At 28.8% G+C, this 63,552-nt stretch overlaps 5 protein-coding genes across 8 annotated transcripts; 1 reads left to right on the top strand and 4 right to left on the bottom strand.

Moving 5' to 3' along the window:
- Positions 1-10,989: 10,989 nt before the first annotated feature.
- Positions 10,990-16,297, bottom strand: LOC112679570 (DALR anticodon-binding domain-containing protein 3). Its single transcript, XM_025549439.1, has 8 exons — positions 16,021-16,297; positions 15,500-15,755; positions 15,226-15,402; positions 14,947-15,164; positions 14,718-14,887; positions 14,526-14,659; positions 13,283-13,450; positions 10,990-11,289 (listed from the first exon to the last, which is right to left on the bottom strand). Exons 2-8 carry the CDS (start codon positions 15,629-15,631, stop codon positions 11,170-11,172), a joined length of 1,119 nt encoding a protein of 372 aa, XP_025405224.1. The 5' UTR covers positions 15,632-15,755; positions 16,021-16,297; the 3' UTR covers positions 10,990-11,169.
- Positions 16,298-16,647: 350 nt separating this feature from the next.
- On the top strand, positions 16,648-20,713 carry LOC112679569 (vacuole membrane protein 1-like). 3 transcript variants are annotated; one of them, XM_025549436.1, is made up of 9 exons: positions 16,648-16,734; positions 16,995-17,099; positions 18,023-18,177; positions 19,220-19,310; positions 19,374-19,564; positions 19,652-19,883; positions 19,948-20,028; positions 20,093-20,365; positions 20,446-20,713. In XM_025549436.1, exons 2-9 carry the CDS (start codon positions 16,995-16,997, stop codon positions 20,584-20,586), a joined length of 1,269 nt encoding a protein of 422 aa, XP_025405221.1. In that variant the 5' UTR covers positions 16,648-16,734; the 3' UTR covers positions 20,587-20,713. The 3 variants fall into 3 exon arrangements, with proteins under 3 accessions (XP_025405221.1, XP_025405222.1, XP_025405223.1); XM_025549437.1 differs by lacking the exon at positions 16,648-16,734 and adding an exon at positions 16,790-16,892; XM_025549438.1 differs by lacking the exon at positions 16,648-16,734 and adding an exon at positions 16,796-16,916.
- A 4,545-nt stretch (positions 20,714-25,258) lies between these two features.
- On the bottom strand, positions 25,259-26,403 carry LOC112679559. 2 transcript variants are annotated; one of them, XM_025549411.1, is made up of 2 exons: positions 26,193-26,403; positions 25,259-26,129 (listed from the first exon to the last, which is right to left on the bottom strand). In XM_025549411.1, exons 1-2 carry the CDS (start codon positions 26,290-26,292, stop codon positions 25,978-25,980), a joined length of 252 nt encoding a protein of 83 aa, XP_025405196.1. In that variant the 5' UTR covers positions 26,293-26,403; the 3' UTR covers positions 25,259-25,977. The 2 variants fall into 2 exon arrangements, with proteins under 2 accessions (XP_025405196.1, XP_025405197.1); XM_025549412.1 differs by having other exon boundaries at positions 25,262-26,129; positions 26,202-26,402.
- Positions 26,404-38,673: 12,270 nt separating this feature from the next.
- On the bottom strand, positions 38,674-46,549 carry LOC112679587 (CCR4-NOT transcription complex subunit 1-like). The gene is made up of 9 exons (XM_025549458.1): positions 46,456-46,549; positions 46,119-46,269; positions 45,531-45,655; positions 42,040-42,232; positions 41,682-41,906; positions 41,304-41,483; positions 41,021-41,230; positions 40,754-40,888; positions 38,674-38,767 (listed from the first exon to the last, which is right to left on the bottom strand). The coding sequence occupies exons 2-9, from the start codon at positions 46,254-46,256 to the stop codon at positions 38,759-38,761; spliced, it is 1,215 nt and encodes a 404-aa protein (XP_025405243.1). The 5' UTR covers positions 46,257-46,269; positions 46,456-46,549; the 3' UTR covers positions 38,674-38,758.
- Positions 46,550-54,503: 7,954 nt separating this feature from the next.
- On the bottom strand, positions 54,504-56,333 carry LOC112679538 (zinc finger BED domain-containing protein 5-like). Its single transcript, XM_025549384.1, has one exon. It carries the CDS (start codon positions 56,331-56,333, stop codon positions 54,504-54,506), a length of 1,830 nt encoding a protein of 609 aa, XP_025405169.1.
- Positions 56,334-63,552: the final 7,219 nt, after the last annotated feature.

Here is a 63,552-nt window from a genome sequence, read left to right as displayed (position 1 = left end):
ATATATATATATATATATATATATATATATATATATATATATATATAGGTAAGGGACGAGAGTAAACATAGTGTAGGAAATATAGGGATAACTATGTACACACACCTCTGTATTATGATGGAATCGTCAGTGTCTCTCAAACAGTACTCGTTTCATAGATATATAAACGTAGAAGTGTGCTAAGTGCGTTCATTCGAGGCGGATTTACAAAATCACTGCCCCGTACAAGCAAATTTTTCAATATTAACCCTCCTCCACCCCTCACAAGCAGTTTTTTTATGTGACCCCTGCTGACACGTTTCTCCGAACAAATCTATTGTTTTGTAAACGTGTCAAATCATGTATAGAAGTAGTGGAACCAATGCATGACTTTAGCAACTGTATTATACATTTTTTAGGCAGGCCCATCGACTATAACCTCGGTCACTGGTTAGCGCCAAGGTTAAACACTGCCCTAGCTCCCGGACGTATTTTTCGGGTTTTTCGCATTTTCTATACATAGGTACTCGATACACTACACATTCTAATCATCCGACATACGATAAAAAAAAATAACAAGTATTTTCATAAGTATAAAAATCTATAACGCAATTATTGAAAAATTAACAATTCTTAAAATGTATAATTACAATTTAATTAATTTTTGCTTAATAAAATAATTACTACATTTTATTTATTACTAGTAACTATTATTTTTATTACACTAGTAACATTCTTAAAGTCATGATTTGTACATAACTAACGAAGTACTGGTGGTCTGGTCCAATATTTAATTATTATATATTTCAAGAATGATATCCCTCATAATATACTAAATTGAAATGCCATTTGAGAAAAATGAAATCCCTAAAAAAAACCTAGACGATAAAAAAATGTAGTAAGAACAATAGTTGTGCAAGAACAATCTGAATAATATTATTAAGATCTCGGAAAATCTGAATCAAATATATAAAACCATGTTAGTGATTCAACATAGCTCAAGAAATCGCCTTGTATGCATCATACCCCCGCGATACGTAAACGTCTAATGCATGAAACACGAACATAAAACAGATATACAATTCGCGTGCAAGTCATCAAGTTATGACGTGTGGTTTTTAAAAAAAATCAATGGTTTTATTTTTCCTGAAAAGAAATTTCATCCGGTAGGGATATTTTTTAATTTCTCGGCAAGTTTTCTAATAATTGAGGGAAAAAACTGACGAAAAATTACAAAAAAAAATTCGTCGCCCCGGGCCGATTTCCCATCATTACCCCCTGTTAAATTTGCTTCAGGCACACACACACATGTATATATTTTTAACGTATCCCGAGTTCGTGCGAAATTCGATCAAACGGTTGGCGAACAACGCGATCCTTGTACATTAACAATATCGTGCACTTTAATGTATTGTATTCCGGCGACAGGAGTTGCTGACCACCGTTACCGCTGACCGGAAACGAACGGACATCATAAACATTCGAACCCAATCGCATACACACGTGTATAATAACAAATATTATACATCATAACACCGGTGTACACGGTGGATTATTATACATAGCAGTGGGTATTATTATGTTCCATTATAATGGATCCCCGTGCACACGTTATAGGTAGGTACCGCGGCCCACCGATCATTTCCACATATCGTACGGCTTTATTGCTGCACGAGAGCGCAGAGAGATATTTCAACTCGTCCCCGGTCGTATTCGTTACTTTTTATTGTTTTCGAAACGTAATAATATATATTGTAATAACGGTAAACATTATTTGTGTATCGGCCAGAGGTAAACGATCGGATACAACAGTGTTCGTAGTTCGAATCTTACTAAATCTCGATACGTTGGTTCGAACGAAGAGAAGTAACTTCAGTTTTAAAAAATTGTTATTACGTGGGCACGTGTCACATACTCATCTTCCGTTGTCGGTAGTTTTTCGACCTTTCTTTTATTGCATAAGTACAAAATACTTTTATTGACTATATATGTAGTATTATTTATTGTACGTAGCACACTGTAAGTGACCATTATGTAATATTGAAATATAATAAACAGGGTGAGGCACTGAAACGACTGATTTTAAAAATAGATCTTCTCAGTAGTAATTAAGGTGAGAATTCTCAATAAATATTACTAGTTCAAAGAAAACATGCCAGTACGTGAACATGAAACAGCGGAGTGGTGACCAACGTTCTTATGCAATAAAATAGTTTTACAAAAATAATTACTGTTACGTAGCCCCGCACAGCGTACGTTTCGTCTTCATTTCAATCTTAAACATCATCATACGTAACCATCTGCTAAGGTTATTATAATATAGATGACAAACTTTTAAAAAGAAAAAAAAAAAGCTGGTTCTGCATTAAAATAGAAACCAGTACGAGAAAAACCTTTCGTTCACCTGAAAATGTCTCTGTTTTCAGGGTTGCTCTTATAAAAAGTCACAATACGTTTTACACGAAAACATACATTATCGTTAAATTTATCCAGCAGATATCGGGTTTTACATAGCGACTTAAACTTACACTCGTATTAGGTGCAAGAGGTTAAAAATAGAAAGCCTGCAGATCTCTATAGCCGTACAAATGTTTGTCGAGAAATGCAAACCCGGATGAATGAAAACTTTGTATACACCGTGTAATGAAAAATATACGAAGTAGACTAGAAGAGTGTTCGAGAAGAGATGGCCATTATCTTGAGAGCATAAAGTTTAAAAAAATAAGAGGCAAGTTATGTATTTCATTGTAAAAAATAATAATACATTTTTATTCGTTTTTTTATTTCATAATTGAAGGGTCCGATGCAATAACCGGATATCTCCATTTTTTTTTTGAAATTTAGGTTTTAGCATTTTCTGATTAAGAATACTTTTGTGAACATTTAGGTGCAATAACAGGGTATATCGACTCATTAGATAATATATTATACAATCGGAGATGCCGGTAACAATGTTCGGTGCATTAACAAGATATCTCCGGAGATACCCGGTTACTGCACCGAGATAAGTGCAATACTTTTCATATACAGTTTTAAAATTACAGTGTATTGTTTTATTGGTTATTATATTTTCACCAGAGATGGTTATTAAGTCAACGTATGGAAAAAACATTTAATTTCGGTACAATAAACAGGTGTCTCCATGTTTTCTTATTTGTACTTATAAAATAATGTACTTAAATAATCTGGAATGAAAATATATACACATGTATAGTTAGATCTTCATTTGAAGAATTCAAATATGTTTTTACAATATGTATACCTCCATCAGGAATTAAATTATTTGGTTTTTTTTTTTTTATTAAGAACTTCCAGTATAAACTATTATATTCGACAATTAAAATATTGATATATAACGTGATACAATAGTGGAATTGGTAATTAAACATAATGAGCATAATGATTTAATAATAAATATGAATATAATGTCAGATAAGAAGTAAACAGAACAGAATATTAGTGTATTTAATAACAAAGTAATATTAAAAGAAATGTCCTAATTTTTTTTTTTTTTTGCATATGGCGTAGGTTTATTGGTGAAAAGCAAAATTAAATAAACATAAAATAAAACTAAATAAATATTAAATTAGCAAAGTAACGAGGACTAGAGTAGATAGATTTACAATAAGCTAATAAATAAATTTAACAATAACAAAGATAATAATAATAAGAGCTCATAATATATTTAAAGGCGAACATTGGTCTTAGACAGCCAGTCCATTGCTTCCTCATCGCCCTTGTGAAGTCCCTCTATTCCTCCCTTGTATCTAGTTTGAGGACATTCCTCCACAATGTGTTTGATGGATTGTATTTGCCCGCAGTCGCATAAGGAAGAGTTTTTTAACTTCCACTTGTGTAGAAGGTAGTTACAATTACCCTGCTCCGTTCGTATATCCTAATTAATTGATTATTAATATAGCGGAAAGAAAAGAATTTATTATGGATGTTAAATCAGATAGGAATTTTGAAAGAGCCAAATTTAAATTTGAGTTTTACGGATTAATGTTCGGTTTTGCATTAGCATATGACGGGATAGATTGAGAGGGATCAATGGGGAGGAACTCGGAAAATAAATTTTTTGTGTGTGTGATATTTTTTTTGGAGTTGGAAAATTTGATTTTGTGGCGATTTAGAATAGTTTAGTAGAACTGGCACCCCTTGAAGCTGGCCGTATGATTTTCGGAATAGTGGACACATTTACCTGAACTGGAGTGATCCTTGGTGCAGCATCTGACTCATGAGCCTCGCCACATTTGACGCAACGCGATGGATGATGGCAATAGTTTTGCGTGTGACCATAATCTTAACAATTGAAACATTGCGGCGGACCGTATGTCTTTTTGTTCGGTTTTTCAATCACTACTTTCGTGCTTAGTAATAAAGTGATGTTGTAGTTATGTTTATTATTAACATTGGGTACGATGTCGACAAAAAATATTGGGAGAGGACAGTTATTTTTTTTACATTGTGGACATTCCTCACTAGGTGTCCTTCTTCCGATAAAGCGGACGAAATGTCGGCACAGAGAATGGAATGATGGAGTTTTCTGATAACGATCCTGAGTGGACGCTGACACTGAGGACGAAAAGTATGGAAACTGGCGTTAGTTTCCATCAAATAATTTGACAATAAGTTGAAATTAACACGACCGTTGGGACGAACGATAAGGAACGAAGGAGTGGACTTACATGTAAACCCCTTGGGGCCGACGGTCTTAATTAATACATCCTTGAATGCGGAAAAGTTATTGATGTTCCTAGTGTAGATAGGTGGAGCCGCAGGCTCTGCCTGGTCAGAAGGGAGAGATGAAGGTACAGTGACTTCGCAGGAAGGTGGAATCGCATCGAACACAGTGTCATCGTTAGTGTCAATTGAGACGAGAATTTGGAGAAGTACTGGATAATACTCTTTTTGATGACGTAGGCGTACGAGGTGAACTTTTACCGGAACGAATCATAATATGATGTACGTTGAAAACGAAAATGCAATTTACGTAATTAAAATATTGATAACGGAGCGAGCTTAAGAGCGTGTGTTCATGATGAACTTTATCGCCAGTCTCAAAATTATTTGGTTATTTGTTTCTCCAGAACAATTAAAAAAAATGGAGATACTTGGTTCTTGCACCAGACCCTTCAATTTATCTTTGAAAATCGGCCGTTTTATTGCCCCCCCCCCTGTATTTTATAAATGTGTAATCACGAATTTTTCCTACTAGCCATCATCTTTGATGTTTAGTTGGATTTTTTCAAATGAATTTATTTCAATATTTAAACACTCGAGTTTTGTTAAACCCTTAAGTGATCACAACGGTACATAGTTTAAGAAACACTGATCTAATATAACTCTATATCGCCCAGATGTGTAATATGCAGTAAAAGTAATAATGCATGCTTTACTAAACAGTTTTATTATTGTTATTCATTATTCTTGATTTTCGTAATTCTATCAAAAATTATAATAGATAATAACATAAACATAATTTAATGTAATATTTTGTAATTTAATTTTTAATTACGACATTCGACAAAAAGTATACGACCCAAGTCAGAAGGTATAGGGGGATTAAATCGAAATTACCAGATGGTATACGGCGTAGGTATATCCTCCACTGCAGTACTGCATACAACATGTACTGAATATATAATACTTGCATATAAAATTAAGTAGATAGAATAATATTTTCGAAATTATTTTCCTAATGATAAATTTAAAAATAGCAAATCTATATCTCATATATTTATTTAGCGATCAAACAAAAAGTTTGTGTCAACGGCACGTAGTGTTCCCAAACGGTCACCCATCCAAATACTAACCACGCCCGACGTTATTTAACTGGTGTATTCAACGTGGAATGGTTTTTGGCGATATTCCTTGGTTTTGTAATATTACTTTTCAAATGGTCATGCAATTAAAATGTTTTTATAATACATTATTGATATTTATGAACTAAAAATATTTGTTAAAATAAATAGGAAAAAACTATGAAGAAACTCTAAAATGTTTAAACCTATAAATTGCACAAAAATAATAAAAAATTACAAATAAGTTGGAACCATTTTTAGAAAATGATAGATAGATGGATACCTAATAAGAGTATTCGGTTAAACTACGATTGTACCTTTTCAAGTTATAATGGGAAATACATTTTGATTTTACGTTTTTTTTTTTTTTTTAATTTATTATTGAGAAAACTATTGATTAGAATCCCAAAGTTTTACTTCATCTGTATATGTATCCAACTATGGATCCCCCAAATTGAAGGTAGTCCTATTGAAAGTCGTTTAAAGACAGAAAAAAATCATATCAAGGTAAGATCTTTAGATATATGTATTTATCTCTTCCCTTATAAAATCTAACATAATATAACTTAACATAACATAACTTACTAATACATCATTCTTGAAAGTTGAACTGTCTAACGTAAATTGTAATAATCTTCAAATTATTTATTTTAAACGTATAAATATTTTAACAACAATGTTCACTAATGTAAGACCACTATAAACATACGCTTGATTGCATATTACATACGCGTGAAATATGTCTTATCTAATACAAGATTTTCAAATAAAATTTAATTTAAAAATATGAACATGATAAGTGGGATTAGTTGTCTCAATTTTGTCAATAGTCCCTCTTGATTTTAAAAATATGTTACTTAGAATTTATTATAATTGTTAAGGCAGTGTCGATCAACATATTAAACCTGTCCTAACCAGGGCCGTATTTATGCCTAGACCGTGAGGCCCGGGCGACAAATTTTGTAAGAAATAAAAAAAAAACCATATAAATATTTTATGCATTTATGTAACTGAGTAAATTAATATTATAGTATAGATATCGGTGTGTAAAATATACGGGCGCATGACACTGAAAATGTCAATAACACGAAATCAATTTTCTCGTAATGTGAACTATAAAGATAAGATACCTACCTAGGTACATAATGTAAGTTGTTCCTAAAAGTAATTACGATACTAATATAATATATTTAGAAGTTGACTAGAGATATTGTGTATCCACATCGCACACGACGAATTAGAATTAATAATTATTTGTTTCGTTTATAATGACTATTGACCTAATTTCTTTAAAATTAAATAAATTTATTAGAAATACTTACAAGATTTTTTTTTTCTTGGGGTAAGGGCGGCATATTTATAAGGGCCTATGGCGGCACTTGTTCTAATTCCGGCCCTGGTCCTAACTGACCATAATATGTGTGGACTAGTCGACCGACACAATATCGAGCGAGTTTTGTCGAACGGTTTTTTCCCCAAATACCCCTAATACTAATATTATAAAATTTGTATAATAATTGATACATAAACGAGTGATTCAGAAGATATTGCAGTAGGTGCTACTGCGATTATCATAAGAGTTGTTGGAAGCCAACAGATTCGTCGTCGCAGCCCAAGGAGGATTTTGGTATGGCGTAGCCGTGTCCGAGGCAGAAAAAAGTATAGTACCTACGGATAAATTTATGAAATATTTATCGCTTGATGAGGTTGATCAGTTGAACGTGGAATACAGATGTGACTTGGGCTTTCGAAACTTTTTTCAGAATGAATAATTCTGATTTTAAAAATATACGACACAAGTTATTGTGACAACATGAGCTTCACGTACGTCCGCACTACTGTTGTCGATTCTCTTTGATCCGTACCGATTTGATTCGGGTCGCGTTCGATTGGGCCCGACGTGTTTCAATAAAGCCGGGCCACACGTACATTTTTGTTTGACATTGTCAATCGACACCATTCGGCAAAGTGCGGCTCGACAGTCATAGAAAACTACCACGGACAACAGCAGCAGCACGTGTCGACCGTAACTTTTTTCGACCAAAAACTTGGTTTTATACGGGGTTTTATAGTTCTATAACACGGCTCGCTCAGTCGTTTAGAACAAAAACCTATCTGCAACGCGCTTGTGTAATTATGTAGTTGTTAGGACTGGCAACGTTGATACTGGAATTCGGTATTTGTTTAATCTACAGTAATACAATTATTACAGAATACAAAACTTGTGTACGGTGTTTTAGAAAATATATACATAGCCAGGGAACCAAAACTGTTCTAATTTTTTTATAATAGATTTGGTCACGAAATACATTTTGGCCAACATTGACGATTAATAATTTACATGTGGGACTAAATCATTGGCATTGTACATAGTTGTGTACTAATGTTGAATTTATTAAATATTTTCTTTATTTTTAATTAATCCGGTATGTTTAATGTCGTGTTTGGTAATAATTTATTTTATTTTACTCATTGGTTTTACTATGGATTTATGAATGATATGTTTTTTTTATGTCTGTATACATGGATTGCTCGGTTCATCACAATTATAGGTTATAGGAAATTATGTGTGGATGATATTTTAAGGGAGTCATTTTACGGAATTCCCAATGCTTTTCTTAACAATTGCAAAATAATGACAATTATTAAAGAAAAAACAGCAACATTTACGGCAACTCGGTTTGTGATAGGGATGAGTAAAACTCTTTGAACATCGATTTTCGATGTATCGATACATCGACTTTTAAAACATCTATAACCGTAGATTAAATATATCTACATATAAAAACGAATCCCTTTTTCCCTTGGTTAAGCCATTACGCGTGAACGATTGATTTCGCCAATTCTTTTTTTGTTGTGTTTGTTATTGTCAGGTGAAGGTTCTTATGAAAGAAAATTTAAGAATACTTAACCACCATATAAAATTATTTCTAATCTAACCTTAGCGATTTGGACAATATAAACTTTTTTAATGTAACCTTTTGACGTTTGACATAGAATTGACGTTTAACCGCTATCGAGCTGCATTCAATTATAACGGTGAAATCGATCACAGTTCACAGCAAATCGTTGCTAATCGGGGATGTATTGGTACGTATAGGTACGTGGGTATACCTTTAAGCAGGATTTCGATTTTCGGCGTATAGGTACCCAATGAAAAATATTATTTCACGGGGATACGTTTCTAAAATAACTCGAAAACCAACATTTAATAGAAACTAGTTCATCGGAAAAAATTGTTATAAACTATGAAGTTTGAATGAAATATATATCTGTTGAGGATTACAATGTGTGCTGCATTTAATGTATTTTAAGTTCAATTTAGTAAATAACATTTTGAATAATAGATATTATTAAATGTATTATGGGGTATGGAGATTCAGCCCGTGGTTCTTAAATCGGCATTATACAATTTATAACGCGTGGCAAATGTATATCTTGTGGTGTTGTGTAGGGATTAATTTAATTTATTTGAACATAACGAGAAAATTTTTTTAAGGTTAATATCTATATTTTTTAATTCGTATACCCTTAAATATATTTACCAATACACCACTGTTGCTAATGGACCAATGAACATTGAGTACCAATATTGCAACGCATTTATGTTTAAAAATGAAGCTCCTGGATTATGTTGCGCGAGCGGTCAAGTCAAATTGACGCCATTGGTACTGCCACTACATTCATAGGTTTCCGGAAATAGGCCAGATTCTAAAAAAATGTTGACTCATATCCAGCAATACAATAATTGTTTTCAAATGACGTCATTTGGTGCAACAAAATTTATTCAAGAAAATGTTATGCCAACTTTCAAGATTCAGGGTCAAATATATCATCTAACAGTTCCTTATTGCCAACACCGAATAGTGGCTGCAAACTTTTGCAAATTTATTTTACGGGCGATTCAGCAAGACAAATCGATTATGCGAGTCGATAACCTATCTGTTACCCCTTCGGATGGTGAGTATACACCGAGAGTATGGAAAACGTACCTTTTAAATTGAAAATTGGAAATCGATGGTACACAAAAAAAAATTATATTGCTATTTTCCTAGTAGTTTTATTAAAGCAAAAGGAAAAATTAAAATAAAACTTGGAAATATCGTTAAATTTCGTCCCAATATCGATTATTTTTCTTTTGATAAAATTAATAATTAGGTGACGTGTTGTGGTAAGAGGCAAATCGTTAACTCTTCCGTGCTTCAAGATAATTTAAAAAAACGTAATAATCTGGATTCGTGTTAAGATGTACCTACGTTTATGTTACGATATGAAATGATTAAGATTACATAAAGGATGTCGATTTTAGGCAACTGTGCAGTTACACTCAAAGCGCCTTCAACGGGATAATCGCCGATTCGAACCCCAACGTTTTCGTTCCACGGGCGGTAACACCGCCCCGAGAGAACCAATGTTACACGAATTGCACCCAACTGATAGCTACCATACATACAACACAACACGCACGGGTGGTTTAATGGGCCGAGTTGGCGAAGTCCCTTCGAGAAAAAAAAAATAGAAATAGTTACATTTAAAGGAAACTTTTTTAGCTAAACATATTTCCTATCCGTTTTGTTGTATTTTTGCGTTGTTCAGATTATACAAGATCTGTTCAATAGATCATGTAAGCATTTTATGTTGACTTTCAATTGTCTTCAATGTCCACTGATTTATTCTCCTTGGTACGAAATATTCTTCGGATAAACTTTAAACATAGTATTATTTTATCTAACTGACAAGCACGTATCGAAAACAAGTTTATAATGGCAATGGATATAAGGTTGTATAAAACAACTTTTGAAAGTCAAAAGCTTTCGGAGATGTAAAAGACTGTAATAAAAGAGTCCCAAAGAGACATTCCTAGACAATGCTGTTATCTCAACAGCTTGAACATGTGTTTGGTAAACGTCAATGGAGTTCCAAAAGTCCCAGCCAGAATAAAAGTTTGTCAGTTTATTTTGTTCCGATATCTCTTCTACTACTTTTTTATAAATAAAAACTGCATGCGCATGTAGTATATACACAATACACGGCTTGTAGACAAAAATGAGAATGTTCAACGTGTTTTATTTTTGGTTTACTTTTATTTACTTGGTCAGATCGACGCAAGGGTTTCTGACAGTCAGGGATTTATCAAAGGATAGTTAAACTTAAAACGATAAATAATAAAAATAGAACATGTTCTGAAAAAACTTTAATACAGATGAAAAATATTAAAAAATTTGAAGCAGCATAAGGAGATTAATATATTTACAGTAAAAAATATACTAAAATTAAAGTAACGCGATTAAGCCATTATACGACTTATAGAAATCATATTTTTTAATAATCATTACATATCAGATTTTCTGAGTTATCTTCAGTAATATCATTGGCAAAGTATCACTCATATTTCACGAGCAGCTTCAATGCCTAATATATGGAAAGCATTTTCATACACTTGTATTAAAGCTTTGACCAAATATAAACGAGCATACATCAATGGCAAGAAATGTGGAAGTGGATCCTGAGAATTAAAATATTGAACTTATATTATTATTGATAAATATTAAAAAACATAAAATAATAGTTTTAAAGTTTTATGCTGTTAGTTATTAGAACTTAGTATGTACTAATTTATAATATAATTAATTATATTTATTCTAATTTAATAGTAAATATAAATTAGTGAATTTAATTTAGAAAATTAGATAAAATAATTAAAAATGTATTATTATTGTAGAGAAATTAAGTTTAAAAAAATTGTAGTTGAAATAATGTTGTTTAAACTTATTTATATTGATAATAGAATATTCAGATAAAAAAATATAAACACATCGATAAAAACCTTATTATTATTATCTGTCCGCCTTTTTCACAAAAAGGGATCAACATTAGTTAAAGATTTTTTATTCTTAGTTATTCCACACCCAATAAAGAATATAAATCTAATATCTCTGAACTTTTAATACATTAATAAAACTTGAAGAGGTATATTAAAAATAATTAAACACGAAAAATTACTAAAAATAATAAGCCATCTTATAAGCAACAATATTATAAATCACTTAATATTTCAGATAGAAAACATGTACAGACCATATTATTTATAGTAGGTGATGACAATTTATGTCATCAAACTATACGCATTTATATATTTATCTCTACACTTACATTGTACATTTATTAAATAATAATGGAAAATAAAGATAGGACCATTAACTTTCAAGAAATAGATTCCCTTAAGACAAATTTCACATAGTTAATAAGCAACAATTTATTAAAATATTAGATATCAAGCTAAAATTAATTATATGGGCTTTAGTAACAAAGTCTATTAATCATAGAAAAATCATTAGTAAATATCATTGTAAATAATAAACCATTAAGAATACACAATTGAGCAAGTTATTAATATTTATGTAGTCCAAAATGTATTAATAAACATTTTTTTTCTCATACAAATTACTACACAGAATTGTTATCAAGATAAATTTTTTAAATAAAATATTCAATTTTTATGAATACAAAAATGATTTGTGAAATAAGAAATTATATACATTTCCATTCAAATAATATGATACTAAACACCTACATATTAAGAATAAATATTAAACGCTGTATTTATTTTTTAATCAAACTAATAATTTTTTTTATGATACAGATAAAAATACAAATAATAATATTTTAATTAAGAGGAAAGATAAACAGAAGTCAACTATTCATTTTTTTTTTTTTTTTTTTTAATAACAATAACATACCCACTTAATTGTATACATTTAAGTAATTTTATTTTGTCTTTAAAATAACTAGTTCTCAAAATAGTATTCCAAACTTAAAATGTTATTAAAACTTTAATACATTGAATTAAGTTAATTAATGAAAGTGGACAAATTGGACATTTAATAAATTGTTTTAGTTCTTGAAAATATGGATAGAGAAAATACAGTAAATAAATCTACAACTAATAAAATAATAAAAAATAAAAATAAAATTAGTTTAATAACAGTTATTAACTAACCGTTAATACTCTTTAATTAATATATAAATAAATAAATAAATAAATAAATACTTAGACCAGATTATTATTATTTTTGTAACGTGCAGCCAGTTTCAAATTAAAAATTCATCATCAGGTATATAAACAAATAATACACAAAGTCAATAATATCATAACTTGTTGAGTTATTTTTATTAACTTTATATATGCCTGATGATCAACATTTAATCTGAAACAGGTAATACTTTTCTAATATAATACTCTAAGCTAAGCATTTATTTATGTATTTCTATATATAAACTATTTGTTTATTTATTTACATATTAAATCTATGACATTCATGACTATACATTTTTTTTCTTCTATATTTACATGGCAGTTTTTTTTTTTTTTATACAGAGTTTGATTAAGTGATGAGAATGGAATAGTTATATGTATATATTTATAAACCGTGTCATTTAAAATTAAAAATATAAAGTACAAGCATAAACTACTTTCTAGTTAAACAAAATATACTTACCATTAAAATATTATGTTTATGATAAAATGAGCTAACACAAGATGACATTTCCACCAAAAATGAACACAGTTTATAAACACCAATATGGGCTGATGATAAATATTTAGTACATTCTTGAATAATTGATGGAAATACTGATAAATAGTTAAAAATCAAAATCCATTCTTCCTAAAATATACATTCACTGTTATTTATTAATCATATTTTTAACAACTTGTGAAGCAAAAACTGTTTACACTACTAAATATGCTCATATAGATGAAAAATGTTTTAAATTAAAAATATTGTATGGTGATAATACATTTTGAAATACATAATAGGTATATAAATAATATAATACATTTACTATTTGGAAATAAAAATGAGAATTATAAGTTTTAAAATACTTTTAAAAATGAATATTCAAATAAGTTTTAAGTTTAAATAATCACATCATATACATGTATACATACACAATATTTAATGGTTTATTATTTTAATTTTTTTTTAATATTTCTATGAACAAAAATAACCTATTACTAGAATAAGTAAATAGTACTTGTGATTATTTAAAACATTTTAATTTAAAATATTGAATAAATGTTTATAAGAAATTACTAACCAAAAATGTTTCAATACTTGAATTAATTTCTTTTAAAAAAACCTTGATCAAACTTTTTTTAGTGAAGATTTAGTGCTAAACAAAGTTGTTAATAAAAGATTCCATTTACATATGAATGAAAAACATATTCTCTTATTACACTTTTATATATTTACTGCTTAATAGATATGAATTAACTGTCAGTATTTAGAATTTTTAGTGTTATGCACAAAGAGAAAGTTATAGATAAAGACTTAAAAAAACTAAGGATATAAAATTGGGAAGAGTAAGTACAAAATATAGAAGGTGTCAGTGGCACAGCAAAAACTCAAGAAGTTGTGATGCCAGTAAGAAGAAGAAGTGATTCACATATAATAAAACATTCAAAACACTAAAAGATTTAAACACTGAATACAAAATGTACACGTGAAATTACATATCAATGCAGATTTTTCTAACATACAATTTAATAAAATCAAATGTTAATTTCACGAGGATTTATGTAAATACAAAATAGGGAGTTTTAATCTTATTTTACATTATTATCAATACACTAAACATGATTTTTAATTTTAATTGAGATTATTTCAACTTTTTGTTATTAAAAGTATAATTATAAACAGTTTTCACTTAACTTAAATTTTTTCAAACTACAGAACTTACAGTTTTTTGTAACACTTTAAAATTAATATCTTCGATATCTGGTAATGCTCTATAATAATTATCTGTATAATTTTTTTCGTATACTGCCAACACTTGACACAGCCTTGAATAGTTATACATTATGAAAATACCTTCTAAAAAAGAAATACTTTGATATTTGCTAGAAACTTAAGGGCTATTTTTTAAACTCACTATCTTTATTTGATGTCGCATGTTGTACACGAATAACTTTGTTATGTCGAGTACATAATAATTCATAGACAATTGATGAGTGGCAAAGTTTTGATATAATGTCAATTGGATAATCACTAGAGTTATCAGTACGGCTAGCACACATTTTAGAAATATCATCATGTTTTTGTCTAAAATATAATTTACAACTGTAATAAAAATAAAATTATTTAGTTGGTTTAATATTTACTGTTTATATTCCTTTGATGTAATATTAGGTACAACATTGCCACATATTACAAGATTTGTAAGATTTGAATTATTTTTTTTTGACAACAAAAATTTGAGTCCATTATTTCCAATAATGTATCCATTCCATACAGCCAAATTTTGAAAAGCATTCTTCAATAATGAAATACGCAAGCTTGTTACCGAATCATCACACTCATCAGCAACTACTAAAATTTCCTGTAGAATTAAAAGATTGAAAATAAAATGCTTATACAACAATAAATAAACTGTTAATTACAGTGTTTTGGCATAAATTATTGCTACCATATCTACTGCCTTGAGTTAAAATCTGTTTGATCACTGAATCTGTCCATAGATCTGTTTTCAACCATATTGATGCATAATCAAGAAATTGATGGTAATGATCTATGGCATCCAAGTTTTCCGCAAGCATTTTGAGGACAGGCTCCAAATTCTAGAAAAGAATAATTTAATCGGTAATTAAAAACAGGTTAGTCAGACTATATGTAGATTCAGTTGCTGATACAACCAGAAAATATGACATAGCTCACGCGTTTTAAATAGAAGCGGATGTGGCCATTTTCATTTGGATCAATGGTTGGCGTTGAAATATTTATTTCTATGTTTGCATGTGTGCGAAAGAATAATCGTATCGATTCACAAATATCAATAAAAACAGACATGATCAGTAGAATTGAGATGACAATATCTACTTAGACACCAGTGGTTCAGCGTTATGAACTGGATGGATATTAACGAGTCACAGTTGGTTGGATGGTGGTCCAAACACTGCACCCGAACAAGCGACTGCAATATGATACAACCAATGTTTATTTCAGATCTTCTTTCCTAGGGGATATTCCTAGGGGAAATGTACGGGTCTGTGTACGCTGTCGGTACACTACAAGAGTAAAAAATTAATAAATAAATACATTTTTCGGGGGAGTAAAGGTCACCCCCAAAAATCAACACCGGATAACACACTTACCATTCAGAATCGACACTTGTTTTTGGGTTTAAAAATATGAATGCAATATATATGTACGAAACGTTCTCATCGGTAAATACTTACAGGCAGCAATTACGCAATCAATCGCGCAACAACGACGTCGAACGAAAGCGAATGAATCACCGCACGAATCTTACGAACGCCGTAAACGGCACGTGCGGCACATGTCGAAGAGTCGGTGTGTTGTGGTCTTGTGGACGATCCGTGCTACAGCGGTGTTGTGATAAGAAATCGGGAACGCATGGAGGGGAACAGCCGTCGCGTCGTTGGTCCGGACCGATGGGCGATTGCTCCGCACGACGTTCTACGATTTAAGATGGAACAAAAAAAAAAAATAACATATCTTGTTAGGGATCCCGACCAACGCGTTCCACGTGGTTCAACGCGGTATCAAGACATGCCATACGCGGCACCACGATAACGGCGGCCGGAGATAACGTAATGATAAGCGACCGTATCGTATCCGCTGAGAAGGGCTTACGTCATAGTATTATTTCAACGACGATCGCGATCGGTCTTGCATCTGCGGCAAAAACTTGTCGCGCTCGCACGACAGCCGTAGGTGAACGTTTCGCGAGTGCGGCGAGAGAAAGACGGATAACACGGAAATACACCGCCGCTGTGGTTTCCCAATCGCCACGCGCTCGCCGTCGGTTCGTTTTGCATTAACGACCGCTACACGATGAACACGTAGAGTCCGGCCCGCCGCCTTCTCCCGCGATCAATATACGATCCACACGGCCGGAGACGCACGCAGTCCCCCCCTCTGTGGGCAAGGTACCTAACTTTATTAATAATTATAACCGTCGTTTCACTTCTTCTTCTTCTTCTACTACTACCACTACAAACCAATTTTTTTTACTGTCAAACAACTACTACTTGTCACTACTATACACACTACTTTTCCTCGTAACGTGTTGCACTCATAACGTACTGTGCGTGGTGATAATATTATTATAGTAAAACTCCTTTTTTTTTATTTTGTGAATGTTATTATTTTTTTTTTTTTTTTGATTCCATCATGTTCATCGATTTAGATGCGACACAAGACCAAAGGAGTGTCGACTGCGGTCACCAACTCCACAGCGAACCGTTCGCCAAATGACTCTAGACCCAAATCAAGACAGAAAAAACACGACAAAGTAAGTAGCAATTCGTCTGTTTAATCACATCATGATTACAAACTTAAGCTTTTTTTTTTTCATTATATTACTAAATAGCAGCTATTATCTTTGTTTTATTACTTGATGAATTACATAACAATTAACTTTATCTTCATCACCATTAAATATTTTATATTGCTATATATTTTCACTTTTGTTAAAATAGCAAATAAATTGTAAATCTATGTTAATCTCATGATAAAATAATTAATCCTTTAAATTATCTTTAAATTTTTAAATTATATGACAATTTTGATATTTTCATATACCTACAACATGTTCGTATTTTTCAACTAGTTATTTTTTTTTACCTTGAACAATTATAACACAATTGGTATGTATTGCAATGTCATTGTTTTTCAATGCATTGTATTATTACAACTCAATTATTTTCTTTAATAGTCTTTGTTCATTGGTTTCTCAATTTTCTCAGATAAATCAATATTTGATTTTTTTTGAATTTTTAAACCTTTAAAAAATAAATAGTTTATAAAAATTAATATTGCCTTATTTGGAAATATATTATAATTAATGATCATATCAGCTATTATATATATGATGTATAATTCCTCAAATAACAGAGTGAGTTTTAACATTTTTCAATAACTTATATACTAATCAGTTAAAAATGACAATAATGAACATAACCAACAATAATGACAACATAATGAAAAAAATTGCCGTTATAATACAATTTAATTTTAACTGTACAGAATGTTATTTACTATATATCTAAGAGACGTTTTAAGGAAATATAAAATAAATAGGATCTTAAAAATTGTGAACCTTCAAAGTATGTATTCTTGAGAGTTACAGAAATTGTTTAACATAATGTGTTATTTTAAAATATGCTGTTGACCAATGTTTGAAATATAATGCTTATATCTAACATTTTTTTCTAGGTATTACAAAACGGACAGTGTAATTCTAAATCCAAACAACTAAAAAAATCTTCAACTATGGATGCGCACTCCATTGTGATATGGAAACATCCCATCTTAACTTTAGATTATTTCTGTAAAGAAATAGTATGTTTATCCAAGACGTTTGTAAAAAAGTAAGTCTTAAATACTCTATTTCTTAAAGTGTAACATATTACACTAATAGGAAAAATAATTTCTTTTTGGGGTAATCATTGATAAACAAAATAAGGTGAATTTGTTTCGACCTAGTCACCATTTGATTCACTTCCTTGGCTAAATGACCCCTTAGAGAAGAAACAACCAAAATACACTCGGGGGGGGGGGGGGATAATAGCCAGAGTCTTCAAAGCCTTCTTAAGTATCTTATTCATTCATTTCTTTATTTCATTCTAAAAATAACTATAAATAAAAGTTATACAAGTTATCTATTTGTTAAAGTCTTATTTATTGAATTTGTTAAAATGTGTCAATATTTTATGAAATTAAATTGTTTGCTGAATTTTGAAACAGAAGTAGTTTACATAATCAGCATATTAATGAATGTTTTGAAACATCTAATTTATTAACAATAGTATGTTCTCATTTTCCTTAAAAAGTTATTTTATTATTTTCTGTTATTTAAACAGTTGTTAAAACAATTATAATGTTTATTCATTTTTAAAATAGTTTAAAAAATCTCAAGGTTTACTAAATTTGTCAACTGGTATGATAACTGTTTTTGTATGTTTAATAATTTCCATGTACATTAAAGTTCTAATTTCATATAAGATAATTAAGAAAATTTAATTTTGTATGAATTTATGCAATACCTATATTATGTAAATTTGTAAATCATATTTTTTAACATTAATTTTTATTAAATAATTATTTATTAAAATTTATTAATTAAATAATTACATTGAAATGTTAGACATCGGTCATATGAATAATTATTAGCTATTCCACTAATACTTATATTGCTTTAAATAATATCTAATTGAATGCCATTTAATTTTGTTACTTATTCAAATTTAATCAGATAATTTATGATAATTTGAAATGATTCATATGTACTGTTTTTGTTAATTTTTTTTTTAAAACATCAATGTATATTTTAAAAAAATCATTGAATACAATAAAATATTTACTAAAATTAATAATTGTATAGCTAATTATTGAAAATAATTTATTTTCCAGATTAATTTGTTATAAGTTGTATGTACTTCTTGCACTCATAGTTATATCTGCTCCAATTATATTATTGTATATTGAAGGTCCTCATTTACCGGTAAGATATTTTGTTGAATTTAAATTAAAAATGTACCTGTTGATTTTAATAATATTGTTTCAGATTTTAATTTGGGCAAAATCAAAAATTTCATGGTGTTTATATTGGTTAGGTCTAGGAGTATTGTCATCAGTTGGTTTTGGTACTGGTCTTCATACATTCCTTCTTTATTTAGGTCCACACATTACTTCGGTTACTTTAGCTGCCTATGAATGTGGCGGACTCAATTTTCCCGAACCCCCATACCCTGAACAGTAAGTTGTTATTGATTTTTATTTTATAACAAAGATAAATTATCCATAATTATATATATATATATATATATATGCATATATTTTTAGAATTATTTGTCCTGATGAACTTGATACTGCTTGGACAGCTAGTTTGTGGAATATCATGTTTAAAGTACGAGTTGAAGCTATGATGTGGGGAGCAGGTACAGCACTTGGTGAGTTGCCACCATATTTTATGGCAAGAGCTGCTAGACTTTCTGGGAGACCACCTGATGAAGACAAAGAAGATTTAATTGAATTTGAAGAATTACTGAAAAAAGAAAAACACCATGAAACAATGGTATCAATTCTATTGTTGGATTTTTTTTGAGATATATACATGATAATTAAATTTTAATTTTTAGACGTTGGTAGAACAGTCAAAATTATTTGTTGAGAGACTTGTAAAAAAAGTTGGTTTTTTTGGAATCTTAGCATGTGCCTCTGTAAGTTAGTATTTTGTTAATAATCATAAACAAATCTTATGAATAAATTTCATTGATATTTTAGATTCCTAATCCACTGTTTGATCTTGCTGGAATCACATGTGGACACTTTTTAATACCATTTTGGACATTTTTTGGAGCTACTCTTCTTGGTAAAGCTGCCATTAAAATGAGCATACAGGTGTTATTCGTTGTGGTGGCTTTTAATGAAACTCTCATTGCAAGTGTCCTCGATATTGTTGGCAAAATTCCAGGAGTTGGGAAAAAATTGCAAGCTCCTATTACAAAATTTCTAGAAAACCAAAAACAAAGGTTACATGCCAAAACAGACTCAAAGGTAAATAATATTAAATTCATTTTTTCAATAACTATACACATGCAACATGATTATATATATATACATATTATTTATTCTAGGGAACAAATATTGTTGTGAAATTGTTTGATTTGTTTGTGTTATCAATGGTGCTCTATTTCATTATATCCTTAATCAACTCCATGGCACAAAATTATTATAAGCGAAATCACAAGACTTCAAAAAAACAATCAAGTGACTGACATATAGTAGTCAACCGTTTGAAAAAATCTTATCATAAATCCAAACGGCATTGAAACAATTATTATTAATTTATTTATTCAATTATTTTCATACAAATTAAAAATTATAATTTCTTGGTACACAATTATAAATTCTTACATTATATATTTATTATATATTAATAAATATTACAGGGTTTTGATTTATAAATAATACTATAAAATTAAAATATGATTAAAAATCTTTATAAATGAATATTATATTAAGCTGCTCAATAATCTAAATGAAAATTGTATTTTATTGTAAAATATAATATTAAATTTAATAATGTATCTGGGATGATAGTTTTGAGCAACAAACATTATTTTGTTTGTATTTTTACTATGATGTGTTCTGTGTGGTAAATTTTATATAGTATATACATTTTATCCGGCTAAAAGAATGTTATGTAGAAATATTTTTAATGTAAATGTAATCCATAAGTGTTACCAATATTAAAGTTTAAGTGTAATTATAAATTTTTCCTATGGGAATTCTCATAGGAAAGATTTGCAATTACACTTATACTTTATTATACTTAATTCAAACGTTATTAATGACTCGTTGCATTTTTTTTTTTTTTTTAATTATTTGTTATTTTGAATTATATTGTTTTTTCGCCAAATTGAATGTATATTATTGCAAGATAAAAACTTGTTAAATAACTGACTGATCGACCAATTAAGTGATCAGGGCGAGTATCAAAACATATTTCAATATAAATATGTATGTCTCATCCAAAATACCCTCAGTTAACTTTGTAAAATATATTTTTCTTTTTAACTGTTTTAAATTTTAATTGAAAATAATATCTTTGTTCGCCAAATAATGATATAATTTTTGTAAGTCCTTGTTGAATATTTGTAACTTTAGTAGCTATGATTATGTAATCTGTGTAAAATTTAGTGGTAGAAGACTGTTCCTCTTCTGAAAACTTGTTCATTCCTGTTTTGAAAAAAAAATACTGTCAATAATAATAATATATAGGAATATTTTTATTCTATTACTATTATTATTATTTTTGTTTTTTAGTTTTATTACTCTAGAATGGCGAATATATATAAGTATTTATATGGTCGTCTATATATTAGTAATTACACATCTTAAGTAATAGTTGACAGTTCTATTCTTTATTGTAGAAATATAATGTATTTAAGACTATTTTTGTTCTCATATAGTGTTATGTGTTTTTCTAATATTAAATTATGATTATTAGTGTTCAAAGAATAAAAGTATATTCAATTTCACGGACGACTCACATCGACAACATTTTCCTCAATATATATTATAGGAATGCATATGTATAAATTTTGTGTAGATTTTTTTTTTAATCTATTTAGCAATGCTTGTTTATGTTAAATTGATCGACAACCAGAGTTATTTTTATTCACACATTCAAATAAGTAAGAAAAAATTAAGTACATTTATGCAGTTTTTTATGATTATTTACAATACATAAATATATTATATTATATAATAATAACTTACATGTGTATCTTTCTATGAGGTATTTGTGTGTTCATTGAAATTAAAATCAATAAAAACACGCACTGTTATACTTTAAGTTATTGTTCATTTTATACTTATATAATATATTAATTTAAATATTTTACAATTTATTAAACATTAACTAAGTGTATGTAGTTAAACAACATTAATAGTGTGATGGTTTTATTGTATGTGCCAATTTTGCGGAGGAAGGGCATGACAATTTTTGTCACAAACATATATATATATATATATATTGTACATCAGTGGCGCTCACAGGATTTTTTCCGGGGGGGGGGGGGTACAACCCCTTAACCCCCCCTGCGTGCGCCACTGTTTTACATTGATATCTACTCATAACTTAAATTAAAATTTGAAAAGTTAGATTATGTTTTATCACATTACTTATTACAGAAAAATGATGAGTAAATTTAGTATTATGGATATTTGATTATCAAATTACAATTGTATTTGTGTTACTTATAAGATGATGATAATAAAATCAAGTTTTATGTTACATCAATAACTGTCAATTGTTAATGTAATTATCTATTTAAACAACAATATTATATTTGGTTTTGACTACTTACGTGTTACCTATATTAGTTGCATTATAACACTAATATTTATTTGATTTATATGTTATATGCATAATATAATATTATATATTTTATGTATATAAATCGAAAACCTTAAAATTGAATTGATATGTATCTGATATTTTTACTTTAACTCTTTTTTCCAGCAGTCATGGACTTTAAATTATGAAAACGGAATACTACTGTACATGTAGCGTGACATTTTTTAGATATTTTATTCTATTTTACTATAACATTCTATATAAATTACTCAAAACTTACAAATTACTCAAAAATCAAAATCATTGCATTGTACGATTAGAGTGTAATTGATGCTATCAAAAGTAAATCAATGACTATTATCTATAAATATTTATATTTGGAAAAACATCTCTCCGCGTCCTCTGAAGTGATTGGGAGACGCAGACGAGCACTAACCGACGTTTTAATTTTCGCCATTTCAAAAATATTACGAAAAAATAATAAAATTTAGATATAATAGGTATTATCATTGATTTTATAATATAAAATATATATGTATATTTGTATTATAAAATCAATGGTATTATTCACTATTATATGATAATAAAGCGACGACAGTAATCGACGGGATAATATCGGATACTAATCGAATATTGGAAAAAATAATAAAATTTAGGTATAATATTTGGGTTGCCTTACGTCCCGGAAAACCGGTTTTGGACTTTGCGTCCCGGTGTCCCGAAAAATATTTTCGGTATTACGTCCCGGCTTAGACGTTTAGAGGAAATGTAGTTTTGTTTAATTTATAATTTCCACCATTTCATCTCAAAGTACATTTTTAATCGTGATCGATAACAATATATAATAAAAACATAATTTATGATTTACACATATAAATATACAATATATTTTATTTTAAAAAAAAATTTTTAAATATTATATTGCCAGCTATTAATGATCTTCTTCAGTGGCGTATACATAACTTTTGTATGAGGGGGGATCATTTGCAAACAAATCTTTATTTTTATGTTATCATTATTTTTTTTTTCTACATTTCTACCGCCCTCACACTAAGAACATTATTTTATAAAATTTAAAAAAAGGCCTAGGGGGATCTGACCTCCACATCCCCCCTTGTATACGCCCACTCTATGTATTAAGTTATATAAAAAATATATTACTCAATATTGTGTCCCGGTTTCGCCTAATAAATTTATGGCAACCTTATATAATACTATTCACTACAACACGACAACGACGAATGTAATCGACTTGATAAAATCACACAAGTCTTAAATTATCGGCATAATTATCAATAAGAAACAATAAAGAAATTAACTATTGGGAAATCAGTAAAAATGACTAAAAATGTGGAAAAATCACCTAAAAAGGTCAAGAAATGACTTAAAAAGTAACAATCACCAAAACATGCAAAATAAAAATTAGTTATTCGGATTCACAAGATAGCGTCTTCTAAAAAGTTCGAAAAAAAAAAATGCGAAATGCATCAACTTTCGAGCCTTATTCATCAGTATTAATTTTTGTATTTTGGTGTTCGAGTGGCGTCTAAGTGATACAAACATACAATGAAATCTATATTACATATTAAGCTTTACCAAATCCTTTCATTAACAGGTGGTATTGTCAAAAAAGCCTGTCATTTTTCCTATAGTTTTTTATAAATTATTTTGAAAGTATTAGTCCATCTTATTTATTGATATATATATAAATCATGCATTTGACATTTAAAATCAAAACAAACCTATATTAATTTTTTATGTATTAACAAAAAAAAAAAAATTTATAAATGATGAATGAAAATGAAAAAAATTCAACCTAATGTTTTTAATTGTAATTTTCTTACTGTCTAAGTTACATTTTTCAAATTATATTAATTTTCCGAGGGGATATTTCAATATCATGTTTTTAATAATTTATTAATTAGTACCCACTAAACTATATGTTATTAATTTTCAATTGTTAATATAAGAAAAAACTATTTTAAATTTAATATAAAGAAAGTTTTTTGATTTATTGGAATTTGTTTTAAATGTTGACTTGATAACATTGTAGAACATTTTAAAATATTTCTTAGGTAAGAAAAAGACTTAAATATGTTAAGAAGAAGGAAAGGTAAAAATTGTACTTTAAATTGTCTTATTTTTGGAAAAATATGTACTTTAAATCCAAGATAAACACAATAAATTCATTACAAATTAAAACTAAAGAAAGTAGTGAATGCCATAAAAATGTACTATGTATTATTGTCTTGGATAGCTAATTTAATAATCACAAGGAAATAAACCTAACTGTACTGTTTATTAGTTTATCTCAAAACAACAATTCTTTATTTACTAATTCCATTAAACCATGGCCTATGAATAGTAAACACAATTAAATTGATGACAGTCATGCTGAGGCATTAATTAACAAAAAGAATACATATATTTTTCAAGGTACATTATTTTATTACAAACAAATAATTTCATTTATCAAATATTCAAGTAACAGAACCAAAAAATAGAAATAGATGATACATTTTATGAACATTGGGAATTATAATATTATGATGAGAATATTTTCAATACAGTAGTATCAAATTAAAATATAGTTATACATCTAACAGAACAATACACTATAACTAATTTCATTACAAAATATAGTCTGATGGAAAAATTCAATTCTAAATAAATACATGGGAAGTAGATATTCTCACATATAAAATTCACAGCAATGATTTTAAGTTAAATCACGAGCATTATGTAATTTACTATTAAAATTAAATGCCTTAAGTGGCAGAGATGCATAATGATTCTTGAGCAAACTAATATATTTTTGAATTTCTGAAACAAACTAAAAAACCATAATAAAAACTGTAATACCCAAACAGTTTATTAATACTTTTGAACATTTGATAGGTATTGTTATTATTCTTATAACATTGATTGAAAATCAAACAAATTGAACGTTAATGAAAACCAGATGAAAATATAAAGAACCATACGGAAACAGCTTTGATCCATAATTATCACTCACTTAAACATTTAACTGCATAACAATAACTTCTCTAAGGTATACCAGATATTTATATCACAAATCCTATAATTCACAATAACCAAATAAATTATTCATGGGAAGTTTTCAAAAACTGATCATAAACATAACATATTTGTGTAAACAACATAATATTCTAAATACTATTTTTAAAAGACTAACCCAAATGATTTACAGTTAACAGAATAAATAAAAAATGTAATTAAATTATTGTTAATAACATCGGTCTTTCATTGCCATTGACTGTACTTAGACAGAACGAATTTTACATTATTTATCTTCATCGTCATCTTCTTCGGACTTGTTTTGTTGGAATGTAGCTAGTAGCTGTTCAATTCGTGTATAAATGTCACCATTCTTGCGTTCCAAATGATCAAGAACCAGATTCAAGTTGTCAATCTCCTCGTGTAGTTTGTACACAACTGTAAAATGCGAACATGTTGGGTCAACGTCATGGTCCCAACAAACGAGATTTTATTACTGACCAGCATTACCTTCTTCGTTCTCTTCAGTCCCTACCCTAGAGGAATCCAACGACGGATCGGTCGTTTCCTCTACGATTTCCATTTCGGCATCGTCAGCCATGTTGACTTAAGCGATCAAACGTTTCAACAATACTGCAATGGGCGCACGAGTAACTGAACGAAGTAAACGAAAGATCAAAACTATATAGTAAAATATTTATTATCATCTACGCCCATTGATAAACGTTATCACGTCTGCAAACGTGTGTAAATGAAACATTATCGTTTGTATGCACCTATAGTTACCAATTAGTTAGCAATAGTTACCAATTAACTATTTATAATAGGTCTATAGTCGTTTACCATCAATCATAGTCGTCTTTTTGTATACGGCCATTTAGACCACTCAACCAAACATAGTATTTAATAAATTTAGTATATTTTATGTATGGTTGACTTTTTATCGAAAATTACTCATACGATACAGATAGATTTGTTGTAGCCCTCGTGATTCCTACTACACAGGAGCGGACTAATAGTTTTAGGCCCCCATATTTATGTAATAATATTAGAAAAAAAAAGGACTCATTAAAATATATTCAAACTAGCTGCCACGGACTCTCCAATAAATATTTTGATCCATTGATATCGTACTAAAGTCGCATGATTGGGTGACACATATATTAAACTAAATTACTCGTGTCGTATAAATTTTCTATTCGTCATTTATAAGCTAAGGCTATATTTTGATTAATTTATCCCAAACTTCGATTCTGTCCTTGATGTATTATTCGTTCAAAGTTTGAAAAGTTCGCATTATCATTACATAATGGTCTTGTAGTAATCAGAAGTTCTTTTATAATATAAAATAACTTATATAAATTTTAAATCTAATAAAATATAGTGTGCGTATCCTAGACCAGTGGTCTTCAACCGGTGGGTCACAATCCAATTTTGAATCGCGATAAATCTTCTGTTTAAAATTTAAAAATTCATATTTAGGTATATATATTATATTATGTATGTCATATGATATAAAATGTTTCGAATAAATACTATTTTATACTATTTTATATTAGTAGAAGATTATAATGAACTCTTTTTCCATACACTTATCCTATATTATAAAAAAGCTTCAACCAATATGCGGCACATGTAAGCCCGAATTAAAGGGGGGCCAGAGGGGGCCATGGCCCCGGGCCCACAATGGATATCAAACGATAGTAGGCCCCTGATGAATAGTAAATTTTTTCGTTTTTTAAATTATTTTTTAGCTCGTATAAAAAACAAGTATAAAATACGAATAGGGACAAATGGACGTAGCCGTTTGGACGTGGGGATAAATGGTCGTCAAAAAAAAAAAAAATATAGGTATTTATAAGTTATAAACCATTGATATTTTATGTTCATAATATAACTAATGGTATCGTATCATAATATCAAACCTTATCGAATTTTATCGTTTCGGCAATAGGTACCTTTTATATCAATATATATATAACTAGGACCCGGAATTATATACACTAAAAACTGACAAAATATGCATGCATTTATGCGATGGTTATCATTCAAATATGCACTCAAAATATGCAAACAAAAATACATGTTTATTATTTATTAAATTAATTTAATTTTAAAATATATACAATTCATTAAATAATTAATATTCAACAAAAAATATACTTTGAAATTTTAAGATTTTTTCTACCGATGGATTAGTGTTGTTGTGTAAAGGTACGGTTTCCAAGCTGCGGCTGGCCGCAGCGGCTAGCCGCAACGGCACACGTAGTCTGACTGTGCTATTTAAAATTGCGGAGCGTGGTTTCCAATGTGCGATCGACGATTGCGTGATTTAAATAGTCGTTGCGGCTCGCGACTATAGTGGTCTGGTAGCAGTACATTGCGTGAGTCGTGGTGCGTGTCATATAGTGTTTTATTGTATTTTTTGTATTTTAATTAAAAACTATGTCAAAATCTACATTTTCGTCGAACAATGATGAAGTTTTGGTGGAAGAAGTGGAGAAGCAATCCGTATTGTATGATAGCTCCCACGAATACATAAAGATATTATATTATCAATAACTTCTTCCATCACTATACTTTGTTAACAAACTAACAATTAACAACAAAACTAGTATAATAAATAAATTATTTACCAAAAAACACGTCTGTACTCTACACAATATTAGAGTAAAATGAACTCCGGCCGCAACGTCTAGTCGTATTTAGGAAACCAGTCGGCACGCAACGTTTAGTCGTTACGGCTGATCATTGCGGCCAGCCGCAGCTTGGAAACCGTACCTTTAGGGATGCAATGTAAAAGTTGCTGCTGAAAAACGTTTTAAACACCATACAACGTATATCAAGAGACAAACATATAAATGGAGTATAATGAAGAGAACAAATTGAAGAACAAGAAAAAAATATGTTACAAAGTTTTATTGCCGATACATTAGGTTAGAATACTTTTTAGATTTAACTCGTATATTTTTTTCATGTAATATTCCGCTAAGTAAGCTCGATAATTCTATGTTACATTCATTTATGGAAAAGTATACCCATAAACAAACTTCGGATCGTTCTACATTACGGAAATTTGCATCAGTATTTACTACGATGAAACTATACAAATTATGGGGTCTTACGTAAAAACCAAAAAATATGGGGCTCTATTGATGAAACGACAGATGCCAATGGTCGTTTTGTTGCCAATGTCATAATAGGGACATTAGAAATAGGTAACGTAGGCAAAATTTTTTTATTAAATTCAGAAATTTGACTTAATTTCAAAGAAATTATTGTAGGGAAGGGTTGACCTCTTCAACCCTCCTGTATACGTGCCTAGTTTTATTATATAGGATATAGTCATTTAAATTGAGAAGGAAGATAGTTGTGGAAATATTTTGAGTCATACCAGTATTTTTGCAGGTTGTTTGAATTATTATATTAATTATTATCTTACTGATATAATGTTTTAAAAAATTAAAAATATAGAAGTTTTGTTATATTATTTGAGAGTTATCAGTGATGTAATTATAACTATATCACAATAATAACACATAACCACAATAGTTTCTTTTAAAGTATTACATCATATTAGGTATGTATACCTACTATACAGGTAATGATTAATGATATATTATATTTCTAAATAAAATCGTTTTTTCGAATAAAACAAATTTATTTTAATGTGGAAGCTCTTAAAAATATTTCCTTGTGTCAAAAATACATCCATCCACCACCGTGTGTAGTAGGTAAACGAAAGCATAAAATCGTATTTTAAACGTGTCCGTCACTTTACTTGTGTTGTAAAATAATGACATCGTCGACCAGACGTGATGTAAGTAGTGTGTTAACGTTTAAAAGTCTCAGCATTCATATATTTTATAGATAATTTCTTGGATCAATTGAACGATAGGTTTGTGTGTAATCAAAACTCTGTAAAAAGAAAAACTATCACCTTATATATTTATAGTATAAAATAAATAAATAATAAAAAAAATTAATTTAACTTATTACTTACCTATATGACTTCTATCTCACAGCAATATAATTATTAAGTACGAGTTCAATGATTATAAATTATACGGCCTTATTCAGAATGATTGATAAGCTCGCACGTAATTATTAAAAATGTTAATAATAATGTTGTCGCCAAATGTTTAATATTTGATATAAACGCGAATGTGCGTCATTACTCATTACATTGGCCGTCATATATAAAGCTTATATCAAATTCGATTTGTCAATGTTTTATTAAACGCGATTGTGAAAAATAATTTGTTCAATGCCATTTAAATTTTGTTTGGCTTTATCATTTAGTTTGATTTTTAAACTTTAGTCAAGTTCGTATTACGATGAAGAAACGTTTGAATTCCAAAAATATTTGAGTACAAATGAAGTCAAGTAGGAATACTTGGCAAAACTTTAAAATAATCTAAATCAATAGAATAAGAAATCAAAATTTATTATTGTTTTCTGCTCTTTAACTATATCACGAGTGAATATAGTTTAATGTTTTAAAAAGTCATTCATTTCCAACAATAGCGTTGTTGTTATGAATATTGCAATAATTATATAATAATTATTATGTTGAACATATTATGTTGACACCGTACTCACTGACTACTTCGGATGAATTGGCGAGTTAATCTTACAAATACTAAACTTTTCATAATAAACAACATATATATTAAAATATATAATATAAATATAAAAAAATATAACACATATATTTACAACATATATTAAATATTCAATATTTATTTATTATACACATTGTTTGGCATATAATTTTATCGTGACTTCGTGAGCATACAAATATTATTGAGTATAACAAAAATAATTGCATTTTTCGTAAATAATTTTGTTGTACATAATTAATAAATAATAAAATATATTATAATACAAATAACTATACAAATAATATACAATAACAATAACAGTTTATATGTATATATATGTTACCGGCAATATGGATAATTCAAGTATTTTATAAAATACCTAGGCATTATGCAAAATGCCAATTTTTTTTAGTACAAAAAATTTTATTATATGTTGTATTACATTGAGATTCTTATAATTATTATACATTATTACTCATATTACAGACAACATTTAATTTATATATATTATTATATTATAACATGTTTTAGAAAAGGGACATTTTGAAGTTCACAAAATATTATTTTTAAGGCAAATACACTTTTTATTTTAACACTAGAACTTACAAACACATTTTCAAAACCCTTGGCAAATTCTTGTGGTTTCAATTTTTATCAACTCATACTGTTCATCAGATAAGAAACTAGTATTAGTGGTCAAATTTTTAAAAGAAAAATTGTAGTTTGTTATAAAAATTTGACTTCATATAAATCGTATGCATAGTTGCAACTCCAAAACGAGACACGAAAATGACGAGAAAAATTACGATATTGTAATAAAATTATTAGTACGTTCAATGTTGTATTTCAGAATTATTATTTTAGTAGTAAAAGAATATTAATCTTTATTGCGTTAAATCGTGAATGCACACTTATAATAAATGATAAGTAAAGTCGTTGGTAATAGGGGATGTCCAATTTTGTTAGTTTTCTTCATATTGCTTACTCTACGATTGGCATTATACATAATACCAAGGAAAAGCTCGTATTATGTATATTGCTGAGTGATTTTTGGCATTTTGTATAATGCCTAGGCATTTTGCAAAATACCGGATAATCCATATTTCCGGTAACATATATATATATATATATATATTGCACGTTCGTTTTATAATTATTTTTTAAACTGTTTCATCAAAAATGTATGTATAATATAAATAAAATTAAAATTAAAGTAATCTACTTTATATATAACCCACACGTAGTACAAATGTAAGACATTATATTATATAAATTGTGACACAATAAGTAAAATAATAGTGTCTGACTCTTACTTATGTAATTGTGTTTACCTTGTGTTTATTGGGTCATCGAAAACAAAAGTACTTAAAACTAAAAATTTACATTTTTTTTTTTTTTTAATACGTGTTCATGCGCGGCTGTTGTTTACTGCCTTATATGTGTACTTTTTTTTTTTTTTAAATACACGTAATTTAGAAAATATTTTTTAACCTTTTATAACGTAATTATACTATGAACAGTATCGTACAATAATTCTGAACTCATAAAACTACCCATTATTCAGCTATTGCCTCAGACCAGTCGAAAGGCGTAAGGAAATAGAATTGTTTAATTTAATGCATGCCCGATGGTTCCAAAAATGTTGAACATATAAATATGTGATATTCATTTTCAGTTTTTAAAAATATAAAAATTATATTTTTATTTTTGTCACGTGAAATTCAATACAGTACAGTGAAAACTATCTAAAGCGGACCCTGAATAAAACGGAAAACTATCTAATACGGAATTTTTCTATGGTCCCGGCACATTCCTATAGTTTTATATAGACGTTTAACCTCAGTAGAACGGAACCTTCTTAACGCGGAAACGGAATGATTTTGTAAGTTCCATTTAAGTAAAACCTTGCATAAACCGGAAAAATGACACGCGCATGTGTACTATAATCCTAAAATATAGATATGCACATCGTAAAATAGTGATAGATAAAGAAGATAAAATTTTTCTATACATATTCGTACAATATATGTACATACAATGCATATTATAGCATAAACGATAGGAACTTTCTTCTTTGTAACTGTGAAACAGTCATACACCAATAGTCGTACGTACACTTTTAATTTTATCTCCCGTTCATTGTATTAAATATTAAAATACCAAAATATAAGTGTCCATAAAAAATATCAACTGATCGATATGAATATAAAGGATAATTGAATAATCCGGAATTTTTCCGTTTTATTGAATAAAGCGGAAAACTGTTTAAAGCGGAATTTTTTGTTGGTCTCATGCGATTCCGTTTTAGACAGTTTTCACTGCATTTGTTGTTAATGAGGACCTACAAGTGACAATCATACTTTTATTTTATGTCTCATCTAACGAAATATATAATTTATATACCAATAGGTATAATATCTTATACTTTCCATATTAAATATTCTATATAATACCGGTTCAATACATTCATATAGAGGTACTTAATAACATTTATCATTACTGTCATTTTGTTAGTTCACGATTTATTGTTACTAAAAATTGGAAAATAAGATAATTTTTTAGATTTCAAATCCTCATACGTCTGAGGCATAATAAGGAGAGACTGTATAAATGTATCATCATTATCATAGTTATCAATTTATTTATTTTTTAATGTACTTTCTAGTGGCATTGAAAGCGATGAATATACACGGTTACTGCAATCATTATATTTTTTGAACATAAAATTGACTTATATTCATTAAAACTCCTCTTTAAAGTATGTACAGAATACAATTGGTGTATTAATGATACAAATTTGATCAAATTATAATGACTTGAAGACGTTTTATTTTAAATAATTTGAAGAATCAAAGAAGTAAAAATTACATTCAAACGTTTCTATAAATCATTATAATTTATATTAAATCAAACAAAACATTTAAAAAATAATAAGTAATTAAAATTAGTATTTATTTAATAAGATATTCAGCTAATCACTAGCTATTAATAATAATATTTAAATTGAATATTTCAATCATATTATTATTAAATCATCAGTTATTTAGAGGTAATCATAAAGAAACATTTCACTGCTTGTCTGCGTAGTAATGTTTTAATTGTAAAAATAAAAAATTAGATTAAATGAAAATCATTTAAATTAATAAAACGTAATTATATATTGTATTCGTTTAATTATCAAATATGTATATTTGATAGCACGTAGAATTGATTAAAAACATCGATAACCGAATTTGGGCAACTACAATCCAAAAAAGGACACCCCAGCTGCAACTGCAGAATGTAGGCATTATGCAGTATTTAGTCTAAACCAAACTAAGTCAAACCGAGCATTAGACTAAATATACGAGTATATGTCATGAACACTGTGGTGTGGTGAACGACGTTTGTTTAATGTAATTCCTTAGCCCTAGAAATCTATCAATGAGTGGATAGCCCTTGGCTGATGTATTTATGAACATATTTTATTTAAATAATTAAATTAATTATTGTTAATTGCATGCATTGAAAAATAATATAATATGCATAAATAGTACACAGGTATTAAGTACAAAGGAATTAAGTACAATTCTATAATACAATAGAATAGTTATTCATTGTATATAAAATATATTATGTAGTAGCGTGGAAGGAGTAGTGGATGAGTCATTGTTTAAACACTTTGCTTAGGGTTTAAAATATGCTTGCCACAACATTGTGTCCAATATCAACTAAATAACTAAATAACTATATATAAATGTAAATAGTTTTATTTATTTAGCATTATATATTGAGCATGTGAAAAATAGGCCAACTTCAGTTATCAATTGATTTATGTTGATTTATCTAGATGACGTTGAAAACCCGTGTGATTTAGATTTAAATTTTTTTATGAACTCGGCATATATTTAAGTATACTTAAAGATATCTACGCAATATATGTATATAATTATGATATATTACATCCATGAAAACACTTTATTATTATCGACTGTGTACAGTAAACTTGATTCCAATACAATTGAATTGAAATTTGTTTTTAAATTGTTCATAACAACTCAAACCGGTGAATCCAACGGTTTTTATTTTGTAAAAATAAAATTAAAAATAATATTAAAATAAAAATTATTAATATTAATTAAATTAAAATTAAATTGAAAAATATTATTTGTAAATGATTATTTATAACTTGTATAATATTCACAATTTGTGATATTTGTATACAATAAATAAATTAGATGAATTATAAATACAAAAATAATACAAGATAAGATAAAATAGACTGAGATGGTTTGGATATGTGATGAGGCGAGAGTAAACCAAAGCAGCAAGAACGGTGAAGAAAATGAACGTTGAAGGGGAAAGAGGAAGAGGAAAACTAAAAAAAGAGATGGTTGGATACGATTGAGAATGATATTAGAGCTGTTGGTGTGTGTGGGGATGTAGAAAATCAAAACTAGTAGAGATTTAGGACAAGGGTTGACTCCAAGTAGTTGAGAGAAAGGCGAAGGAGAAGAAGAAAGAATTATAAATACGAAATAAATGAGGAGGAAGACCTAGACTGAGAACTCACCAACGTTGAAGAAAGCTAGATAGAATTCAAGAAATTTCAACATCATTATCTTTTTAGTTGACAAGGGAAATTTTCTGGTGAGAATTCGTTGACATAGAGATAATATATTATCTCTATCACTATAGTGATATAAAGGTAATCTAATATAGAGATTATCTAGAATTTGTATAGTTATTTAATTCACTGTGAAATTTATTATAGTAGGGTTTAAGTCGTTTGGAATATGAGACTTGAGATGTACCATGATGTAGAAGTTATTTAACGAAGAAAAAATGACCAATAGACTTGGATGGTTTCTAATTGTATAATATCACAATTATAAAGCAAAATTCAAAATGTACATTCTTAAAAACAAAAAGTTTTGAATTGTGTGATAAAAAAGAAGTGAAAGAAAACAATAAAGCATACAATTTTAGACCTTGAAGTATTTCTGGGCTTTTTGTAATTTATAATGACTTTCAAAAAATATAACATTTAATTGTTTGTTCGATTAACTGAAAGGTTTCGGACTGAATTTATTGCGAAATAATGGAAATATGTAATATAATTAAACTGTGTTGATGTGGAAACTAAAAACTAGAAATTATTTACATATTTATATAACGCTGATGCAATATATTCATTAAATTGTATTTCGAATCCGTAGAAATACTTATTTTACAGTTTTACTCCCAATAAAGCTCAAATAGTATCTGCACATAAAGTCGAGTTGAAACTCTTAAAATTTAAAATTTATATAGTTTTATAATTATATAAATAAAGTATTAAAAAAATGAATGGTATAAAATATGGAAATAAGACTATTGCAACTACTTATAAGTTATACGATTTTGTAACTAAGATACAGCTAAGTTAGATTGAGTTTAGTGATTATTGTTCCCAAAGGATAAATTGGATGAGTATTTTTTATTTATAGATAGATTTTCTTTCGAGATACATATATATAAATAATAATTGTCACCATTTTTCAATAAACTTGATCAAGATCATAAATATATAGAACTTTAATCTACATCTACCCTAATAGCTAATATATCGAAAAGTAAACTTGGATATATATTTTATCCAAGATCAAAACCTCGAGAAGACAGTATAAATATAAATTATATTAATATTGAATTAAATACTCAATTTAAGTTCCTTAACACGAAGTGTATGGAATAGTAAATATTAGTTCAAAAGAGATGACAAAAACATGGATTGCCTGATTGGCATCACTACAGCCATTTTTTCTGGTTGCAAGAACTGACAATATTATATTATTTTCTTATTTAACGTCAATGTTATTTAATACTATTATACTTACTGAACTCTATTCAGAATAGCGTTGTGGCAGTAGCTCCAAGAAATAACTATAAACGATAAAAACACTCCGTACAATATTTTTAACACTTGAACTGCACTGAACTGAAATCAAAAGCGATCAAACTACACACAACTACAACCGTGTACGATTTGTACAGACACTACGAGTCGGCAGATGATGTAAATACATACAGAGAAAATTAAAAATCCACTTGCATTTACACACACGAACAAGCCCGTTTTTGGTTTGCAGTTTTATTTGTATTTATCATCAAGGTTTAACAAAGTAGGTTTTTGAAAAAAAATATAGTTTTGAATCAATTTACGGACTAATGAGGTATACTCGACATTCTAGAAGAATATAATATATTCTTGTAAAACATATTATTGTCTTATTTTATGAGATTTTCATGTAGCTCCATTAGGTAAAAGGTTCCAACAAAATTATATTGAAAATTTATCATTAGTTGAAAGATTTATTAGTTGGGAAAGAAACTTCACATAAAGATACAATTAAATGTTATGGATCCAACTTTGATGGTGATAAATTGTTCCGAACCAATGCATTAATAATTCTAAAGTACGGAAAAATAATTTTTTGTTTAAAACACATGACTTTCGAAAATAAATTGTTATTTTTTAATTCTTGTTTTAAGTTTTTTTATGATGCTAATACTATTAAAATGTTATAACATACAAAATAACAAAGAACTATATTTTAGTGATTTAAGGAAAACCTAAATAGGAACTATATGGTAAGATTTAGGTAAAACTGTGCATGTGATTATAAAATAGTGAGCCCTCCGTGACATTTTCAAAACCTGGCATCTCTTAGGACTAGTACTTAGAATGGATTTGGAGTAATATTAATCGAGAAGACGAAAAGTAAAGCAATCAAGTAGGAAGAAAAAGTAATAGAATTATTACAGTAAAACTGGTATTTAAGGAAAAAGTATTAAACGTGCGTACGTTATTATAAAACAAACAATATATTAGAATATCTTACGTTTACTACTGTGTATTTACCCCAAAATGTATAATCGTTTAACACAATTAAAAACACAATGAGTGATCTTACAGGGTTTTAATTTTTTCTAACAGATTGTAAATGTACGAGTTAAAATGATAAAACACGTTATACCACAATATATTATATATTTGTTATCCTATACATTGTAAATTATGAAAACAAAATTCAAGAATTTTAAAATGTGAATGTTAGTACTATTGCATATTTTAATCAAAGTTTGAAAAGCCAAACATACTTCACTGTTTGAACAATGGTGTTTCTTTGTATTTGAATAAAACAAATGGTATGGAGATACTAGACAGTATAATCCATATTTAGGGACAATGTATAGAATGGAAGTAAACATCAATTTACTTCCCCTAATTCGAATAGTTTTATTAATAAATGTAAAAATACTGTATTATATTTAAGTGTATTCTATGTTTACATAATTGTTTGTTTCTACACAAGTCTTAAAACTTATTTTATGGTTTAGAAATAAATTTCGTTATGTTTAACATACCATAATGCACTCCCTCATAATTATGCTACTGCTAATATTAATGATCTGATGACCTGATGTATACAACTTAAACAATTATTATGTTAATGTTATTATGTTATGCATGCAAATATTCCTTTAAGTAAATTATTATTTAAACATGTTTTAAATTCATGCAAAGTTGGTATTGATAATTCGTAGTTGTAATTGATAGGTGGTAGTTAGGTTTATACATTTTATATTTTTATATTTTTTTTTCCAGTATAAGGATTTTTGTAATTTTACGTTGGCTACGTCGGCTAGGTAAAAAAACTTTTTTTAATTGTTACTATAATACAGGAAATTAATTTTTCTAAGGCTGTTACAACTGATCACCCGAAATTTGATTTTGGTGATATCTCGATGTTACCAAAATCGGGAGAACTGTACCAGCCCCGGTCCGGATTCGCGTCCGACCGTTGCGATCAGTTAACCGTTAATTATTAACGTGTACAATTGTTACGATTACAAATACGGGTCGTAGCCATAAAGTGTTCAGCACGTTCGCTGTATACAGCGTATTATAAAAGAAATTATTCCATAAATATTTTCGCCTCCCCCCCCCTTGTGACTTCTCAGGAACCGCCACTGCGTACACGAACCCTCGGCGTCATGATCAATGGTCGTTCCACGTGTTTTGTGAAATGTAAATCGCAAAACATAGGTACGCAGTATTATATATGCCGACCAAAACCGAACGACGTATCATCGCGTACATCAATATCGTTACAGATGAGAGTTACGCATAAGAACATGTGTACACGTTTTACAAGGACCGCACGTTTGCGTTTCACCACACGCCGCGTGAATTGCATACGGTTTTACTATTAACATTATTCTATGACCGCGTCGGTTATCCGTGCAAGTGTTTGCTCACCGCGCAATAATTATTGTGCCGTATGATTTATGTAGGTTCACCGCAATGCATACACGTATATCTTATTTTTCTTCGAATTAATTAACATTTTATTATTAGATACATCTATATACATCAAATATACATACGGGCTTAAAAATACCGTTAATGCGTGAAACGTTGAAAAATCGTGTTCAATTTCAAAGTCTCTGTAAAAAAAAAAAAAATACGTAAGTCACACATAGAATTAAATTATAGAAGGTACTAATGTTCTAAATCATACTCAAGATGGTGCTCAGTTAGTCGATAGACAAACGCTAACAGCCAAAAAAGAAAGCCCGTAGAAGAACACAACAATAACCTTAACCATGGAACATAACTAATAAATTCAAGTTATGGGAAGAAAAATATTGTTGGAATAGTGTATAGTCATTGATTAAATATACATAGATAGCCCATAGCTATACGCAATATGGAAACACGTAAATTAGTACGGATTATGTGACAATAGATAGCGTTGGTAAATACTAAATTGTACACAATACACAAACCGGTAGAACAAAATTAACTGCGATAAGAAGAATTCCATGAATATAAATTAAATTGGATATTGTTATTTACTAAATCCATTGATTAAGGGCTAGTTCACACGAGAGGCGTTAAACGCGCGTCGACATTGACCGTATGATATAAATTTATATATAGGTACAAAATATTTTAATAGTTATATTAATTTTTAGTAGTAAATAGATGTACAACAATGTATATAAAACTTTATTTTAAAAATTTATTTATAAATTGTACACTTATATTATTATACTTAATTCACTTATTGCGTTAAATTTACATATTTGCAATTTTGAATTGTATCGTTAATACAACATATAACCTTTTTTCGAAAATTGTTTAGTAATTTTGTTATAGGTAACAGCTAAAATGATCATATATTAATTAAAAAATGCTCAGCCATGTTTAATTAATTTCAATATGAATAAATTCTTAAGATATAGTCAATAGTCGTATTGTAAAGATAAATAAAAGAAAAAAAAAATCTGTTACTTTACAGGATTCGAAATCGAAACCCCTGGGTTCAAAGCCGTATAATATGACCACTGAACAACAAAAATAGCGCACTCTGATGTCTAGCTCACATACTACTAGATTTCTGGCTCCCCTAGTCGGTTATTGGGAGCTTCTATACATTATCATTGTATGGGCTATCTATGTATATTTAATCAATGGTATAGTGGTAAAATATTTCCGGGATGCAATATTATATTAGAGATTAAATACCGTCGGGACGCAGTTCGTGTGAAAAACGGGATTTCTGGACACATTTTGTGTGCTGCCACATGATATAGTGTCAATGGCGTATCCAGGAGGCCTGAAATCCTAAGCACTAACAGTTGTTTCAGAGTAAAATACCGTAAAGACAACTATATTCAATTGTATAGTGAACACTAAACATCAATGCTGACGAGGACCCCTTACTTATGTATAAAGTATCAAAGCTATAATACATTTTCGTACTATTTTAATATCATAATTTCAGGTAATTCTAATATATATATTTTAATACTTATACATAAAAATTATATGTTCGACGGTTTGTCCTCAATGAAATCTGTATCTATTTAACCGATTTTGATAGATAATATTTATATTTGATAGTATTTAGTTCAGTAAAAATGATAAATTTTCGTATTATAAAATAATAAAAACAATTATTAAAAATAATTAGAAACCAACACGGGCGAAGATGGGTAAATCACCTAGTAAATATTTATAAACGGATGGTGTTTATATATTTGAGATTATTAGACTCAAAAACAAATGGACCGATTTTTATCTTCCAGTGTCAAAGTGTGTTCCGTGCAAAACACGGTAAGTCGTCTGGTTGATAAGAATATAAAACTATTTCAAACAAAACTACATCGACTATACATACAAGTGAATACCATAATACTTTTTATCTTGTAATGATAATATTTATTTTTCACAAATTAGTAAAAATTTATCGTTTGAAATACGTGTATAATTTGTAGTGTTATCGAACGAGACATAAAATTTCAAAAATATATTGAAAAATGATGTTCAAATGGTATTAAAAATATAAAGCATTTTTATAATATGCTGTTGCTTTTTCTCAACGTTAACACTGTCCAAATTTTACTTTACTATAAGAAAAAACTCACCTCAAGATGAATGTTCAATGATTTACAAAGTACTTCTACTTCAAACATCAAATTTAACTTTATGTTCGGTAGTTTATGAACATCCGCAAGGGTTTTCAAAATACTCAACGTCCACGGACTTTTCGGTGCAAAAGCCTATCGTAATTTTAACGAAAATAAAAAAAAACATCATTATCGCGTATGCTCATTGTAAATAAAAATTTATCGATTGCATAAAATATAATAATAAACGGTAAAAAAATCGAGAAAATAAATGTATAAACATACTTGGCTTTTGGCACAGGACACAAGTACTTTTGCGACAAATGGAACAGTATACATCAGTTCTTCTACTCCAGACGCTTCCACGATTATTGATTTCAAATAGCCTTTGTCAAAAGGTAAAGGCTTATTTTTTGCCAACGTTATTAGACCCAACCAATGGCCAAGGTTTTTGAGCAAAGCTTTATTATTATGAGTGTTGTTATCCAATAGCGACTGAAATGATAAAACGTAATATTTTTTAAGCTGTTTTTTTCCCTGTTCGCCCATGATAAACCGCGATACTAACTCTGATGTTCTCCGTCGTTTTTTCCATGATAAGGACGTTCAGTTGCTCGTTGCCAATTTGGTCCAGCAGGTCCAAATACAATGAATGTAAATTAAATTCAAACTGTATACGGTGTTCGACCAAATAAGCCGCGAACCACTGAACGAGTTCTTCCCCCATTATGGCTTTTATCTCGTCACTCTGAAACGGAATGAAATGATAAATCATAAACAGGGCGCACGGTCGCAATGTGCGCACACTGAAAATCGCCTAAAGCGGAAACACTACGCGGACGGGATACGCCGGTAAAGAAACGTAAGTGTGTTGCGAATTCAGACGATTCTCGTAGTGCGTGGATCACAACGTGTTCATGAGCGGTACGAACAAACCGTGACTAACCTTTTCACGTATTTTGTTCACATACAAATTGTTAATGATCGACCTAATCCTATTTTTTCCGTTTTCAGTCCGGTCGAGCTTTTCAAAATCACATTTTACTTGATCGACCGACCTCGTGTCTGGGTCCAACGTTGTCGTCGGGGTGCAGATCACGGGTGACTGTTGGCTATTGGTAACTTCTTCTTTCACGCGTTCCGTCGTACATTCCCGGTATTCCGCAATAGACTGCAAAATGTTGGTTGTTATTAAATTATGATTTATTCCGCGACCGCAGGTAAATACAACTGTACACGTAGAACGTGTGCACGGTATATGCAGGGTTGCTGATTAGTGTTCACGTTATTCGAATGAGACTTACCGCTATTAAATGCGAGGGGAATTTTCCGAAATGTGGAATGGCTGCTACATTTTCGAAAAATTCTCCGCGATTTTTCAAGCTATTGTGAAACCGGTTCAGTGCTCTTATACCGAAATCGAACAATTTTGAATGTGGTCTACTACTCAAGCAGACCAGGACGAAATTCAACGCTTTACTTAAGGCTTTAGGATTGCTAACGAAGAAAAACGTTGTACACAAATTAAATATATATTATATACGTTTACGATACATGCGTTCATATTATTATTATTATTATTCGTATTATTATACGTAAATGATTTGTTAAGCCATACGAATAATAATCATGCGTTCATATAATACATATATACATTAAACCAAGGCTGAGTAAGTTAATGATATTTTTTAACTCGGTCAAGTTAATTCACATGAGAACTACATCAATTAAGTTAAAAATTAAGTTAAAAAATATCGTTAACTTCAATTAATAAGTTAAGTTAATTACAAAAAAAATATATGTACATTAAACACTGATATAAATGATATATATATTGACAATTAACAACAGATTTTATTTAACATTAACGATAGTGAAAATTTAGAAAAATCTTATTAGACTCTAATTAGAGTAGAAAAATATATATATCTTCATTGGGATTATTTTAATGCACTCAATTGTCAAATTTATGTTAATTTATATATAGTTTTTTTTATTCATTTTTCATACAAATTACATATGATAAATATAATTAAAAAAAGTATTCTTTTTAATATTCAATAAGAGTATGAAAACTAAAAATAATTACTGCAGCTGAAAGTGTAACTATAAAATTATACAGTCAATAAATGTATACAGTAGATATAAAACATTAAAATAAATATATATTATTTAACTTTATCAAAATCTAAACAAATAAAACAATACAAAGGACAGATTAATAAAAATACCAATTGAATCTCAATAAGAGGTTATTATCTTAAAATGTTTATCAGCTTTGAGTTTCTTCTCTTATTTAATAATTTATTTATTTTTATTTTATTTATTTAATTTTTAATTTATACAATGAATACTGGGTCCCACTGAGATAACTCGTGTGGGGGTCCAGGAGTTCTTACATTAATACATGTTACAAATATAAATCAAATACCCATAATAATTAAGAATAGAGAAAAAAGTGCTTATAAATAAACATACATAAATAAATATAAATTAAAACAATTTACCTACTATTATCATATTGAATCATCTAAATCTAATAATCATTGAAAATTTTTTTTTTTTAATAAACTGAGTGGAAGATTTAAGATATCAGAAGGAATTTTATTTATTATTTTGGTACCAATTATTTGAAAATGTCTACCTGAAATGGTTTTATTCGACCAATTTATAAAAAAATTGTTTTTAGCATAACTGGTATTAATGTTATGCGGTATATATTAGGAATATAACGATCGTTTTATAATATAATTTTTGTATAGGAAGTAGTTTTAATTCTTTATAAAGATTTTCGATATGGTATCTTAATGTTTTATTAAAGATCACTTTCAATATTTAATTTTGACAGACTTATAATTCTTTTAGTACATTATTGAACGCATCACCTCAACCAATTATACCATAGTTAATGACCGATTCTACTAATGTTAAATAAACTTGCTACAGTTTAGTCGAATCTAATATGTTACGCAAATCTCTAAAAATATAAATTATTTTTATTACTTTTATACTTAGAATATTTATTTGGTCTTTCCACCTCATGTTATTACAGATTTCAACTCCTAAGTATTTAACAGAGTTAGATATAACAATTGTTTCACAAGAACAATCTGCTGGTACATGGCATAATGTATTATGAATGTTTATACATTTTTTTGTTGGTATTGAATTTTCGGTCAAAGCATGAAGAATGACGTGAGTTTTCTCAAAATTAAGAAATAAATTATTTTGGAGTAGCCATTAATTTATTAATTTAAATCTCTACTTATTAATTCAAATATTTCATCCCATGAGTCTGCTTCATATAGCATTACAGTATCATCCGCATAACAGATAATTTGACTTTTAAGGGGAAGTTCATAGATTCCATTTATTTGTATATTAAAGAAAATTGGTGAAATAACAGTACCTTGAGGGACTCCACATTTAATTTGTTTAAAAGGGCTGAAGTATTTATTTATTTTTCTTTTAGTTAAATATGAAGAAAATAATTTTAGATTATCACCAAAAATGCCTATTTGGTTTAATTTAGTTATAAGAATGTTGTGATCAATAGTATCAAAAGCTTTAGCTAGATCTAGATAAACCGTGGCAAATTTTTTATTATCATCTAAAGATTTGTAAATGAAATTAGTTAGTTTTGCTATTGCTTGATCAGTTCCTTTGCCCGGACGAAAATCATATTGAGAAAAATGTAAAATATTGTTATTTTCTAAATAAGTAACTAATTGTTTTTTAATTATTTTTTCAAATATTTTTGCTATGTTAAAGATTACATATATGGGTTGAAAATTATTTATTGAATTAGAATTTCCTTTTTTATAGATTGGTGTTATTATGGATAATTTAAATACATCAGGTATAACTGATTGTGAAAGACAAAGATTAAATATATACTTTATGGAAAAAACAAGGAGAGATATATTTTCTTTTAGTATTTCAACCGTTTTACCATCAATTTCGGGTGAAGATCCGTTTTTTAATTCTATTACACAATTTATTATTTCTTGTTCGTACTATAAATACTAATAATACTTTAATACTATAATACTATGAACATTTTTAAAAAGCGGTTTGAAATATAAGACAATATATATAAACCGGTTTGTTTTATACCTACCCATAAACATTGCATTTAATTATAAAGTATTTATAGATTATCCAAATACACAATAAAGATCATTAAAATAGTTTAGTTATAAAATATGTATTTAATTTATTTATTTAATTATATTTATTAATATCAATCTTATTTAATAATATCATAGATTATGGAATAATTCTAATAATAAAAGAGTACAATTATTATTAAGAATTATTTAGATAATGATAATATGTACTTATTTTTGTAATATAGATTTACGACCACTTTTCATGACAATGATAATGTAATTCATGGGTGACATGGCTATTTTTACTCAATAGTCTTAAGACGGTTGAGTACTTTTCCCGAGACCGGTGGGACCCCTATTAATATTTAATACTGTGATAAATATTATAGTCTCATCTAAAAATTCTTCGACATTTTTATTTTTATATTTTTCTAAATTTCATAAACTTGTTACAGAATGCGGTATTTTACAAAAATATTTTTCTGGTCTTAAAATCAAAATTTACTTAATTGGCATAAATGAAAAAATAACACGTTCATTTCAAGTTAATCTGTAAGGAAATGAGTTAATTTAATAAGTTAAATAAGCTTAACTTTTGACTTATTAACTCGTTAATACCCAGGCTTGCTTCAAACGGATAAAATGAAAACTTTCTAGAAATGTTCATCTCAAAAATTACTTACGGAATGAGTTCATATTCAATGATACCACCATAAACATTAGCATATTTCATAAGGATATAACGTGAATATCCTATGTAATATGTTCGCTCGTCTAGCAACTTGTTCATGAGATACGAAAATACTTCCTGAAAAATGTGTGACATTTTCAGCTGTTTTTAAAACTTAAAACTATACATTAGGTGTATATGATATTAAGATACCAATAACTACTAGAATTACACTTGTTTTTTCATATTTGAAAATGTAAAAAGATTTACTTTGAGTTTCAACATGAGTCTTACGCAAAATTTACCTTACCCGGAAAAAATCGAAAATTTAAAGTTTATTGACAACAAGTTCTACGGGTTTTATTTGCGAATTTGATAATCTAAATCATTAACTACGTATACCATGTTTGCCAATAATCATTATAAATTATATTTTCGTGAATATTCTTTTTTACTTTTGTTAAAAGTGTGTATTTATTTAATAAATCGGTGTTACACAAAATAAAAATATTTTCAATGCAAAATAACGTCAAATAATATTTAAAATAGAAACATATACTACAAGTTTTTTATCTAAATTATTTGGTTATGCAATTAATACCTTATTCTGTTTGATGGATGATTGATTTAAATACATCAAATTATCCAAAAATTCATTAGACGACATTCCATTAGATGATTCACTTTTGACCTTCTCCAAGTAGTAATGTGCCTCCTCTTTTATATGCCTGGGCACCATTGCGCAATAAGTTCTAGTTGAATCGAATAGAATCACAAACTTTACAACACTTATTTTAAACAACTTAAGAATTAAAATACACTTATTTTGGTACAATCTTAAACATAAAAAAACCGAATACTTATTGCCATTACGTAAAACGCTTCATTTTTTACTAAGCATGTATTCCAAGTAATATATTTAACATTTAAATGCTTACCTTCTCTGTTTATATCCAATTACGAAAATATAAATACAGATTTTTCTAAGACGAGCTCAAAATCTGAAATAATACACTATGCTGTAACTATAATGTAAAACAAGAGTGTGATGTAACTATGTTACCTGTTAACATCCAAATCGATAACAACGCATTTCTATAGAATATGTATGTACCTATTATATATATTATCTGATAATCTTGTAAATTATTTAAATGTGAAAACAAAACAAACATTGAGGAATACGAATAAATATCACTACAATGTAATCTGACAATCTATGAAATTATTTTTATTAAATGTACATAATATAGTCTACGAAGTGATCACTGCACAAAAGACAGAATTATTCGAAATTCAGGTAAACGAGTTGAAAATTCGATTCGTAATGGTTTTCGATTTAGCCGGACCACGAATTATAGAGAGAAAAATTAATTAATTCGAACAGGGGCGGTTCCAGAGTCTTAGTTAGGGGGGGGGGGGAAGTTATAATTTTACAAAATCTTATAACAAAAAGATAACAACAATTTTTACAACACAAATTCAAGTCGTCTATTTTTAAAATTGGCAAAAATATCAATAATATGATCTATTTGATCGAGAATGTCTACTTTATGATATACATTAATTAGACATAATACTGATAGTCTATCTTCAGTCATCATTGAACGAAGCCAGGTTTTTAGTCTCCGAAGTGTGGAGAAACTCCTTTCAACCGTCATACCTCTATGTGCGTGTGCGTACATATTATAATATGCATTTTTTGTTAACAATATACAATTTTTTATAAATACGGTACGGGCTTGGAAGAGGGCTGTGGCCCCTAGGTTCCCTCCTGGAGCCACCCCTGAATTCAAATAAAAGAGCGTTGAACATTTTTATTCCAAACGTATTCATTATTAAATTTGATTAAATCAATTATTTACCATATTAATAATTATATATTCCACCAGTATAAACATACAATATGGTCACACAGTGGCGTACATGTAAAATATTTGGGGGGGGGGGCATAAATTAATTGCACAATTTTTTATGATTATAATATAATCTGAAACTTTATTATAAATTATTACTAAATACTTAAAAAATTAATCATATAACAAAATCTAAATTTCTTTTTTTACTGCCAGCAAATAAATCAATAACTTCGTCAACTTCAACTGTTTTGTGTCTATAGATATTAAGCAAAGCTAACCTAACCAAGCGTTCTTCGCCCATGTTTGACCTTAACCAAGTTTTTAATCTAAGTTTAAAAGTACAAAGCAATACAAATTAAAATAAAATATAACCACACATGATGCTAAAGCATATAACCACATTATAAAATAGTGAATATATGTGACCATCACTCCTAATCCCAATTTGATCAAATATTGATATTTTATATTACATTAATAAGTGATATCAAACACGATTATAATCAGTGAAATTAAAAATATTTATAATTTACATTATTTAAGTTGAACAATTAATTTGCATTATGGCATCAAAAAACTTCTCTAGGGGAGGGGCGAATTCTCCTGTTGCCCCCCACCCCCACCCCCAAAGGTACGCCACTGTGGTCACACGTAATGCTTGATCGAATCGACAATTACAATTTAGTAATACTCAGCGATGTATTGCTAAAATAAATCATGGGTGTATGCCTTATTTCATGTAATAACTATCTTATGGTAGGAACCAAATATTTTTTTTCTCGCTTCGCTCGAACAATATTCACTTTACTTGTATTCACTAAAAATCTGATAGAATATTATATATATTATTATACTTTTGTATTTATTCTATAATACTTCTACATGCTCAACAAGTGGACTAATTATTTTATTAAGTGGTTATTGATTTTTAATTTAACCACTCTTCATATCTCTATATATTTTTAAAGTTAGAAAGCACGTGTTTATGGTATACATTTATAATATGACATACAAAAAAATTTAAGCAAAAAAGATGTAATCAAAAAAAATAGATCATGGTTAATTTTTTTTTTAAGTCCGAATTCTCCAAAGACTTGTTTTGTTTTCACTATTCGGATCTACATCTGGGTGACATTATTGACTTCTGTTGATCTATGATTTATTATCCACGAATTCACATAGACTTTGGGATCCCACTTTTCTAATGAAAACAAATTTGAATTTTTTATAAAAAAAATAAAATAGAAAAATAATAATATATCCGATACCACATCACGTCATAAATATAATCAAAAGTTTTACTATCTATATTTGTCAAATTACAAACTATACGCTAGATACGGCCGTATACCCGCATATCATCAATTTCTTATAAGCTATTCGCCATGGATAAAAATAGCGTATTGGGTATACGCCATAACCTCCGTATACCATCCAATACACCACTGGTAATATTTGTATGTGTTTGCGTGTGTAATATACCCAAAGAACGTACACAAAAATATAAAGGAGGAGGATTAATTCATTGTTCATAATAAAATAGCAATTTCCTAAATAATAAAAAAACTAAATAACGTGAGTAAAAAATCTTCCCTCTCTTAATACAATATCGTGCGATGGCATAAATATTATTTGTAACTCTCCAATAGAAAAACGACAAGACACCTTTTTTTTCGCATTTTTTATATTGTTGGTGTATAGAGCTCGGTACGTCCATATTATTATTACAAAATAAAATACATTTGAAAATAATTATTTATAAATAAAAATCTTTTATTGGATTTTCATCACATGTTATAATTACATTTTTTTTTTGTTTTTTGCTAAAAATAGCACTCATACAATTGTTATGAAAAAGGTAAAAATTTAAATTTTTTTCCAGTTTTCGAAATATCAAGCCATTATTTTACTGCGCGACACTCGTGTGTTGTGCTCCATTCAATTTAATGTACTTTAACAAAACGTGCAGGAAAATTATGGCTCGGTAAAATAACGCTAGTGTGTTGCCAGCCTAAAAGTTAGTTTTCAATCTGACAACGTTGTATACAATATTTTTTTTTTACCGTGCTCAAACGGGTCGTCAAAAAAGTCGGCAGATAACGACCGTGCTCAATCGGGTATCACCGGTTTGAAATATCTGATATTTCCTTCCATTGTTCTATTTATAATATTTCTATGAAAATGGCACGCTTTGAAAAAAAAAGAACTATTAAAATTATATGTATTATATAAGGCTTCTTTCTTTGTGTAAATAATGGTTAAAATTCATACAATCGTCTTGCCGTGCGATGAAAAAAAATTCCATCATGATACTATGGCGAATTGTTTGTGATTTATTTTTATTATTCTGTTAGTAAAGTCGATCGTAAAATATTATAATAATATATTGTTTTATTAATTTATCGATATTAGGTAAATTTTATATTCAAAGCCTAACACAATAACATACGAAAACATGTTATCAATAACTAACGTGATACCTATTATGGTATACTTGCACACGCCACCGCTGTACTGAGCATGAGAATTATTTTGGATTTGTTCGTAGTTTAATATATACACTCTTTGTTTTACACATTAAACCAAACATGATTTACATGCTTGGGATAACAAAATTATTAATATTATTATTATTATTATTATTTTTTTTTTTGGTTGAGAAAGAAGTGTACGTTTGCAAATGGCAAACTGTATTATACAATATGTATTATACCATTACAGTCGATTAGAAATAATAGACATTAAACTGAAATAATTAATGAGATTCGCCCACGTAACAATTTGAATATTATGTTTGCATACATTAATAATACACGCACTCGCACTGATTTCGAAGTCAACAATGTTATAAGCGGTAAATAAATTGCAACATCCAATAATTATTTTTTTTTAAGGAAATACAAGATATTCTTATCGGTTTGTAAGTTACTGGAAGTATAAATACTAAGGATATTATACCTATTACCTAAATATATACTAGTTATTACACACAAACACACACACAGCTTTAAAAAACAATTAAGATAGATAACTTAATTTAACAAATATCTAAGTCAGGCGCGGATCTAGAACTCAAATTGGGGGGGGGGGTCATTTTTTCAAAAGTAAAAAAAAAGATAATACACGATTACAAAATAATAAAAGTAATTTATTAATTCAAATTAGAATGTTATGAATATATGAAATTGTTAATTTTTAAAATTAAATAACAACATGTAATCTTCTTTGTTTTATTTTTCCAAATATAAAAATAAAATTATTAACATTTATGTGTATATTTTTATGAATATTGAACAAAGCGTTCCTTTTCCATGTTTAAACGAAGCCATGAAACCTTAAGCCTTAAAACGCCTAAAAGTAGAGAATGATCGCATGTTTTATGTTTTATCGCATGTTAGTATTTTTTAACATGTTATTAGAACCTAAATTAGCGATTAGCGGTGTCATAGCAAGTATATGGTATAATATTATATAAACATACTGGTAACGGATTGGGAGTAACCGAATTAGTTCCCGTTTGAAAAAGGTATTTTATTAGATATAGCTGAATTGGTTCCCGTTTGTGTACAGGTTAGGCGAGCCTCTGCATTGAGAACAAAAAACAAAATTTTAAAAGCTATATGTATGACATATAGACACAATTATTATATCGATAAGATAGAGTATAGAAATATAATAGATATTATATAGATTACTAGATATTAGCAAACAGGAAAAAAATAATAAACAATTGGAAAATTGTATGAATGAGTACATTAATGAGAAGATTACGAGAATTGAATATTTAAAGAAAGTTAGTTTTAAATTTGCAAATCAATGGTTTTAGAATATATTTATTATATTTTATTATTTGTATTTCGTCATGGGCGCCCGCAAGGGGGGGCCAAAGGGGCCATTGCCCCTACTGGGAATTTTTGTTTCAAAACTATTGTTAATTTAATACCACGCATATTAATTATAACATAATTTTATTGAGATCCATTGATGAAGTTTAGTAAAATTTATTATATTTTTAGATATTCAAAAATGTATAATCTTGAACGTATTTATTTGTTTACAATATTTACACGTAACTGCATATCGCTTAAGACTATAAATTCTTCCGAGTACCGATTTCTATGGTATTTGATTTTGTTCTCATATATTTTTAGATACACTTTGTGACCCTTAGAATTTTAATCTTGCGCCGGGTGGGATTTTATCCTGCGGGCGCGCTTGTATTTCGTACACCTAAGTGATGACTAGTCGACTTCCAAATCAATGATTTAAAATTGAATATTTTTATCATTTTTTTTTTTTTAACAAACATTAACGCATATTAACCAAGCCTACTTTAAAGTTGACAGTCCTAAGTCTGTAAAATTGAAAAGGAAAATGTGCGTAGTTAAACGGAAACCAATTCGGCTCTACCTAATAAAATACCCTTTTCAGACGAGAACCAATTCGACACATAGGTTTGGAGCTTGGGAACCAATTCGGTACCAGCCAACGGATTGACAGTAATCTTATCTAAGATAAGTTATATTAGATAAGTTATCTTTCCGTCGAAGGTCGAACACTCAAAAATTTCCACAGATTTACTATTATATTTATATTTATTCGCCAACAAAATTATAGTCTATCATTAAGTTTATAATCACTATTAATATTCTTAGTTGGATGGAAATTATGATTTTATGAACAAGTGGTTATGTAGTTTAAATGTACATAAATGTAATATGTTGTATAACATTTTTATTGCAAGAAAAAATCTAATTGAAAAAAAATTAAAAACGCATTTTATGCATATTTTAATTTTTAAATAAACAAGAAGAATCTAATCTTGATCAGTTTTTCTGGGGGGGAGGTCATGACCCCCATGACCCTCCCCCTAGATCCGCGCCTGATCTAAGTAGAAAACATAAAGTTGGTAAGTAGTCAAATAACACATTCCTATAGGCGTGCGCAACCTTTGTGGCACGGTGGGCCAAGTCATTGTTAAATTAGGATCAAAAGCAAATTTATAATTGATAGTAATTAGGTCAGGTTATTGTATTCAAGTTCACAAAATAACATAATTACAATATTAAAATAACATAATTTACAGTAATTAATATAATAATTACAATTCATAATTCTATTCTTCTTTCACTAGGAGTTAATGTGTGTGTGTGAAACTAAATTTTCCCATTTTATGTTATACTTATGAATAGTATCACTCAATACCTTAAAAATATTTTCAGCATTGACTGAGGTAATTTGTTTCATACAAATAAACTGTTCATATGGACATCTTTTTTGTGTGTCAAAATATCGTACCCCAATAGACAGCTGCTCGTGGTGACCACAGTTGCTTGTTTCATCGGCTATTATTGATACTTTTTTATTGGCAATTGTACTCTGCAATTGTCTTTTCATTACTAAGTTAACTGATTGTATAATGTCATTTTGAATACGATTACTTGTATAAAGAGCGTTCTGGGGTCCGGATATAAAATGCTGGTCAAAAACTGGATCATACATTCGCAATAGCCTAACAATGTCCAAAAATAGTCCTTTGTGTACATCATTAGTTTTTTCAGTATGCCTACGAAATGATTTACCACCAACGCCCAAAAAAAGTACAATATCTATTAATTTCTTCATTGTTTCTTTATTTTTCAGTCGATTTATCTCCTTTTGACTGCGTATATCTTCTCTTTGTTGATCTAAAATGACATCTATTAATTTTGAATTGGGATTCAAAAAAGTTTTTAATAATGTAGTACTATTGAGGTGACATGTTAATCGCTGGTGAACATTAAACTTTTCTGTAGCTACTTTCCAATTTGTAAACCCAATTTTTGAAAAAACTATTTCAAACTGTCCAGCATTAAGCTCAATTGAACCACAAAACATTCGACAAGGAAAACAATAAACAGCATTCTTTTTAGAACTATATTCTAGCCAAGAAAACATCAAATACCATGACTTTTGGAAGCTTCGGTGCCTACTGCCAAAAACACTTCTTGGATAATTAGTTAATTCTGGTTGATATGGTCCTTTGATAACTTTTTGTTTGAAGTCGGTTTGGTTTTTAGGAACTGGATTTGTGGGGTCATCAGGGTGTATATCATTGGTATCTAACGGCGCGTTCGCCGTGGAGGCCTACTTTTCTTTCAGCCGTTCGATCATTGCAACTCGGCGTGCTTTCAGAAACCATTTCAATATCGCACCTGTAGGTCGTGTGCCTGATCGGAAATCGATTTGTTTGTGGGTGGACACGTTCAGGGATACCGGTAGTGTGCAGAAAAAACATAATGGACCTTCCAGAACCGTCAGGACGCCAGAAAACATCGAAAGGATAAGGGCGGCGATTTTGAAATCCCCTAGGCGATCTGCACTCAAACATTCGGCTGCTTTAGGGATTTCTAGTCGCACAGTGAGACGAATTCTTCATGAGGAACTTAATTTTCACCCATACAAATTGGCAGTGGTGCAACAACTTAATCCACGCGATTATGTTGCGTGAAAAAATGCATGTGAAGCCTTCCTCGAAAACATGCCTCAGGACGCCCTTGTTTTCTTTAGTGACGAGGCACACTCATCAAGTAAAGTCGCACATACAGCCAACAACAAGATAGATTGTAATATGTATAACTAAACTTGTATATTTTCGAAAATTTGCTTTATTATTTTTATGGAATCACATTTTATTTTAAGATCGTTTATAATAAACCATTCTATGTCTATACATAGATATTGTCTAATGGCTAATAACAATCGTAATTCTGATAACCGATATAATATAATACTCGTAGCATAGCACTGCCACAAATAATGTACGTGTGTATATATGTATATGTTTAAATATAGATCAGAGGTATTCAAACTTTTTCATCCCAAGGCTCCTTTGAGTCTTCACAAAATATTAACGGCTCCCAAATTAAAAATGACAAAAAAATCAATTGTTTATACTTTATATGAATGTAATTTATATTTTATATTTTATACTAATTATTTATTTACCGTATTACATATTATATAAAAAAAAAATATAAATAAGTAGTTATTGTAGAAAAAAATATAGGTAATACAATATTTTATGTTTAGTCTTAGGAAATATAAATCAATAAAATAACAAATTAATATTACTTAATACTAGATTTTTAGTGAGATGGATGCGCTTGTTTATGCTTTATAATATGTTCAAATCGTGGCTCAAGTTTGGAAATAGCTATTCTCATCTCCTTCTCAACGTTCACTTTTGACCGATATTTTGTTTTAATTACAGCTAACGCAGAAAACCCGGTTTCACAGAGGTACGAAGTTGCAAAAGGTGTTAAATTTTTCAAAGCTTTGGTGGCCAATTCAGTGTATTGTAGTTTCACATGCGTCCAAAATTGTGTTAACGACGATGATCCGAACATGGTCTTCATTGTGGAATCTGATGTTACATCGATCCACTGTTCTTGTTCAATAGATAACAAATTTGTTGGAAGGTCAGCATTGAAGGGATCTTTGATCCAATTTTGTTGTTGAGTATTTTGTGGAAAATAGTGTTCGAAATGAACTTTAAGGTTAGATAAGTGGTCAATGAACTCATTTTTGACGATCTCATTCAAGTTCATATCATTTTCTCTTAGAAATGTATGGAGCGTAGGAAAGCAGTCATTAAAAGTGTCCTCTTCTATTTTAGTCTTCCATAAAACTAATTTTCTTTGGAAAGCCGTAATTTTATCAAGAAGCTCAAAAATATGGGTTTCATTTCCTTGCAACGATTTATTTAATATATTTAGCTTTGAAAAAATATCAGAAAGATATGACAGTTTTGTAAGAAAATCAGTGTCTTCAAATTTTTTGTGGTATTCATGGTGTTCTAAAAGAAAAAGATGAAGTTCTTTTCTAAGTTCAAATACTCTTGCCACTACATTTCCACGTGAAAGCCATCGAGAATTACAATAATAAAGTAAGGAAGTGTGCTCAGATCCCATATCAACACACATTTGTTCGAAACATCTGGATTTCAACGGACGAGTTTTGACGAAGTTAACGATTTTAATAGTTGATTGCAATACTTCATCAAGAGTTGGACTGATAGATTTTGAAGCGAGAGCTTCTCTGTGAATTATGCAATGAGTCCATACAGCAAATGGGGCTTTTTTTTTAATGAGGGCTTGAAGTCCGTTGTAACATCCTGACATCGAACGAGCTCCATCAGTACAAATACCACAGCACATTTCCCACATTAAATTATTTTCCGTAATGAAAGAATCGAGCATTTGGAACAAGTCTACTGCTCTAGCTTGACTTTTAATAGTTCGGCAAAATAAAATATCTTCGTGAAAAACGCCACTATCTATAAACCTCACGTAACAGATTAGGTGGCCATTATTATTATTATCAGTGGCTTCGTCCAGTTGTAGAGAAAAATATTTGCCTTTTAATTTATCTATCAATTGATCGTTAATGTCTTCAGCCAAATCAAGTATTCTGCGACTAATAGTAGTATCTGATAATGGTATGTTCATTAATTGCTTGGCAGCAGCCTCCCCAAGCATAATTGACACCATATCCATTGCTGCTGGTAAAATGAGCTGTTCTGCAATAGTGTGTGGTTTTTTACATTTAGCGACTTGATAAGCAACTCTGTAAGATGCAAGCAGAGCCTTAGAAGGGATCTTAGCATGCTTGGCAAAGGTTGTCTTTTGTTCACGCATTGCTTTTAATTTTGACTCAAAATATGTACGTGGTTTGTTTTTCAATGTTTGATGTACCGTTTCCAAATGACGTTTCATTTTATTAGGGAGCATGGTTTCAACAGCCATCACTTTGAAACAAATAACACACTGTGGACGTTCTTCATTCTCCACTACCGTATACGTAAAATCATAATCCATGTAACTCTCATCATATTTACGGTGTTTTGATTTTCTTACAGTATTAGAACTATCAAATTCCGGATTATCACGTTTAGGTCTGTTCAAAAATTTATCCATCCTGATAAAACTCTAAAACTTAACTCTTAACTAACACAAGAAAACTATCAATTTTGTACACGTTAATAATCAATAGACGAACACAACTCGCGACTAGTTCTGCCAAACACGACTACGCAGTACGCACTGACTAACGAACTAACGATAACAGTCGATGGTTACAAACTTACAACACGGGCTATTATTATTATAACAATTTGGCCGCTATATTGCTATAATAATAATAACTGGTTTTTATAATCAAGTACCTACTATAAATATAAAACTTCAATTTATCGTTATCGCTATAACATTATGGAAACAAATTAGAGCTATATTTAGCGAATGATTATTGTAGACAATGTAGACAATTCAACATTTCCCAACCGGTGTGCGTCAATGATAATTATAAACGTTTTTCATAAAAATATTTATTGGATTTCAATTATATGACGTGGCTCCCTTCGACAACTCCCGCGACGCCCCTGGGAGCCGCGACGCACAGTTTGAATACCTCTGATATAGATTATTATTTGACAATGATTATTTTATACGACTATCAAAAATATCACTCAATTTTATTATTTTAACCGAGTTTGTACGTATTCATTATAATCTGATAGGTAGTCAGATTCAGGTTTAATTTTTATTTTCAATTTTTAAAATCGAAGCATAAAATTCTAGTGGAAAATTGAGGTTGTTGGTGGCCCCTAAGACTACAAAAGAAGACCCTTTTACCGGGGCATTGCCCCTGCGGTTGTTGCGGCACTGCTCGCAGGGTGGCCCACCCCGTGCGCACGCCTATGCACATTCCAAAATTCTATTTTTAATTTTGGCAAATTTGTTGATTGTTTCATCAATGGATACAATAATATTTTTATGCACATGCAGCAAAGCCAAACCTGTTAGTCTGTGCTGGCCTATTCTTGATCCTAACCATGTTTTCAATTTACAAAAATATATTTTTGGCCAATATTTGCAAGTTAAAGAATATGGAAACAAATATTGTCAGTTATTATGATTATTATTTCTAGTTCTATAAAATACACAAATATGCATGCATTTGTATACAAAAAATTGACTAAATACCTATGCACAGTAAAAAGTACCAGATATTATGCTGTAAAAAAAAAAAAAAAATAGATGAGTAAAATTATTAAGGAATTATATAACTCTAATGAATACAAAAATATACAATATGCATAAATGCACCAAAAAATGAATAACTAGAAAATATGTGGTAAAAAAAGTGTTACTTTAAATTACTTTATATTATCTGATGAATATCTCGGTTATAGTTGTAAATATCTATAACCGTAGCAATATCCGTGAAAGATAATACCGCTATTTGTTCCACAACCAAAAATATTATGACATAAGAAGATAAACAAAAATTGATACCCATGATTAAATTGACATATTATTGAATTTATTATCATATTATAATTATGAACTAATAATTTATATTCTTAATTATTTATACATTACATTTTTTAAATAAATCAATGTATTATATTCAAAAAAAAATACGAGCCATAGAGGAGCGAATGCCCCCTTCGCCCCCTCCTCAAATATGCCCTTGACACACACACACACATTTATTAAATATAGTTATAACCCGTGTTGTAGGTGTAACTGTATTTTTGTATTTGACTTTCACTTCGTCGATGGGTTAATTCACATCGCAACAGTTCATCGAGATCAAGATATGCATAAAACACACACGCATATACACATACTCGTACATACTTACATACATACATATATATATAGGGATCTGAGGTGTACCTGTATAGATACCAATTTATTATTATTTTCGGGTTATTAGTTCCCTCGAGCATGTCGCCCGCATTTGATTAATGACACGTGCGTGTCGCTGCAAAATGTTAACACTCAAACCTTTTTCGAACGTTTATTCGGCGATATACATATCGACGTGAACATGTATAGTATATTGGAAGCGGCTCATTGATAAGTTACAACGAAAGACCGTTGTAGCAAAACGTGACCTAAGTCCGATAATAAGACAAAATATATTTGACATGTATATAATTTGCACGTATTATAATATATTATGTTCCATCTCATAAATCGATTATCAGCAAGTTACACCGCGGAAATGTCAAGGATATGGATGTCTATTAATATTTGATGTCCGTCAGTTACGTATTTGAATTGTCACGGTGTCTCTCGCAATAATATCCGTTATTTCGTCGGGAATAAAAAATTTATTTATAGCAATACGAATGTATAAGTGGGTAATGATACAGCTGCACCTACCAGGGCTGTATTAGCGCATAGGCATTATGTCTAGGGCCAACGAAAATGTGTGGCTACGATTTTTTTGTAGTATGCAAATTGGTATAAAAATTTTTTTTATGGTTTTCGACAATTTATAAAATAAGTAAATATAAATTTTATATTATGTATGTCTTGGATTAAAATTAATTTTTATCCGGGCCTGGCGCCTACGCTTAGTTCGTTTTACAAGATTGTGTAGCAGTGGCGACGCCAGAATTTTAATACTAAGTGGGCCAGGCTGGGGTCCAAATTTTTTAGGGAGGGCCAAATTATTGACTTGATATATATATATATATATATATATATATAATATATACACTTCATCATGTTAACTTACTAAAACAATGATTTGTAAACATGTATTAATAGTATTTATTTCCTAACAAAATATATATTCATGTAAACACTTTTTAATTTTTATACTTCCAAACCCAAAATTATACTAAATACCAATTACACCATCAGGTATCAATTGTAGTACAATTGAATTTCTATAACTATAAAAACATAACTACAAGTATTTTAAACTGACAATAAACATTATATTATGTTGTAATACCAATTCAAATAAACAATTCAACGAAATATTTTATTATATAAAAAAAAAAACAACATAAATATAATATTTTAAGATAAAATAAAAAACAACTGTGTTTAAAGTTTAAATTGAACAATTAAAAACTTTTAATATTAATTATTTGTTTTCTCAATAAAAATTGGAAATAATAAGAACGATAAGATAATAATATATTATATAAGTACCTGTATAACACATATAGGTAAGTTAAAAAAGACAGCAATAAAATACATAATAATATAAATAATTTATTTGAATAAAATTCTTCTATTGTTATGACATTCAGCAAGAATATTGATTATATCCTCAATATTTAATGATTTTGCTTCAGATTTTTCTATAGCAATTATGCTTAAGCTAGATAGATTATCGTGAAGCATAGAATTTCTCAAATATGATTTAATTATTTTCATATATGAAAAAGTTCTTTCACATGCTGCTGAAGATACAGGTATTGTAATTGCAATAGTACATAACTTGTATAATTCAAAAAATGCTAATTGATAATCCAATAAAAATTTATGATATTGAAAAATAGTTTTTATAGAATGGTATTTTAATTCAAATTGTTTTATTGATTTTCTAATAATGTTTAATTCAGAATCTAAGGAATCAATATCACACATATAAGCTAAAGCAAATGGATGAATAAGATTTTTATCCAAAATATTACTATTTCTTTACACTAATTCCCATCAATAAATCTTCGTTATTAGAAAATCTTTTACTTAGTTCAGCATTGATTTTATCTATAATAATTAAATAAAGGTTTTTTTGAAAATCAGTTTCTGAACTTAAGTTCAGTATTAATACTGAACTTTCCAATTAACTACCATGAACTATAAATTTTTGCAAATGTTTGGATAATTTTTTAATTCTGTTTTTTTCTTTATTTTGTGCAGAAGGGTGTTTTATATTTAATTTATTTGCCATTAATTTGGATTCACTATATAATTTTGAATGATAACTTAGATCATTTCTTATTTCACAAAAATGTTTTTTAAGATAATTCATTAATATAATTGCTTTGGCCATAGGCCATTTTCAGCATTTTTATCTTGTAAATATTTGGTTAACAAGTTAATTTGGGAAAGTAAATCATTAAAAAAAAAGTTATAAATATATAAATTTAAAATTTATGTTCTTAAGTAAACCAGTAGCTTTTGAGGAACGCATACTTTTTTCATTTGATATCTTATATAATAACAACAGTATAACTTCCAAAGTAGCTTTAACAGCTCGACATGTATGAATTTGAGATGACTAACGATTAAGGCATAATCTTTTAAGTTCAATTGGTTTTGGAATTTTTAAAATGTATTATCAATAAACTCAATAAACTCAATAAACTCAATAAGCTCAATAAACTTAGAATGAATTGAAGATCCAGATATAAAATTATATAAACTTTGTAAAAAATTAAAAAAAAAAATTTACTTCATCTACATTTTTTGCTACATTTACAAGAACTAAATTAAGACAATGATTATGACAATGAATATAAAAAGCATGAGGAACTTTATTTTTAAATAAAGCTTGAATTCCATTAATTGAACCTCTCATAACATTAGCTCCATCATATGTCTGTGCAACACATTTATTTATATCAATCTTACATTTATTTAATTTTATTTGAATATGATTAAATAATGTGTTTGCATCTAAATTTTTTAGTGGAGTAAACCCTAAAAATTGCTCTTTAATTTCATTGTTATAATAATATCTAACAACAACTGATAATTGTTCAGTTTTTGTAACATCCTTAGTTTCATCTATCATTATTGCAAAATACATAGATTTGTCTAGTTCAGAAGATATTTTATTTACTATCATACTAGCCATGATGTGAATTAATTCTTTCTGTATTGAATGAATATCATATGATAATAAATCAAAAACTAAAATCCTCGTCTGTAGTCGAAATGAAGTAGCTAAGTCAGACATAAAACTAGATGGTGACACGCTTGAAGTAGTAGATAAATATAAGTATTTGGAAAATATGATAACAAATGATGGAGTATGCGCTCAAGAAATAAGATGCAGATTACAACAGGCACGATGTGCATTCCAAAAATGAAAGGGCCTACTTACTTCTAGAAATATAGACTTGAAAATAAGGAAAAATCTACTAAAGATCTGCGTCTAGAGCGTGGCACTTTATGGTAGTGAGACATGGACAATAAAGAAGGCTGAAGAAAAGAAAATATTGGCATTCGAAGTGTGGTGCTACAGAATTCTCAAAATAAGTTGGGTGGATCATATAACAAATGAAGAAGTTTTTCGAATAGTAGGAGAGGTTTTCTGAAAGCTTTGAAGATAAGAAGAGCTAAGCTAATGGAACATACACTACGACATAACAATTTACTAGGTAGAATAATAGAAGGATATATAGAAGGAAAGAATAGTCGAAGAAGGCCACCACTCGAATACATAAGACAAGTAGTGAGGGATATAGGGTGTGGAACATGCTATGAACTAAAGCGTAAAGCGGAAATGCGTGAAGAATGGAGGAATAATGCCAACCAGCCCTTGGGTTGTTAACACGAAAATATATATATATATGCAGGCACGATAGGCACGTGTCTACAGCGGCAAATTTTTGAAGGTTATACGTTTTATGGTATTACATATAATTTTTTATTATTACATTATGTATTACATATAATTATATTTATATACGTTTTTAGTTTTTCTGACATAGTAAAATATGTTATATATATTTTCCTATCCGAAAAAAATAGTAGACAATAGCTTATCCCATCAACAGTTAACAAGATTTACATTTTCATAATTTCTTATCGCCGTCTATATATATATTAAGGTGATCTTTAATTTTGAACTTTTGAAATTTTGATTTCTTTCCTCTTCATTTTGTTAGTTGATTTTAGAAAATATTGTGTATTCAATTTTACTATGACAACTCTTTTACTTAATTAATGTATATTTTATAGTAAATAAATGATAAATTGGTCTATTTTACTTATTAAGGGTGGCTATTTTTCACAGGCTTACAAGCGGGAAACATGTTAATATGCCCCTGGTTGGGAGTTCACTTCGTCTCAAAAATGTTTAACCTATTTTTGTATTTATTATACAATTTAGATACTTGAACGTCTTAAATAGTAATTATTAAATGGACAATTTTACAATTTATTTTTGATTGTATTAATTCATTTATTACTCGTATACTAATCCACTACGGCACTACCTACTACTCTAAAAATATGGTCTGATCATGAATAGACTTAAACCCCGAGTTCGGCGCCACTACACGAGAGAATTTTATTAAAGATTTGGTATGTGGGGTATTAAATCCTCTAAAAAGTCACACAGTGTGTGATGTTTTCGGAGTTCAATCCTTACAAATTGAAATTCAATAGATATCATCCAACGGATCGAGTTTTTCGTTACTTTACTAATTTAAAAGACCCGGTCCGATAATACATTTTTATTTATTGATAATAATTATTTTATTATTATTTTTTAATATATTATTATTATTATATTTTACTATCAACTCTTGTAATAATGGCATACGGCCAAACAAGTCCCATTTAGCAAGCATGTTTTTTACCCACTTACACGTCATTTTCCTTTTTGAAATATAATGGTACTCGACGATCAACAGTGGTGCCAACTATAAATGTTTAAAATCTTACTATTTATAAAAAAATCCGTAGATAATGCACGAAATCCGTAATTTTTTTTATATTTTTATAGATATGTATTCTTCTCTTTTAATACATTAAAATATTTTAACTATAAAATTAATCAATTGTAAAATAATGACATCATACAAATTGATTTCTATATTAAAATGAGCAATTTATTTTTTTAATCACAGTAGGTAAATAACATAATAAATTTATAAACATTCTTATATCTTTGAATTCAAATCAAACAAAACTATATCCATACTAAGTTGCAGTATGAAAACAAAACATTCTATAAAATATATACTCAAATCTATTATATAATATAAAAGGTATTAAACATTTTAAAAATAAAATAAATTAGGGACTTCCTGTATGCTTAAGAGTAGAAAATTAAAATACAATGTTTTTGCTTAAAATCATACATAAACTGGTTGAATTTATTCAAATGTTCTTTTTGAAAATCATAATCATAACATTAAATTTTTTTGATAGCTGTTTTTGAATTTAATATCCCTTCAATACTTTCTGAGTTCAATGCATTCCTTTGTTTTGTTTTAATTACATTTACAGAAGAAAAAATTCTTTCAATATTGGCACTGGAATGTGGTAAACAAAGCAATCCTCTCACAAAATTTGATAGTAGAGGAAAAACCAAAGTATCATTGCTATATTTGAATGTACTCAATTTGTACCAAAACTATGATGT

Source organism: Sipha flava, unplaced genomic scaffold (assembly GCF_003268045.1).
Source record: "Sipha flava isolate LNK unplaced genomic scaffold, YSA_version1 164_pilon_pilon, whole genome shotgun sequence".
Lineage (NCBI taxonomy): Eukaryota > Metazoa > Arthropoda > Insecta > Hemiptera > Aphididae > Sipha > Sipha flava.
The sequence above is the reverse complement of the archived record's forward strand: the minus strand, read 5'-3'. Positions and strand labels throughout refer to the sequence as shown.

Bases quoted from the DNA above. Each gene is read 5' to 3' on its own strand.
- LOC112679569 (XM_025549436.1), top strand. From the start codon at position 16,995: ATGCGACACAAGACCAAAGGAGTGTCGACTGCGGTCACCAACTCCACA. The intron at 18,178-19,219 runs GTAAGTCTTAAA...TTTATTTTCCAG, and splicing joins TCCAAGACGTTTGTAAAAAA to ATTAATTTGTTATAAGTTGT. The intron at 19,565-19,651 runs GTAAGTTGTTAT...ATATATTTTTAG, and splicing joins GAACCCCCATACCCTGAACA to AATTATTTGTCCTGATGAAC.
- LOC112679559 (XM_025549411.1), bottom strand. From the start codon at position 26,292: ATGGCTGACGATGCCGAAATGGAAATCGTAGAGGAAACGACCGATCCG. The intron at 26,130-26,192 runs GTCAGTAATAAA...CGCATTTTACAG, and splicing joins GAACGAAGAAGGTAATGCTG to TTGTGTACAAACTACACGAG.
- LOC112679538 (XM_025549384.1), bottom strand. From the start codon at position 56,333: ATGGATAAATTTTTGAACAGACCTAAACGTGATAATCCGGAATTTGAT.
- LOC112679587 (XM_025549458.1), bottom strand. From the start codon at position 46,256: ATGGTGCCCAGGCATATAAAAGAGGAGGCACATTACTACTTGGAGAAG. The intron at 41,484-41,681 runs GTTAGTCACGGT...ATTCCGTTTCAG, and splicing joins TGAACAAAATACGTGAAAAG to AGTGACGAGATAAAAGCCAT. The intron at 40,889-41,020 runs GTATGTTTATAC...AAATTACGATAG, and splicing joins TGTCCTGTGCCAAAAGCCAA to GCTTTTGCACCGAAAAGTCC.
- LOC112679570 (XM_025549439.1), bottom strand. From the start codon at position 15,631: ATGTCTGTTTTTATTGATATTTGTGAATCGATACGATTATTCTTTCGC. The intron at 14,660-14,717 runs GTGAGTTTAAAA...TTTCTTTTTTAG, and splicing joins TGCGACATCAAATAAAGATA to AAGGTATTTTCATAATGTAT. The intron at 13,451-14,525 runs GTAAGTTCTGTA...TGTATATTTTAG, and splicing joins TTAAAGTGTTACAAAAAACT to GAAGAATGGATTTTGATTTT.